Source organism: Elaeis guineensis, chromosome 12, assembly GCF_000442705.2.
Source record: "Elaeis guineensis isolate ETL-2024a chromosome 12, EG11, whole genome shotgun sequence".
Classification (NCBI taxonomy): Eukaryota; Viridiplantae; Streptophyta; class Magnoliopsida; order Arecales; family Arecaceae; genus Elaeis; species Elaeis guineensis.
In genome coordinates this window covers 29,171,478-29,243,566 of record NC_026004.2, presented here as the reverse complement: position 1 = coordinate 29,243,566, position 72,089 = coordinate 29,171,478, and the positions used below count along the sequence as shown (strand labels likewise).

General features: G+C 37.3%; 1 protein-coding gene, 1 long non-coding RNA gene and 1 other non-coding gene across 4 annotated transcripts; 1 reads left to right on the top strand and 2 right to left on the bottom strand.

Annotated features, from left to right (window-relative positions):
* Window positions 1-42,348: 42,348 nt before the first annotated feature.
* LOC105034270 (uncharacterized) lies at window positions 42,349-56,001 on the top strand. Of its 2 annotated transcripts, none has more exons than XR_012136040.1 (3): window positions 42,349-42,482; window positions 52,084-52,204; window positions 55,352-56,001. It is a non-coding gene; the product is annotated as an uncharacterized lncRNA (long non-coding RNA). The 2 variants fall into 2 exon arrangements; XR_012136039.1 differs by having other exon boundaries at window positions 52,071-52,204.
* Window positions 56,002-58,023: 2,022 nt separating this feature from the next.
* On the bottom strand, window positions 58,024-58,129 carry LOC140853048 (small nucleolar RNA R71). The gene has a single exon (XR_012136126.1). It is a non-coding gene; the product is annotated as a small nucleolar RNA R71 (small nucleolar RNA).
* Window positions 58,130-67,205: 9,076 nt separating this feature from the next.
* Window positions 67,206-69,807, bottom strand: LOC105034272 (uncharacterized). Its single transcript, XM_010909351.4, has one exon. The coding sequence runs from the start codon at window positions 69,484-69,486 to the stop codon at window positions 67,381-67,383; it is 2,106 nt and encodes a 701-aa protein (XP_010907653.1). The 5' UTR covers window positions 69,487-69,807; the 3' UTR covers window positions 67,206-67,380.
* Window positions 69,808-72,089: the final 2,282 nt, after the last annotated feature.

Here is a 72,089-nt window from a genome sequence, read left to right as displayed (position 1 = left end):
GGTTCCTTCACCAAGAAACTCTTTTTCTAAAAAGATTGCCTTAAGGCTGACGAACACCTTTTGTTCATCAGCATGGTAGAAAAAATATCCTTTTGTCTCTTTGGGATACCCTATGAATGAGCATTTGTCAGATCTTGGTCCAAGTTTGTCTGTGACTAATCATTTGACATAGACCGGGCACCCCCAGACCCTAAGGTGTGAAAGTGCTGGCTTACGTTCCGTCCATATCTCATATAGAGTCTTAATTACAGACTTACTTGGAATCCTATTTAACAGATAATAGGTCGATTCGAGTGCATATCCCCAGAAGGATATCGACAAGCTAGCAAAACCCATCATGGATCGGACCATGTCTAATAGAGTCTGATTCCTCCTTTCAGACACACCATTATGCTGTGGTGTTCCTGGAGGAGTCCATTGGGAGAGAATCCCATTCTCTCCTAGATATGTGAGAAATTCACTAGAAAGGTATTCTCCTCCTCGATCAGATCGAAGAGTTTTAATACTCTTCCCAGTTTGTTTTTCTACTTCACTTCGAAATTGTTTGAACATTTCAAATGAATCTGACTTATGTTTCATTAGATAGACATATCCATATCTGGATAGGTCATCCATGAAAGTTATAAAGTAAAAATATCCACCTCTAGCACTTGTGCTCATGGGCCCACATACATCAGTATGTATTAGGCCCAAGAGCTCAGTAGCTCTCTCACCTTTTTCAGTAAAAGGTGACTTGGTCATTTTACCAAGAAGACAGAACTCACAGGTTGGAAGTGATTCACAATCACTGACTTCGAAGATTTCCTCTTGAGTCAACCTATTTATTCTGTTCTTATTTATATGACCTAGCCTACAGTGCCATAAGTAGATATCTGACACACTATCTAATCTAGGGTGCTTGCCAGTAGAATAGACTCTTATCAGGCTTGATCTTTTTGGTCTGGCTCTGCACAGATGTCCCAGCCTGAACTTGCACCTTTTTGACTTTCTTCTTCTTGTTCTTCTTCCTTTCTCAAAGGGTCGAGAATCAGAAGACGAACCTCCCACTGAGTTCACCGACTCCTTGTGAAGTTAGTGATCCTTCTCAAAGTTCTGAAGCAACCCCAGTAACCCATGGTAGTTTACTTCAGGCTTCGTTATTCTATAATGAGTGAGGAATGGGAGATAAGACTTGGGCAGCGAGTTTAGTATTGCATCTTTCCCAAGCTGCTCATGCAAGGGAAAGCCTAGTTTGCTCAATCATTTCATCAGCTCGATCATGTACAATACATGATCAATGACAGAGGCACCATCCCGCATTTTGGTGTTGAAGATGGCACAACTAGTCTTGTGCCTCTCTACGTCATCGGGTGTGCCAAAGGCATCCTCCAACACTTGAAGCATGTCCTTTGGCTGAGCTGTCTCGAATCTACGACTGAACTCGTCGCTCATAGCAGCCAGCATGATACAGCGCACCGTGGTCCGATCACTGAGCCACTTTGGTAAGTGTCTCTGACTGTTCCACATGCATTGATAGCTGGCTCCTCAGGTGCAGGATCCATTATCACATATAGGATCCGTTCATGCTCCAGGACTATCTTCAACTTTCGGTACCAGCTATCGAAGTTGGGTCCCACCAACTTATCATTGTCCAACAATGATCGGAGCGATAGGAAAGTGGCCATATTTGCACAAAGGAGAACCATAACCTAATTAGTAATTGATTCATTAAACCTAAAGATTTAGACTTTAATTAAAAGGTTTCTCCCACTATTTTATTCGAATTGGTAGCCTCTACCTCCAATTCGAGGAATTACCCTAATTCCTTAGTGGGTACTAGAATCCACTTAGACTGCACACAAGCCCAACTTTGGTTGGTCAACCCATGTACATCTAAGGGTAGGTTCATAACCAATTGTTTCTCTAAATAATTTTTAGTAATTTTAATTTTGTCCCAGAAACCTAATCAGTAGGCTTTGGCCTCCACTGTAAGGATCCGGTTAGGTCCAACCATTAACATGATCATACTTGGTGTATCTAACCAACGAATGATTAAGCCCAACTTTGGTTGGCTCACCTAACCACCATTAGAGAGACACTTCCAAGTCGTCATATGATGAATGATAATTTCATTAGTCAATAAGCACCAAGCCTTTGGGTCTGCAATGATTATTGAGTTAATGGACTCATTATCAAACACCTTAATGGGAGGCTATGACTCAGTTATCTCCATAACTTTATCATTTTAAGGACTTAATAATTTTAAAAGATTTAAATAATATAGAGGATGAGGTCAGATGAACCAGCTTATCATGATCCTCCCAGTGGCTTCACCAAGTCAGCTTAAGGGAGACCATTAAAAGGGCTGGTCTAGGAGCACCTAAATCAGTCACATTGATTTACCTAGCTGACATGGGTCAGCTCGAATAGTCAAGTGATCCAATCAAAATATAATTTCACCAAGAGGCCAGGTAAGTTCGATCAGTGGGAGGGTCTGCCAAAGCTTGCCTTAGACACCATCAGAAATGGCCAGGTAAGCGGGCTCCCAATTAAAAACCACCGGTCTGGTTTACCTTAGATACCAACTGGTTTAATTAGTTTCGATTAGATCAACCTAACAGTTCGTGCTAGACCGCTTAGCCAAGAATCAAGTCCATTTGGTTTTCGTTAAAGACATGGACTTGACCAACTACAACTATTGTAATTGATCTAGAGAATCCTTGACCTAATCTAAGACAACAATTGATTAGATTTAGTCAATTCTCTAATTAAGTCCATCTTTAATCTAACCATAGGTCTAACCCAATTAATGGACCTAATTTTCACTAACCCATTAACCCAATGTGTTATGATTTGTGTCTTAGGTTCTTCAATTCACAATCCTAGAACCTAATCAAACAACTTCTTAATTCTTAATTAAGTTTTGGGCTGAGGGTTGGGTTCGACTTTTCAAAAAATAATTTTTATATTTGTAAAATAATTTTACAATATGATTCTACCAACCATATTGCATGTTTGATTCATAATCAAGATACAAGTGAAATAAACATGAAACTATTTTAGATCTAATCTAAACAGGTTCATGTAATTGAAATAATTTCAACTTTAAACAATTTCTTTGCACAAAAATTATTAACAAAGAGATTTTATTTCAGATTTAAACATCTTTTAAATCTAATAAATTATAAATTTAATCTAGATCATATCTAACAAATTTATGATTAAAGATAGATCTACACAAACTAGGACAACCTTTGCACTGTAAGGGGTAAACCTTACAGCAGGACAACCTTGCAGTTTGTGATTGATCTAAAATTTTAATTTTAGATTTAATAATCAGATTATAAATTAGATCTAATCTAAAAAATAATCTAAGCATGTATAAATAATCATGTAATAAAGAACCTAGGCTCTGATACCAATTGTAGGAACCAGATCTAGGGTTTCAGGGTTAGATCTTGAAACTTTTTCAAGATCATACAACGAAAGACTAAAATAAATCAAAATTATTTTCTAAAATTAGAGAATTCCTAGATCTAAGATCCTATTACATGATTATTACATAGCATTAAATCAAAAATTAAAATATATAAATATAGCATGAACTACATGTTGATCATATCAACATGTTTCTATACTACATCTAATGTATGTATTAAACAATAGATCAGATCTATTACCTTGCAAGTTAGACGTTCTAACCTCGCTGATCTGGGCTTGAGAATGATGTTGCAAGCCACACATGCATCCGGCCTCTAGGAGTCATCCACACGAGCTCACGAATCTCGATCAGAAGTCCTGCTTCAGGAAATTAGCACAGTATGCTAGTACTGTGCTGATCCTTCTTTGATGGTTGATCAGGTGCCTCCTTCTTCTTGATTTGGACTCTTTCAAAGATAGAAAGTAGAAGGAGGAGTTTCAGATCTAAGATGCTCTCAGAAAACTCAAGATGGAGGGAGGAAAGATATGAAAACAAATAATCCTAGAAGAAGACCCTCTTCTTCTTCTCGTTTCTCTCTCTAGACATCCTAACTTGTGTCTATTATATCTCCACGACCCAAAGGTTTTTCTCTCTAATTTTTGGATGGCTCAAAGGTCTCTTAAATCTCTATCTTATACAAAACTTTCATGAAGAAACTCACTTTATACAGAGAGATATGATAGAGTCCTTGTCTAGGTCAAATACCTAGTCAAGGCTTATCCAAACATGGCAAGTTAAGGGGTGCCCAACTCTTGAGTACCTCCTCCATATTTTCATATATGAATCACCAGAAAAGGGTGCAAAATATATACCCTAAAAGTCATGAAAATTTCAAAAAAAATTTAGATAAATTTGGTGCAAAATTAAAAGAGTTTTGGATTTCTAAAACTCTATCTCATAGAATTCGAAATCCAAACTTATTCCTTTTTGATTTGATCCAAACCACCTTCCATGTAAGAAAGAAGAGAGGAAACCTTTTGTGAACGTGGGAGAGACCTGGGAGAGGGCTTTTGTCACACAAAATAAGTGGAGATTGGCATTGAATAAGAGAGAGGGCGTGGGGAAGGCTTATGTGGCGCAAGGTGGAATCCTAGTCTTACTAGGATTCTATCTCATGACTTGTTTTAATTTGGTTTCTCAAACCAAATCAAACCAAAATTAGATCAACCTAATTAAAATAGGTCTTAACTCAATTAAAAACCTAATTTAATCAGATTAAATTAAATTTAAATCTGATTAAATTTTTTAATCAAATTAGAAATTAGATTGACCCAAGTCCTAGTTGAACTAGGACTAGTTTTTCCTTGCACTTGGCTTATCCAATAAACCAATTGGACTTGATCCAATCAAGCCCAAACTAAATCTAATTAAATTATATTTAATTAGACTTAATCTTAGCTCATTGGCTTAATCAAATTAAGCCAATTAGCAATCGAATTGCTATTCGATCCTCCTGCAATACTTGCACTGGGTTAAATGTCAATCATATTGATCATTTAACCCTAGAACGATTCTTAATCGTTGATCAACCATCCGATCGGATCATGAACTCTAATGTGTGTGACCTCATAGGTTCGAACCTAAATCAGTAGCATAGGAATAAATTTCTGTACCAATCGAAGTGACCATCTAGCAATGGTACCCGACGACCGGATAGGTCGAATGTGTAGAACAACATCCTTAGAACCCATGCGGATATAGTTTTCATATAATTCATCCCCTTGACCAAAATGATCATAGGACACCCCAGAGTTCAACTATCAACTCTGATCAGGTTGTCCACATTGTATTTCAAAATATCAAATCCATCTAATGGATTATCCTGGCCAAGATTTTGCTAAATTAAAATACAGCGACTCATTCTTCTCCAACTCTTGGAGTGGTCAATCCCATCTCGATCACACTCTGACTTCGTAAGTACTTGACTATGCCCAGAAGCCTTCCGTCTCTGAATTAGAAATTCAGTTAGTCCAGTACCAAAGTACAGTGAGTTGCTTGCAAGTCACTGAGGCGATCTCAAGTCTAAGGGACACTTATACCTATATCCCATCAGAGACATTCTCGACAGCAGAATGCTCTAGAGTTGGTCACGTTCAATAATGATGTACCCTTACATCTCACCTGTATGCCATACCCGTGTCTCCACACTCTTTGGTTAAGAGGACAACCAACCCATATGGCCTACAGCGACCTATGCTCGATAGAAACTGTCATCCTTATTAACAGCCTATCATTTGATCATGAACAGTTTTAAGGACTAATCGATAAATCCTCTCTTTATCAAACTTAAATAGTCCTAAGGACTTCATCATAACAACGAAGTTCATTAGAAGATGAAAGCTTATGATGAAGATGCCAAATATATTTTATTTATTAACAAATCAATTACAATACTTGATTGCTCAACCGTCAACAGCTTGACGATTGGCTTTTGGGACATATTTTCCAACATTAGTTTCTTGGGATGATTGTGATCATACCTCCATTCTTTGGGTGGATGGTTTGTACCTTGAGGTTGTTCTTGTCGTTCTTCACCTTCCTCATCTTGTTTGTCTTCATGTTCTTCATCATCTTGAATTGTTGAATTTTTTAGAGTGATCTCCTTCATCCCTTCTATAAGAGGATCTGCATCATCAAAACCTTCATTCTTTCTTGAAGAAAGATCGTTAGTTTCATCAAAGACAACATGTATTGACTCCTCTACTACTAAGGTTCTTTTGTTAAATACTCTAAAAGCTTTACTAGAAGAGGAGTAACCAAAAAAAATTGCTTCATCGGATTTTGCATCAAACTTTCCTAGTCTTTTTTTACCATTATTTAATACAAAACATCGACAACCAAAAATATAAAAATATGCAATATTTGGTTTTCTTCCTTTCCAAAGCTCATAGGGAGTTTTCTTTAAAATTCATCTAATTAAAGCATGATTTAATATGTAATATGCTGTGTTAATAGCTTCCGTCCAAAAGTATCTTGGAAGGTTGCTTTCACATAGCATGGTACGGGCTATTTCTTCAAGAGTTCTATTTTTCTTTTCTACTACCCTATTTTGTTGAGGTGTCCTAGGTGCTGAAAAATTATGGCCTATTCCTTTTTCATCACAAAACTTTTCAAAATTTTGATTTTCAAATTCGGTTTCATGATCACTTCGAATATTTTGAATTGAAAAACCTTTCTCATTTGTGACTTTTCGATAAAATTTAAAGAAAACTTGAAAAGTTTCATCCTTGTGTGCCAAAAAGAAAACCTATGTAAAACGAGAGAAATCATCAATAATTACAAAATCATATCATTTTCCTCCTAGACTAGTAGTTCTAGTAGGTCCAAATAAATCCATATGCAATAGTTCTAATGGCCTAAAAGTTGAAACAATATTTTTAGATTTGAATGAAACTCTTGTTTGTTTACCTAGTTGGCATGAATTACAAATTCTATCCTTTTCAAAATTTAATTTGGGTAAACCAATAACTAATTTCTTCTTAATGAGTTTTGAAAGTGAGTGCATGCTAATATGTGCAAGCCTACGATGCCAAAGCCAACTAGTTTCATTAATCTTGGCATTCAAGGATACTAGGCATTGCATGTTTATTTTGGATAGATCATTTAAATCTACCATATAAACATTACCATATCTATACCCAATAAATTTAATACCTTCATTAATAGGACTAGTTACAATGCAAACAGAAGATTCAAAAATAACTTTATATTTTTTATCACAAAATTGACTGATGCTTAATAAATTATGTTTTAAATCATCTACTAACAAAATACTTTCAATAATCTTGGAGGGAGTGATACCAATGTTATCTATACCGATGATCTTTCCTTTACCATTGTCTCCAAAGGTAACCATCCCTCCATTCTTAGTATCAAGTGTGATGAATTGAGATTCATCACTAGTCACGTGTCTCGAGCATCCGCTATCAAGATACCATTTTCGGTTTGCTCCTTGGGATGCTAGACACACCTGCAAGTAAAAGTCAAGTTTTTACTTTAGGTACCCAAGCTTTCTTGGGTCCTTTTTGGTTAGTCACAATGGTTCCTTTTGGAACCCATATTTTCTTTGCATTAGAATTTAAGAGATTGTTAGAGAAACAAGTGTATGACTTGTAACCTACTTTACCACATTTGAAGCAAGTAATGTTTGAAAACTTATTGTTTGAAGAGTTTACATAGATATTTTTTAGAAACTTTTATTTCTTTAAGGGTTGTAACCAAGACCAGTCTTATCATAAACAGCTTTTTGATTTTCAAGAATCATATTAAGTTTATTAGAACTTAAAGTGAATTTTTCAACTATTGATTTTAGCTTGGCAATTTCATTCTTTAAGTTCAGATTTTCTTGAAGCAAGGTAGATTTTTCATTTGAAATGCTCTCATTTTGTTTTAGTAGAGATTGATTCTTTGATTTTAACTCTTTATTCTTTACCCCTAGCTTTTTTAGTTCATCAATTAAATCATAAAAAACTTCATGAAGTTCTTCAAAGGTAAAGTCAACAGGAGTTGAAGAGTTTACCTCATTTTCATGTGCCATAAGACACAAGTTGGCTTATTCAGTTGAGTCTTCTACTTCGGAGCTTGACTCATCACTTCTACTCCAAGTAGCTATCATGGCATTCTTCTTTTACTTCTTGGGATCTTTCTTTAGTTGTGGGCATTCAGACTTAAAATGTCTCAGTTTCTTGCATTCATAGCAGATAAGGGGTTGATCTTTATCCTTTTCTTTGCTATATTCCTCTTTTGTGGGTAGCCTCTTTCTCATTCCTTGTTTTCTTTTCTTCAAAAATTTCTTAAACCTTCTAGTAATGAGAGCCATTTCTTCATCTTGCTCTTCATTTTTTGTATCATCAGTTTCTTCATCAAGTTGAACCGTGGATTTGAGGGCGATTGTCTCTTCTTTTTGACTTCTTCTTCTTGGTGTTGTTTCATGCTCAACTCATGTGTCATCAGTGATCCTAGAAGCTCTTCCAAGGGTAGAATATTCAGATCTTTGACTTCTTGGATGGCGGTCACTTTGGCTTCTCAAGTTCTTGGTAATGACCTAAGAATCTTTCTCACGAGGTCACTGTTAGAATAAGACTTACCAAGACTTTTCAGAATATTTATAATATCAGTAAAATGGGTAAACATTTTAGTTATAGATTTATCATGCTCCATTTTAAAAAGTTCATATTTATGCACGAGCATGTTAATTTTGGATTCTTTCACTTGATTAGTTCCTTCATGAGTTACTTCTAATCTATCTCATATTTTCTTAGCAGACATGCATGTTGAAATACGATTGAATTCATTAGCATCTAGTGAACAATACAAAACATTCATGGCTTTAGCATTTAGTTGGGCCATTTTCTTATCAACCACATCCCATTCTTTTTCAGATTTGATTGATTCCACACCATCAATAATTTTAGTGGGTGTATGAGGGTCGTTTACTATGATACTCCATATATCATAGTCAAGTGCTTGAATAAAGATTTTTATCTGAGCTTTCCAATAGGTATAGTTGGATCCATTGAAAAGTAGAGGTCGGTTAGTGGACTGTCCCTCAGCTAGAGAAGTGCCAACTTGAGTTGCCATAGATCTTTAACTCTTTGATTGATTAAATCAAAGTAGGACTAGAGCACCAGGCTCTGATACCACTTGTTGCCCAGCTATGCAACCCAAGAAGGGGGATGAATTGGGTTTCTAAAAATTTTAAACTAAACTTACACCTTATGAAGATTATTTAACAATAGCAAGACAAGTAAGGAGAGTATAATTGATTCAAGGCTAATGGTTGAATGCAAGAATGCAAGAGAATAAGGAAGTTCTAAAAGGAGAGCAATTAAGCACAACACAAATAAGAGGATTTATAGTGGTTCGGTGCCAACCTTGCACCTACATTCACTCTCCAAGCTCCTACTTAGGAATTCCAATCCACTAAACTATATTCAACTTGAATACACTTGTCGAAAACTCCGACTCTAGCTATCCTAAGCTAGTCCACTTATTTTTCAGGTACAAGCCAACCCAATATAATTCGATTCAAGGTTCGGATCAACCTTCCCATATTTTGAAACCCTTTCAAAATAAAAATAATAACTCAAAAGAAGTATTACAATTAATTGCACAAAAATACAGATGAAGCTCCTTCAATGAGAGAATGAAGCTTTAAATACACTTTACTCAAGTAGAAGAAAGCTCTTTCTGATTTTCTCAAGGTGATTGGAGACTTGAATGAGCACTTGAGGAGTTGGTGAACTTGAATTAAAAGCTTCTTGAATGCTTTAAGTGGGATCTTGCTTAGGGTTGAAAACAATGCTTGAAGAATCTTTCTCAAAAATATCTCTCTCTTCTCTATATATGATTCCCTCCTTTAAGTCCCTTTTTATAACTTCAAATAATGATGGAGAGTAATCTGGACTGAAATAGAGCCGTTAGAGCACATTAAATGAGCATTAAATGCAATTGAAATGGGTTAAAAACTAGCCATTGCAAAATTTTTCTGTCACAGGGGTCGACTCATGCTCATGGGTCGACTCATAGGGTCGACCTCTGTGGAACAGAACAGAAAATGACTGTTCTGTAATTTTGGCCTGCAAAGCAGCAGAGGTCGACTCATAAGGTCGACTCATACCAATGGGTCGACTCATAGGGTTGACTCATAGAGAGTGCCAGCCAAAATTTCAGCATGCCGTTCAGCTCTTTAAATCATGAGTCGACTCATGGAGTCGACTCAAAAAAAAAATCTGATTTTCTTATAAAATATACTTCCAAAAATATTAAAATTTTTTTTAGTAGACTGCACGTCTTTTGTTCTTGCTCTTGAGGCTTCTGAAACAGGTATTGATATAATTATGATTTTGCCCTTGAAAAGCAATAAGTCTTTTTCCAATCCAAGATCATTAGTAATCTCCTCAAATGCTTTGTAATCATCAAAATCAATTCAAGGAGCAACAGTCACAATTAGATATCAGTTGTATCCAAGCTAAGAGCACTGGATTGCTGTGAAAATATCTTTAAGTTCTTGAGAAGAACTAAGAATTTATTCTTAATTTTGAAGAAGGATCAAAGCTAGGAGTGGGAGGATACATCAATTCAGATTTTATGTCTAATATTGATGGTAGAATATCTACATCGTAGGTGTAATTATGTTGATTTCTTGAAAAGTTTTAAATAATCGATTAATGAAAGCTGAGTACATTGTAAATGTAAAGGATATATTTTGGTTCTAATATTAGTTGCAGAACTGATTGTTATGCCATCAAATATCATGACACTATACTATAAAGATAATGACACCATAGCCCTTGTTAAGGAGCCTAAATCTCACCAGATATCCAAACACATAGGGTAACTGAATATACGACTACCTCAAGTAGAAATACATAAAGGTACAGAGAGCAAACTCTATATGAGATATGGATAACCCACTGGTAAGTCACTTAGCTAACCGAAGACTAAAGCTTGTTTTGAGAAGATAGGGCTAGGTATATGGTAGATTGACTTTAGTGCAAGTGGGAGATTGTTGAAAGAATATCTTAGAAGCCAATCTTGGCTGACACATATCATATTACTAGGACATGATTTTGTACTTTATGGGTATTTATAATGCCATTCATATTTTATGTGTCCATGAATTATCCAAGGGATTAATAAGATGATAACACATATTCTTAAAGAATTAAGAATTTGAGACATGTGTCATTGATGATTAATTCTTAAATTACTCCTGATCATAGGATTATCATGGGGATGGTGATTGATCCAGATAGATCAGTATACGAATCACTTCTTTTGGATAGATGAGTCTCGAATCTGCAGTGTAGTGACACTGGAGCGAGAGTATAGATGGTTGTTAGAGAACAACTAGCACTGAGCATGACCAACATGAGAAGTCACATGGATGTCTACTCACTCATTAATGACTTTCTCGATGCTGCAGTTGTATGACTAGTCTTTTGACCTGTGGTGCTACAGTCGCAGTGTGGCTGCTGGAGTTTGACTGCATATAAACATTGACTCAATGAGTCCTTGTAGTAGATGTTGGTGTCAGTTGATCCACTGTAGGAGTAAGATGTACACTTAGATAAAATCTATCGATCCTAGAAGAAAGGAGTAGTCCTATGAGATTTAAGAAGTTGAGTTCTTAAGTTTATAGCCATAGCAATGTGATTGATGGAAAAGAGTTTTTATAAGAATCACACAATGGACTCGAGCTGATTGAATATATCATATGATCAATGATGAGGTCTGATGATTCATCCATGATCTATCATCTGGTCGGAACTCAGATGGAGAGACTGTATCATACCTTAACTGCACCTAAAGATTCATCACCTTTTATTCTACTGAGTTACCACTACATATTGCTAGATATCACTGGTGGATTGTAAGACCCATGAGCATCATCTCGATGATCGATGATTCTTGATGGGCAGAGTTAGAACGGTTCTGACCTATTGAAAGGAGTTTTGATGATATTGTGATAGGAATCACAATATATCTCACTATCAAACAGAATAAAATCTATGATGTCACACACAAAGAGATTTTTGACTGATCAGATGGTTGAATTATGATTATGAATTGTAATAAGATTTGATTATCAATTTGATTGATGATTAATCCAATGCAAAAGTTGTAATAAAGTAACTCGCTAAAGAGTTAGGAAGTTATAGGAGAACTAATTAGCAATTGAATTGCTAATTGACTCAATTTGATTGAGCAATAGGGTTTGCATTAAGTCTAATTAAATTAGATTAAGTTTGACTTGACATGGGATTGATTTGATCAAGCCTAATTGGGTTATGAGATAATCAAATTGTATGAAAAAATAATTTTTTATTGAATTAAAATTTGGGTTTGAATTAATTCTTAATTAGACTAGGATCTAAACAAGAGTATTTGAGTTCCTATTTAGATTAAAAAATTTTATCTTCATGGATGCACTAAATCTTAATTGGATTAGGATTAAAAATTGAGTTTGACTCAAACACCAAAAGAGAGTTCAAAAGGACTAGGACTCTTTCTCTAATTAGGTGACATCTAATCTAAATAGTTTGAGCTCCTAATCAGATTTAGATTTTCATCTATTTGAGTCTAATCAATTTCTAATATGATTAGAATTGGTTAAAATTTTATTGAGTTTAAATCAGCCACCTAAAGAGGAGTCCCATGTGAATTGAACTCCACTTTTTCCATGCACCATAACAAGCCCACGCCCACTTGATTTTGGATGCCACAAACCCAACGCCTCTCCCTCTTTTGCGTGAGGATTTTAAGCGTGAAAGGAGTTCATGCTATTTCTAATTCTTCATGAGTTTTGTGGGCATATAAATAAAGGAAGGTGGGCGGCATCAAAAAATTAGAGTCCTAGGTGAATTGGATTCTTATCTTCCTATCTAAACTCTATCTCCCCTTTGCCTATTTAAACATGGGTCTTAAGGGATGGTACTAGGGGCTGATATGGATTAGATTTTGATGCCCAAAAGAGGGGAGACATTCATGAAAATTCAAAGGAGAGAGAGGGATGGTGTGATGCTTCTTGGTGTGAGGTCAGTTGGTGTATATCCTTTCTTTCTTACCAACAACCAAAAGTTGGTTGTTACGACAATTTTTCTCCTATATTTTGTCTTAGTTTGGACATGATTTTTTCTCTTCTCTTGTTCAAGAGTTGGACAAAAATTCATACATCTCTAGTGTAGAGATTTGATGCATGGGTTTTAGGAAGAAAAGAGAAGAAACTGTTCTTCTTATGATCTTTAGCGCAGAGATCATCATCCTCCTATTTTCTTCTTTTTTTCTAAGAGTGTCTTGAGAGAAAAGAAGATTTTTCAACCATCAAGATGTAATTTCTGCATGGGAGCTAGCACCTCAGTGAGATCAATAAATTTTTTATTAGGTCAAAGTCTCATGTGGATACTCGTAGAGATCGGATACTTGTGCGGCTTCAAGGGACCTTCGAAAGACATCCATGATTATCAGTTCATGGTGTAGATCGATCCATGCCAAGGTATAAAGATTGAATCTTCTCTATTTATTTTTTCTATTTGATTTCTGTATCTGAATCCTATCTTACATATGTAGATCCTGTTTATGGTTTAAGATTTGATCTTAAGCATGCTTAGATTAAATTAGATTTAATCTGAAATTTTTAAATTTTGCTGCATACTCATTTTGAAAAATTTTTGCATGCATGAAACTATGAAATCCCAATAGACTCATCTTCTCAAGGTGAACTTCGATCTTCTAATGGCTGAGAGGCTTAGTCAGTAGGTCTGCCATATTCAGTGCGAAGTCGACTCTCTGCATCTCGACGAACTTCTTCTCGAGGTATTCACGTATGATGTGAAACCGCAGCTCTATATGCTTGGACTTCTGGTGAGACCTAGGCTCCTTAGCAAGGGTCATGGCACCGTTGTTATCATAGTGCAGTGCAACGGCATCTGATGGCATCACACCCAGCTCCGCAATGAACTTTTTGAACCAAAAGACTTTCTTAGCAGCTTCAGAGGTAGCGATGTACTCGGCTTTCATATTTGAATCTACAATGATCGACTATTTTAAACTCTTCCAGCTAACCACACCACCATTACATAAGAAGATACACCCCGATGTAGACTTTCTATCATCAACATCAGCCATAAAGTCTGAATCAGTGTATCCCTTAACTTTCAGCTCCGATCCTCTATCAAAGACCAACATCAAATCTTTAGTCCTTCTTAAGTACTTAAAGATTTTTTAACAGCAATCCAGTGTTCTTCACCTAGATTTGCCTGATATCTACTCGTGATACTCACGGTAAGTGCTATATTAAGGCGTGTACATAACATGGTATATATGAGGCTTCCTATTACCGAAGCATAAGGGATCTTGCTCATGCACTGGATCTCCTCAGATGTATCAGGGCACATCTTTTTGAAGAGATGAATGCCATGTCTAAGGGGCAAAAGATCCCTCTTGGAATTTTTCATACTAAACCTCTTCAGCACCTCCTCTATGTATATTTACTATGAGAGTCCTATCATTCTCTTGGATCTATCTCTATAGACCTTTGTACCAAGAATGTAGGAAGCTTCTCCTAGATCTTTCATAATGAACTCTTTCGACAACCATACTTTGACCGACGTCAGCATGAGAAATCATTTCCAATTAGGAGGATGTTATCCATGTATAATACGAGGAATGTGACAGCGCTCCCACTGACATTTTTGTACACATATAGCTTCTCCTCATTTTTGATGAAATCAAATATTTTGATCACATCATTGAAGTGAGTGTTCCAACTCGGAGATGTTTACTTGAGTCCATATATAGACCTTTGTAGCTTGCAGACCTTATGATCACTATCACTGGACGTGAAATCCAGAAGCTGCTCTATATAGATCTTTTCATCAAGATATCCATTGAGGAAGATAATTTTTACATCCATCTGTCAGATTTCATAATTATAAAATGCTGCTATCGCAAGTAAAGTATGGATAGATTTCAGCATGGCTACGGACGAAAAGATTTTATGATATTCAATACCTTCGCATTGACTATAACCTTTCGCAACTAGCCTTGCCTTATAGATCTCTATCTTACCATCTGACCTAATTTTTTTTTTTATAAATTTATTTACACCCAACAGATACAATACCTTCAGATGGATCTACTAAGGACCAAACCTGATTGGAATGCATGAAGTCAATTTCTAACTTCATCGCTTCCATTCATTTTTTGGAGTCTATATCTAACATTGCCTCATCATAGGTTTTGAAATATTCCTAATGTCTCTATCTCCCATAAGGAATGCTTCCTCTAAATTCTCTGTAAGAATACCCAAGTACCTTTCAAGAGGATGGGAGATCCTACTTGATCTACGAGGTGGAGGAGATATCACATCTACTAGCTCATTATTGGGTTCAAATTCTTGGACTCGATGCTCTTCAGAAACTTTCTCTTCGAGCTCAATCTTCCTTCCACTATCTTCATCTTAGATAAACTCTTTTTTCAAGAATACAGTATGATGGCTCACAATCATATAGTGATTGTCAAGAAGGTAGAAGTAATATCCCATGATTTTCTTAGGATATCCTATAAAGCAAGCTCTAAAAGACCTAGCCTCTAACTTGTCTGCCTGCTATCGCTTGACATGGACTGAACATCTCCAAATCTTGAGATACCCAAGAGTTGGCTTCTTACCATGCTATAACTTATATGGTGTGGTAGGAATAGATTTAGAGGGAATCCGATTCAAAAGATGAATCACAGAAAGTAAAGCATGCCCCTAGAGAAAGACAACAAGGTCTGTGAAGCTCATCATGGATTGGACCATATCTAATAGGCTTCGATTTCTCTTTTCAGATATCTTATTGAGCTGAGATATCCCTAGAGGTGTCCACTGTGAGACTATGTTATTATCTTTGAGATAGATCCAAAATTTTTCACTGATATATTCCCCTCCTCGATATGATCAAAGAATCTTTACGGGTTTTTTGATATGTTTTTCTACTTCATGTCTGAACTCAGTAGCCCTTACACATCAGTGTGTACTAGAGCTAATATCTCAGTGGTCCTTTCTCCTTATCCCACAAAGGTAGCTCGGCCATTTTTTTTTGAAGACACGATTCACAAATCGAATAAGACTCAGAAGTCAATAGTCCGAGAAGACCATCTTTCTCTAATTTATTTAGTCTGTCCTCTCCAACATGGTCTAGTCTAAGATACCACAGATACTTTTGGCTAATCCTATCTCTAAGTCTTTTAGATTCTATGACATTCACTATTTTCTCATTAATATTTACACTTACATTCGTATACAAATGATAAAGATCGTTAATCAAGAAAGCATGTCCAATAATTTTATTTTTGAAATAAATTGAACACATGTCTTTATTGAAATGAAAATTATAGTTATCCTATGCCAACACAAAGATAAAAATCAAATTTTTACTGGCTATAGGTATATAATAATAGTCTTGCAAAAGCAAACTAAGTCCTAGTGGTAGTCGCAGAAGGTAGGTTCTGACGGCCACAACAGCAACCCTTGCTCCATTACCGACCCGGAGAGTGATCTCATCTTTTCTCAACCTCCTAACTTCTTCAAGATCCTGCATAGAAGTGCACAAATGAGTACTTGAACCAGAATCTAGAATCCAACTAGAAGAAGAAAAAATTGTTAGATTAGTTTCAATAACGAGCAATTCAAATGTACCTTCAGAAGGCCCATCCTTCTTTCTACTCTTGATAGTTGTCAGGTAGGCCGAATAATTTCTCCTCTAGTGACCTTCAATGTTGTAATGAAAATATTTTTCTTTATCATCGACCTTCTTCGAAACCTATTTCTTGGGTTTGGCCTTAGTCTTCTGCTTCTTCGTGGGCTTTTTCTTCTTCTTAAAAGAAGACTTCCTTTTAGAGGAAGTTCGCTCCACAGCTAGAACTGTTCTCCTTGAACTTCTTAAGATGCCCTCTATAGTTATCAACATATTCAATAACTCAGGTAAAATAACATCAATTTTATTTATATGGTAGTTCATAATGAACTATCCATATGAATCAGGAAGAGACTGGATGATTAGATCCACCTACAATTTTTTGTCCATATTCATACTGAGCTTCTGAAGCTCCTCTATGTCCTTGATCATTATTAGACAATAATCATTGACAGACTATCCATCATGCATCTTCACTCTGAAAAGTCTCTGAGAGATCTCAAAGGAAGCTATGCGACTTTGCTCACCATCTAACTCTTGCAGGTGAGTCATCATCTCTCTGGCAGTCCTCATGTCTTCATGCTGTTGCTGAAGATCATTGGATATGGATGCTAATATATAGCACTTTGTCTTGTTATCTTCATCCATCCACTTCTCAAGTATGGCTCGTTAATCAAGGGATGGATGAGTAGGTAACATAGGTGCTTCCTGATTTAGGATATGGGTGAGCTTTTCAGAGCTGAGAATAATTCTCAGATTTTGGAGCTAGTCTTTGTAATTGGTGCCAGTCAACCTATTGGTATCGAAGATTTGGGCTAAGGAGTTGGTACTCGACATGGTTATCTGCAGAGAGAATAGTTTTTAGTTTGATATTTGTACTTATAAGATTATTTATTTTAGAGACTTTAAAACAAACAAAGGCTCCAACTATTTTCTTGAATCTCCCACACTCTTTGGATGGAAAAATAAAAATCTATATGCATTAATTTCAAGTGGGTACTGTGGTCCCATTAATCTATACACACCTCACCTAACAGTTATTGGTGAGTACAAACCAATGAGTGGACAACACTTTATCCATTGCTTCACTAAGTAAGATGTAGTGGGCTTGGTCTCTAAGTCTTTGACCTCACCTAATAGTTATTGGCATATTTTTTAGTTAAGTCAGACCTATCGTTCACCAGCGGGCATAAAGCCATCATTGGGATCCTCATTTAATAGTTATTGGGCCTAACCCTATCTCTATCCTGGGATATCAAATGTCAATAGAGTGATTATACCTTTTCGATGCAACTGAACTACTATAACCAGTCAAGAATAATCAATACCAGGAAGGCACCTGCATCTCTACAATGATAGAAGACCTCTAGACTTAATATTTAATAAAGAGATTTAGGTTTAGGTCTCTTCTAAATCAGCAGATCTGATATCTGACTGATTAAATTTAGGTTAGCACAACAACGTGTCTAACCAGCCTAGTCGGCTTGGGTGACTCGAGTCAATAAATAACCTAACACGAAACTGAATCTCCCAAGATGGCCAAGTAAATTAAGATGCATGGGGGTCCCTTCATTGCTTTCCTTAAATACTAATCAAAATTGATCAAGTCAGATAATAGAACCAATTAAATAATCACCATCTAAATACTTATCTTAGACACCAAAATGATCTATTAGAATCGATTAGATTAATCTATTGAAATGGGTCCGAAACACTGAGTCAAATTTAATTTTGAGTCAATCAACTTACATTAAAATGTGAATCGATATGACCAAGTATAACTAAACTCAATTTTGAGCCTCTTTGATTTAATCCTAATCATTCATCGATTAGGTTCAATTAACTGCTCAAAATCGATAATGGGTTCTAGCCTGATCTAATCAATTAGATCCTAATTGTAGGTTGATCACTTAGACCTAATTTATTCAACCCATACCCATATACAATAACATAATTTTAAATCTAAAAATAATTTTTAGATGATGTTTCATTGTATGCAATTAGTGGCTTATGATCTTGAAACTGTTTCAGATCTAAACCTAATTTTATATATCAAATATATATAGTTTTAAATCTAAATTAAATATACATCACATATATATTAAATTTTAGATCTAAAACTAAATTTATACATACCAAATATATGTAAAATTAGATCTAAAATAATGATTAAAATATTTTAAAAATATTTTTTTAAAAAATTGATTTACATCAAATTAGGATAACCTTTATAATATAGGAGGTAAATCCTATATCAGAACAACTTTATATCAGTTTGATGTAAATTTTTAATTATTCTAATTTCAGATCTAAACTTAAAATTAAATATATCACATATGCTAACTTTTTAAATTTAAAAGATTGATTTATTTACTTTAAAAATAATTTTCAAAATTGATCAATCTTGTGCTAAGACAACCTTTGCAATATAAGAGATAAATCCTATACCAGGATAATCTTATATCAGCATAAGATTAACTTTAAATTATTAAAACTTTCAGATCTAATAGAAAAAATCAGATCATATATGTTTTCAAAAAATTAGTGGCTCTGAGACCACTATTAGAAAATTGGAAAGGCAGCATCTGTATATTTCAAAACTCTTTTAAATGCAGTGAAAAAATAAATGGCTTAAACCCTTTAATCCCACATGCATAAGATCAAATCTAATCCTATCCAAGCCCAAGAGAAAAGTAAATATATAATCTAAAATTTAAAAGATAAGTATGAGATCAGATCTCAATATCTCGGTGCGGGTAGATACTCACTGCTATCGATGAACACGGATTCATAGATGCTCGAGCCAGACACGTGTCCGATCTTTATAGATATCTATTGGGATCAATCTCGAACTAATTTTTTCATTATAGATTCTTCTTCTCCAAGTAGAATCTTAGCCTTCGAACTTAGATCAACACCTTAATGTAGACTGCAGGATCAAACTCCCTGATTTGCAGCCTTCTTCTTCTTCTCCTTGTTCTTCGCTCTTGAAGAAAAATCTTCTCAAACTTTTGGTATGTGGAAGTGGGATGCCCAACCCTTAGGCGTGGAAGACAAGAGAGGGAGGAGGGAAAGCATGGAGAAGGGAGAGAGAGAGGTTTTTTGCTCACAAAATTCTATCATCTAGAAACCCTAGAGATATTCTCCTTATATAGGCATCACCGTAACTCATAATAGAAATTCAATTATCTTAAAAAAGTAGATCTTTATCTCATAAAAATCTTCTATTTTTTTAATCTGATTTATTTTCTATAAAATTAGATATAATTGATAAATAATCAATCCCTTTAGGTAGGTACAAAAGGTGCCCCATGGAATATAAGTCAGGTAGTTGGCACCCCACATAAGGGTTTGGTGCCCCACATAAGGGTTTGGCACCATATGAGAGGGGGCATGGTCTCTCTCTCTCTCTCCTCCACACCATGCCACATAAGAGGGCGCAGGGCCCCCTTGTAATATCCTAAGATTTGGTGCCTAGTTCCTATCAAAAATAAAAATAGGCGCCACCCATTCTTCTATTTATTCCACATGCATATTTAGAGATAATTAGAAGATAAAGAAGAGATAATGTTAGAATAATTATACCAACTAATTGACTTAATCAAATCCTCTTGGGCTTATAATTAAGAATCTAATTAAATCTAAATAGATTTAGATTAGGTTCAAGACTATAGACTTAATCAAATTGAAGTCCCGAGAAGAATTAGGTTTAACCATGTGCTAGCATGGTTCTCATAAACCTAATAAGGTTTTTATAAACCCTAACTCAATTAGAACTTCATAAGTCTAATTGATAAATTCGAAATTAAATCTCTTATTGTGTGACCCCATAAGTTTCATTATATCTAGTAGTGAGATATATTGTGATCTCCATCATAATATCATCGAAACTCTTTTCGATAAATTGAAATATTTTTAGTTCTACCTTTTGAGGATCATCGATCATCAAGATGATGCTTGATGAGTCTCACAATCCACCAGTGACACCTAGCAGTATATAATGGCAACTCAGTAGAATAAAAGTACAAACTTTTAGATATAATTATCATATGATTCAATCCTTCTATCGTGAGTCCTGACTTGATGGAGGTCATGGAGAACTCATCAGACTCCACATCAATCATATATTAAATTGGCTCGATTCGAGTTTATTTATGAATCTCATAAAAATTTTTTTCAGTATTCATACTTACTTTAGCTAAAGACTTTCTGAACTCAATCTCGTAAATCATATAGGACTTTTTTTTTCTACCAAGATCGATAGATCCCATCTAGGTGCATCCTACTCCAAATAGTGAATCTGAATCTACTAAAGCTAACATACACAACAAGAATCTGAATGGCTAGGAACCAAAAAAATGTGTGGTCAAATCCAGTAGCCTCACTGTGAATAGCCAATAGCACCACAAGTCAAAGGACCACTCACACCACTGTAGCATCGAGAAGATCATTGATGAGTGAATAGACATCTATGTGGTTCTCATGTTGGTCATGCTCAGTATAAGTTGTTCTCTAACAACCACTTGCACCTTCATCCCAGTGTCTCTATACCGTAGACTCGAGATTTGTCTATCCACAAGAGAGGTGAACCATGCACTGATCTCAAATGGATTGATCACTGTCCTCTGTGATAATTCTTTGATCGGGAGTATTTTAGAAATTAACTACTAATTAATATATATCTCAAACTCTGAGCACTTTAAGAATATATAAAAATCATCTTTATTAATTTTTAGGATAAATCATGGACACATAAATATGATTGAAATGAAAAAATTCTTTATTGATAATAAAAAGATTATAAGTGCAAGTTCAAGTTCTAAAATTATATAATATGTCAGTCAATAATTGACTTCTAGGGAATAAATCCAATAGAGGTATGGAGGTCTTTTTATAGATGTTAGGAGATGTTAAATTTATTTGGCTAGGCAATGGGGGAATAATGGAATCGAGGATGGGTGAGGTCTCTTAATCCTTCATGAATCCTCATGCCTCCCTCTTTCCTTTTTAGATTTTAGTGCCCAAAACCTTAGCTGCACAAAGTTCTCCGTATCCCTCTATCTATGTTTTCTTTTAAAACTCTCAAATCCGTGTCTTATCATATCCCAGGCACTCATCCCAGACCCGCACCTTCTTCTGCACCATTACCTTTGCAAAGGGCTTGCATGATCGAACCCAAAGACCAAGTTGTTTAAACCATGTCTTAGGCCTGCCTCGTGTGTATGCACCCGCTTGGACGCATTTGGACCCATGCCATGCTCGCACCCATGTGAAGCCACCACCCCCTAAACCCGAATGCCTATGAACTCGTGAGCACCACAACCGAATGCCCCCTGTGTGCTGATCACTATCGTATGTGGTTAAAAATAAATCTAATTCACTACTATGTAGATAGTGTGAGTCAGGATCATATCAACAGGGATCGTATTAGTTACGATTGAGTCATTTGGATTTAAGTTAAAAGCAAGATAAAGATTAATTAAAGACTAGTAATTAAATGAATGAGCAAATAAATAAAAACTAATTAAGATGGGTATTAAGTATGAGGATAGATTCTCAAGATCTCAACTATTTTCTTGTTCGACAGTTAGTATCTTTCTTAACATGCCTTTACTTAATATCTAAACAATAAAGATATAGCCTATCTTAGAGAGCACAGCCCATATCCATAGATCATGATCCATCTCTTAAAGATATAGGTTAGTCAAAATTACCTAGATGCAAAATAAAAAAAATCTTATCTAAAGATAATCTATCCCAAGAGTATGAATCATACCCATAGATCATGGCTCATCCCAAGAGTCATCAACTATTCTAGATTAAGATCTTATGCAAAGAAAAATAAAGATATAAAGATATGAAGCATGAAAAGTAAATTTTTATTGCATATCAAGAAAAAAATATAAAAGATTGAAAATAAAAAAAATACCATCTGAACAAATTACAGAGATATTCTGAGAGTTGACGACTAGCCAGCCATAAGGATGCTCTTCACCACAATCTGCATCCTAGACTCTAAAGATTTCTTTTCTCAAACTTGGAGAAGACCTTCAATAGCAAGAGAAGGAGATTTAGTGGGGAATAGGTTGAGAAAAGTGGGTTTGAAAGAGATTGGAAGGTAGAAGAGGATTGCTAGAATTTTTAGGCTGTAGTCTGTAGGGCTGAAAAAAGAGAAAGATTTGGAGGATCTTTTGGAGGCTTTTAAATATGAGATTTTTTATGATTTGTAGGAGATTGATGGAGAATTGAGATGGCAGAGTTTGAGAGAAAAAGGTTGGATCTATGGCCAACTAAAAATCTAAAAAGAAAAGGTTAGTGTGAAGAAGGACTGTGGCATGGAACCTAAGGTTAGGGGAAGGAGAGGGAGATGATCCCCATAAGGGAGCTGATGTTATGAGGCATTGGAATTTGTGGTGTTTAAATAGAGGAGGAAGGCCTAGGGTTTTGTGGTGTTGCATGTAAGAAAGGAAAGAAAAGGGGCCGGTTGATTTTATGATGGCATGTGAGGGCTTTTGTTGCGTGTAATAATTAAGAGAGGGGGCACAGGTTTGTGTAAGAAAGAAGAGAAAGGGAGCATGGGTTTTATTAGCGTGAAGAAGTGGCCCATGGGGAGTTTGCCGTGGTGAATTTTAGTGTTTCATAAAAAGAGAGGTGGGAGCATGAATAAGGATCCTTAGATCTTCATATTGCTTCTCCTCCATTGATCAATAAGTCTCGTTCACACTGGATCTTCATGAAGAGTAATCTTTTAATCTGAGCTCTTGAGATTTAAGTCATGTTCATACTTGGTTTCATGTATCTTTTAATCTGGATCCTTGATTGGAGAGGTTGCTTTTTTATTAGAGAGGTTGCTTTTTAACCCTTAATCTTTAAGTCACGTTCAGACTCGAATGGGAGTGGTTGCCTAATTCACTCAAATCAAAATTAAATTGAGTCTAATTTAAATTGTATGAATCCAAACTCTCAATCACTTACAAAATAGACTAGAGAGTATTAAATTTTAATAAAATAATATCAATTATTATAATATTTAGTATCTTTAATGACTTAATTTAAGTGTTCATCATACCTCCCAACTTGAACTTTATTTATCCTCGAGTAAAGAAAGAATTTAATGCTAGATACCTTTTTAGCTTAGAGTTTCAAATTTTATCGAGTGATTTTTTTTTTTCAAAGGGTCATTGATGTTCAGTAGAGTGAGAGTGAGGTATGTCATTGGGTTATTAGTACTTAACCAATATAAGTATTAAGTGAAGAACATTAACTCTTTTCTGAACTTTTTTTAAATTGCTCCTACCTGTATGTCTAAATCATTTGTCTTTATATGGATGAGTGTATTGTTACTTTCATCCATCATTTATTATAAAAATATCTTCATATTGTTCATTTTTTGATGCAAACCACAATACTTACTTAGGTAAAGAGGTTCAGTTACTCAGTGGGAGATGAATGTTTAGACTTTGCTCTTCTTTTTTTTTTTTAATATTGTACTACTTGTTGGAGCACAATCCCGGCTCCTCCCACGGACTTTGGGTGTAGTGGAACCAGCAACGAATAGATCTGGAGTCGTCTGGACACGATCCAAGGCCCTTGACGAAATCAGCCTGGTTACTATCTTCTTCGTCAGCCTTTCGTTCCAGATGAAGAACGCCTCTGAAACTACCACTAAAAAATCCAAGATCTGGTACCCAACTAGATCAGACCTGGACCGAGGTCTTTCAATTTATAGATCTCAAATCAGAGTATTCTAGATAGGGAAAAAGATAGATGGAGACAGACCTCACAGATCTGTCCTGCTGCAGCCTTTCTTGTAGATCTGTTGATGGAGATCTCACCCACACCTCAAACGACCTCAGATCAACTCCAGATCTTAGAGGAACTTGTACCAACCTCTTCTCAAGAGATTTCAGGTCTTGGACCTGATGTTTGGGTGCCTGTAAGAGGGGGAGAGCAGATCTGGTAGGCAGCTGCAAGGGGGAAGGGGCTTGCGCCTCCCCTTCTTCTCTTTCCTTTTATGGACTGGCGGCAAGAAACCCTAGGGTTTCTTGCTCCTGGGGCATGGAGAATTGCTGGAGAGAGAGGGAGAAGAGAGAGAGAGACTTGGGAGAAAGAGTATTGTATTTTTTTGGCTTTTTCGGCTTCATCCAACCTATACACAGTACATGTATATATAAACACCGGGTCAAGTGACCCAAACCCAAAACTTCCTTGACCAACTCTATGGGAGATTAGGTTAACCCAAGCCCATGTACACCCATGACTCGACCTAATCTTACCTATCCTGGGTCCAGACCTGGCCCATAAAGAGTTGGTCCCTTGAGGCCCACATAACCTAGACCTTAAGAACCTGAAAGGCCCATAACCTTTCAACCTAGGGCCCAACTATCCCTAGAGCCTCCATGAAGCCCTCATGAATGATAGACCTTGGCCTTAGCCTTGGTCCCCTGGGCCTTGGACACCACCTGGATCATAACAATCTCCACCTTGGTGTCTCAAGGCCTCAACCAGCTCCACTCTGTCCTTGCGACTGTAGACCCATTTGCAGCCAATGGGCCTCTTCCCCTGTGGCAACTGCACCAATCGCCATGTCTGGTTCTGGTGGAGAGACTGCATCTCCTCCGACATCGTCTGGATCCATCGCTCTCTGTCCTGGCTCTCAATAGCCTCCTGATACATATATGGGTCTCCATTCACTGTCACCAGGGCATATGACAGCATCTCCTCGAAGCCATATCGGTCTAGTTGCCTGATGGTCCTCTTGGGCTTGGTAGGGCAACACCAATATCAGTCCTCGATCCAGCTCACTCCTGCTGGACCTCTCCACCTCGATCATCTGTCTAAGTCCTCTCCACCTATGGAGACACCTTAGGTAGGTGCTCCACCTGAATGTCATGTCCTCCAGTAGTACCTGCAATAGGCAAAATCAAAGAGGTAAGCTGTCCAACAACGCCCTGCTGAACCTCCTCCTGCTGCTCCTCCATGCCTGCTCGCCTCCGTAGGACTGACTCATCATCAAAAATCACATCCCGACTAATGATGACCTTCTTTTCCAAGGGATCTCACAGCCTGTATCCCTTGACTCCTCGCAGATAGCCTAGAAACACCGTCTTGTGCGATCTGGCATCTAGCTTGCTCCGCTCACCAGCTCCAATGTGCACATAGGCCGTGCACCCAAATATCCGTAGATGGCCCAGCCCAACTATCCTCCCAGACCACACCTCCTCTGGAAGCCTGCCATCCAACCTGGTGTGAGGTGACCGATTGACCAAGTAACCCGCTGCGTCAACTGTGTCAATCCAGAACTCCTTTGGAAGCCCTGTCTGCAGCCTCATGCATCGTGCCTTTTTCAAAAGTGTTCTGTTCATCCTCTCGGCCACCCCATTCTGCTGTGGAGTCCCCCTAACTGAGAAGTGTCTCCTGATCCCACAATCCTCACAGTAGTCTTGAAACTCTCTGCTGGTGTACTCCCCATCATTGTCTGACCTCAGACACTTCACGCTCCTCCCCTGCTCCTTCTCCATCTCAGCTCTCCAGATCTTGAACTTGGTGAAGACCTCTGACTTCTCTCTCATGAAGTAAATCCAGAGCTTCCTTGAGAAATCATCAATCAGGGTCATGAAGTATCTGGCCCCATTCCTAGCTAAAACTGGGGCTGGTCCCCACACATCTGTGTGTACTAACTCCAGAGGGGCCGCACTCCGGGCTGTACTGATATTGAACTGAACTCTCCTCTGCTTTTCCATCTGGCAAGGCTCACAGATCTCCCCTGTAGCACCATCCTCCAGATCAAAGATGAGTCCTCTCCTGCTCAACTCCCTCAGCCCTCTGTCACCCATGTGGCCTAGGCGATAGTGCCACATCCTGTAAGTCTCCTCCTGGTCCTGTGTTGCAGCTGCTGCATTAGACTCTCTAGTCACCACAGATCCCTCCATGCGATAGAGGTTATTGTCTAACCTCCTGCCTCTCATCACCACCATAGCTCCATTGGAGATATTCAGTACTCCGCTTCTAGCCCTACTGTTGAAGCTGTATCCACTGCGCTCCAAGTAGCCTAGTGACATTAGATTCTTTTCCAGTTCCGGGATGTGCTTTACATTTGTCAATGTCCTCACAATCCCATCAAACATCCTCACCCTGACTGTCCCTATCCCAGCCACCTCGCAAGGATGATTGTCGCCTAGAGTCACTGATCCCTCATCTGTTTTGGTGTATGTCGCAAACCAAGACCTGTGTGGTGTGTAGTGATGTGAGCACGCAGAGTCTAGTGTCCACTCCTCTGTGTAATGCCTGTGACCATCTGATACCACAAGTAGATCATCCTCCACCTGCTACCCAGCAACTGCACTCACTGATTCTGAGCCACTTCTTTCTCCCTTCTTGCTCTTCCATAGTGGACATTCTCACTTGAAGTGCCCGAACTCGTTGCACTTGAAGCATTTCACCTCTTTCTTTCCCTTCTTGGACTTGGACCGCCCCCTGGACTTGCTTCTGCCTCTGCCTCTGCCTGTCCTCTCCCCTACTGCCAAACCCTCCTAGGGAGCCCGATCTCTGGTCAACTTTTTCTTCTGCTCATTCGACCTCAGCACCGAGACCATGTCCTCATACTCCAGAGTCTCCTTGCCGTAGAGCAGTGTAGTCACCAAAGAATCATATGATCCGGGCAGCGAACATAGAAGCAATAGAGACTTGTCCTCCTCATCCAGCTTCACCTCGATATTCACCAACTCTGTGCACAACTAGTCGAACCTCTAAATGTGGCCAATCACATCAGATCCCTCCTGCATCCGAAGACTGTACAACCTCTTCTTCAGCATCAGCTTGTTGCACATATTCTTCCACATGTACATAGTGTGCAACTTCGACCAAAGGCCCTTCGGGGTCTTTTCTTCCAGCACCGAATACAACGCCGCATCCGCCAAACATTCTCTGATCACCGAGCATGCTTTCTTCTCCAACGATGCCCACTGTCTATCTGTCATTCCCTCAGACTTCTCATCCAAAGCCTGATCCAGTTCTGCTTGCACCAGAAGATCCTCTACCCGGATTTTTCACATGAAAAAATTCTTCTTGCCATCAAACTTCTCGAACTCGACCTTCATATTGCTGCCCATGACTGGATCCAATCCAAACAAGCAATATAAAATCAAGAAGTGTAGAACATACCTTGATGGTACCTTGCTGAAAATTTTCAACACTTGGGATCTTCAACTTCTCATGCTTGGAACTGCTTCCTCACCACCGTGGCTCTGATACCAACTATTGGAGCATGATCTCGGCTCCTTCCACAGACCTTGGGTGCAGCAGAACCAGCAACGAATTGATCTGGAGTCGTCTGGACACGATCCAAGGCCCTTGACGAAATCAGCCTAGTTGCTGTCTTCTTCGTCAGCCTTTCGTTCCAGATGAAGAACGCCTCTGAAACTACCTCTAAAAAATCCAAGATCTGGTACCCAACCAGATCAGACCTGGACTGAGGTCCTTCAATTTGTAGATCTTGAATCAGGATATTTTAGATAGAAAAGAAGATAGATGGAGACAGATCTCGTAGATCTGTCCTGCTGCAGCCTTTCTTGTAGATCTGTTGATGGAGATCTCACCCATGCCTCAAACGACCTCAGATCAACTCTAGATCTGAGAGGGACTTATACCAACCTCTTCTCAAGAGATTTCAAGTCCTAGACCTGGTGTTTGAATGCCTGCAAGAGGGAGAGAGCAGATCTGGTAGGCGGCTGCAAGGGGGAAGGGGCTTGCGCCTCCCCTTCTTCTCTTTCCTTTTATGGACTGGCGGCAAGAAACCCTAGGGTTTCTTGCTCCTGGGGCATGGAGAATTGCTGGAGAGAGAGGGAGAAGAGATAGAGAGACTTGAGAGAAAGAGTCTTGTATTTTTTTGGCTTTTTCGGCTTCATCCAACCTATACACAGTACATGTATATATAAACACCGGGTCAAGTGACCCAAACCCAAAACTCCCTTGACCAACTCTATAGGAGATTAGGTTAATCCAAGCCCATGTACACCTATGACTCGACCTAATCTCACATATCCTGGGCCCAGACCTGGCCCATAAAGAGTTGGTCCCTTGAGGCCCACATAACCTAGACCTCAAGAACCCGAAAGGCCCACAGCCTTTCAACCTAGGGCCCAACTAGCCCTAGAGCCCCTATGAAGCCCTCATGAATGATGGACCTTGGCCTTAGCCTTGGTCCCCTGGGCCTTGGGCACACCACCTGGATCATAACACTGCTATTGGGTGTCTTAACCTTTTAAGCTTTCTATCTGATTCATGTACTGAGTTTTTAGCCAATGACTCCCAAATCAGATGATCTTAGGGCACTAGGTATAAAATATTCTTTAGGCTTACTTACTCGAATCAAATAGGGTACAAGTTAAAACTAATCTTACAATGAGCTTCTTTGCCCTTCTCATATTTTGACACAAACTATAATGCTTGCTTAGGCAAAAGACTGGTTACTAGATAAGAAGTACTTAAAAATTATTTTATTTTATTTTTTTATGAAGAATCAGATAGTTACTCTATGCTAGCTCATAAGAGGTAAATTCTTCTTTGATGAGGGTAGAAAGAATTAGAAGTGCTCATAGAAAAAAATATTTATATTCTAGACTAACTCTTTATTAGATTTTCTTGATACTTGATCCCTCAGTATTTCATAAACTCTCTAATTTGTGCATCAATTTAAAACAACTTGCTTAGTTCAGTTTGATTCTTAAGCATAATCAAATGCCTATATACTAAATGCTAACTTACTTAAGAACTTTAATTTTTTTTTATTTATTCTTCTCCCCCAACTTAATTTTGTTATCCCTAATGTAAGAAGAGAATCATGATAAAGTCAAAATAAATGTAACATGAAAAGATACCACTTGAGTTTGATGTGTGCATTCATTATTGGGTGAGAGGTCCTTCATTATTATGCATGGTGTGTGCTTGACTCCAGTTGGCGTGAACATGGTGCTCCTCCCAACTTGCCTAATTATCTTTTTCAGAGATTCCTATGAGATGAAAAGAAACTAAAAAAATTACATAAGCTGGGTTGCCTCCCAATAAGCATTAAGTTTAATATCTTCAATCAGAATTTTAATAAGACTACTCCTAAGAAATTAGATTGCCTCCCAACAAGTGTCAAGTTTAAAGTCTTCAACCAGACTTCATGATTCTGTCTATCCCATATCAAATATTGGATTGACAAATTCTAATAGTTTTGGATTGTCAATCTCAAAAAAATAGCTTGCCACCCGATTATTGATAAAGTCCATTATTTCTTCATCGCCAATTTTCAAAAAATAGTTCACAACCCTATTATTATCAATTTTTGAAAGATAGTTTGCAACCTCATTTTCTGTCTCTTATTTATTGAGAATTATTTCTATATATTCTTCTAAAATGTTTCTAAATTAGATTTCTGGATTAGGATTGGATCCGACGCATTGATTATTGAGAGCATGTCATATGGTCCTATACATACATATTCAGGTATGATCGAGGGTGGCTTCAATTCTAGGACCGTTGTCGATTCAAAAGAGGAAGCTATTGGAGCAGATATTACAGACAAAAGCTCATATTTCTCAGCCTATGGGGGAGTGATGCTAAAATTAGATGGTTCTAGTAATGTGTGCATATTTTCAACGTATCCATCTAGGTCAAAATCTCCACTCCAAAAGGATTCCAACGTGAATGCACTAGATCCTTAGAAATTCTTCTAGGGGTAGCTTCCTCTATTGTATCTTTTAGTGGTGAAGCCATATGGTAGAATTGGATTGCTCTGATTTTTTTTTAGTTTATTTAAAGGAAGAGAGAGAGAAGAAGAAGAGAAGAAAAGAAAAAGAAAGAGAGAAGTTCTAAAGATGAGAATCCTAAGAGAGTTCTAGATCTAGAGACGATAGATGCAAAGAATTTAATTTAGATTAGATGTTTTCAATAGCAATCAAGTAGGTCAATCAATCTTAGCTAAGGATTGTCCTAAATCTAAACAGCTCCTAACTGTCAAAGTCACCTTCAAGCATTCCAAATAAAAGACTAGCTACTCAACTGATTAGATAAGTGTAAGGTTGGTGGGAGTCCTCCCATTATTTTTTTAGACACCAATAAAATTGATCAAATAAACGAATAGAACCAATTAATAAACCACCTTCTTTTGAAATATAATTTCTCAATCACTTTTCTAGACATCAGTTAAACTGACCAACCTTAATCTAATCCAACTCCTAGGATTTCTTGTCCTATTGAGCTTGAGAGTCTTTAGGGGCCAACATCTAATTGATTTTAAATTAAAGACTTAGGTCAATACAATATAAAGGATGGTGGTTTGTAGACTAAGAAAGGATGATCAAATCTTTATTTTATTTTATTTAATTAGGTTAAGTACCCTTAAATCAATTATATAAAGATGTAATGCAAATACACTAGATATCCAATACAAGTAAGAAGCTTTTAAGGTTTAATTAGTTTCTATATATTAATTAAGTATTATGAGGTGTAGGATTTGTTTCTTTTTATGTTATGTTATTTAAAGTAAGAAGAAATAAGATGTAAGTTTTAAATTAAGTTAATTAGGTGTGAAAAGATCTAAAGAGTCTAATAAAAAAAACTAAATTAAATTAAGAATATAAGGCAACTATATATCCTACAATTAAAACAAGAAATTAAATCTACTTTGTAGAGAGTAAATTATTCTAAGTTATAAAAAGTAGTAAATCATTAGGCTATAGAAAGTAAAAAAAAAATTTATATATACAAATAAAATAATCTAACTAGAAAATAATAAATCTATTATATATGAAAAGCAATATAAGGTAGAAATTTAAAAAGAGTAAATAGAAGTAAATTTGCAACAAAAATAAAGTAGTAAATAATTTTTTTATTTTTTTATTTTTTAGACTCAAAGCAACTATGCTATGATTTCTGATAATGGTACCAAAATTTGATCTCTATCATAGATGATCAAAAATAAATCTAATTCACTACTATATAGATAGTATGAGTCGGGATCGTATCCATAGGGATCATGTTAGTTATAATTGAGTTATTTAGATTTAAGTTAAAAATAGGATAAAAATTAATTAAAGATTAGTAATTAAATAAAAAAAATAAATAAATAAATATTAATTAAGATTGGTATCAAGTATGAGGATGGATTCTCAGGATCTCAACTATTTTCTTGTAAATAGTTGATACCCTTTTTAACATGTCTTTGCTTGATATCACAATAAAGATATAGCCTATCTTAGAGAACACGATCCATACCCATAGATCACGGTCTGTCTCTTAAAGATATAAGCTAGTCAAAATTGCTTAGATGTAAAATAAAAAAAAAATCTTATCTAAAGATAATCTATCTGAAGAATACGAACTGTACCCATAGATCATGGTTCATCCCAAGGATCATAAACTATTCTAGATTAAGATCTTATGCAAAGTAAAATAAAGATATAAAGATATGAAGCATGAAAAGTAAATCTTTATTACATATTAAGAAGGAAATACAAAAGATTGAAAGTAAAAAAAAAACACTGTCTGAATAGATTATGAAGATTTTCTAAGAGTTGACGACTAGTCAGCCATGGGGATGCTCTCACCATGGTCTGCATCCTGGACTCTGAAGATTTCTTTTCTCAAACTTGGAGAAGACCTTCAGCAGCAAGAGAAAGAGATTTGGTGGAGAATAAATTAAGGAAAGTGTGTTTGGAAGAGGTTGGAAGGTGGAAGAGGGTTGCTAGAATTTTTAGGTTGTAGTTTACAGGGTTGGAAAGAGAGAAAGGTTTGGAGGACTTTTTGGAGGCTTTTAGATATGAAATTTTTATGGTTTATAGGAGACTGATGGAGGTTTGGGATGGCAAAGTTTGAGAGAAAAAGGTTGGAACTATGATCAGCTAAAAATCTAGAAAAATAGAGTTGGTGTGAAGAAGGGCTATGGCGTGGAACCTAAGGCTATGGGAAGGAGAGAGAGATGATCCCCACAAGGGGGTTGATGTTATGAGGCATTGGGATTTGTGGTGTTTAAATAGAAGAGGAAGGCCTAGGATTTTGTGGTGTAGCATGTAAGAAAGGAAAGAAAAGGGGCCAGCTAATTTTATGATGGCATGTGAGGGCTTTTATTGCATGCAATAATTAAGATAGGGGGCACGGGTTTGTGTAAAAAAGAAAGGGGAAGGGAGCATGGATTTTATTAGCATGAAGAAGTGGCACGTGGGGAGTTTGGCATGGAGGATTTTAGGGTTTTGTGAAAAAAGAGGTGGGAGCATGAATAAGGACCTTTAAATCTTCATATTGCTTATCCTCCATTGATCAATAAGTCGCATTCACACTGGATCTTCATGAAGAGTGATTTTTTAATCTGAACCCTTGAGATTTGAGTGGTGTTTACATCTGGTTCCATGTATCTTCTAATCTAGACCCTTAATTGGAGAGATGGTTTTTTAACTCTTAATCTTTAAATCGTGTTCATACTGGACTGGGAGCTGGTTGCCTAATTCACTCAAATCAAAGTCAAATTGAGTCCAATTTGAATTGTATGAATCCAAACTCTCAATCACTTATAAAATAGACTAGAAAGTATCAAATTTTGATAAAATAATATCAATTATTATAATATTTAGTGCCTCTAGTAACTTAATTCAAGTGTTCATCATGCACTGTGACAAACATTGTGCGGTCTTGTTACCATGCACCATGCATGGACCATGCGGTATCCTCCTTGGTGAGCCATGCGTGGACCACGCAGTCTTGTTTGGGCAGTGTCTTTGTGGGCCGGCAATTTTGTGTTGGGCTGTGGCTTGCTTTAGACTGGATTAGGGATAGATTTAGAGCCCTTTGAGTCTCCTTTTGGTCTCCAATTGGAGTCCAATTTAAGTCCTTTAAACCTGTGAATTGGGCTCTTTACATTGATTGGCATATTTCCTACAAAAGATAAAAAGAAGCATCAATTCTAAAAAATTAGATGAATTAATCTATAAATTGATGCTTCTATTGATATGTTTATTATACTTATCAGTCCCATTGATTCAATTATTGCCCTAATGAGAACTCGTATCTTTTAAAAAAATTGAAGTTAATTTTTCTTCCCATAGCTATTGCCTTAGTGGCCATTCTCTCCGATGGTGGGGATTGAGGAGGAGGTGGATTGGCTATATCTTGATTCTTAGAAATTTGTTCATGTTCTCCCTCTGTTTGATCTATAGGATGGCTTGGTTCGATCAAACATGAGGAGGCACCTTTAGTCCGTGCCTTGGAATGTCTCACTTCTTCGACATCAAATAGGCTTCTTTTTAATTTCTGCACGGCTTGTCACTTCTACCCCATCCCGCTCAAACTAGTGATAAATCAAGGAGAGAGGGATAGATGGAGGGTGTAGATAGTAGGAGGTACAATTTCTAGGTTTTGGGAGAGGAAAATGACACCCATAAACTATTTTGAGCTGAGTTAGGGCATAGGGAGGAGCCACAGGTCGGGTTATAAAACCTGTGATCCTGAACATAATATCTAATCTTCTTGCAATAGGATAAAGTAAAGATCATATCATACCTTCATACAATTTTATATCTATATTTTTGTCTTTTTCATTTTTGTCAAGCTTGCAAGAGGAGCTTATAGGTGTGCCAATAGATTTTGACATCTCAATCCCAAACTTTTTGAGTACTTTCTTGTGTACTTGGTTTGGTTGATGAAGATTCTCTTTTTTATTTGTTAGATTTGAAGTTCAAGAAAAAAATTTAGCTCTCTCATCATACTCATTTTGAACTCATCCTGCATAAGCTTAGTAAATTTTTGACAAAGATATTCATTAGTAGCACTAAATATAATATCATCTACATAAATTTCTACTACTAATAAATCATCATTTCTTTTCTTCAAAAATAAGGTTTTATCAATATTTCCTCCAGTGAACTCATTATTTAGCAGAAATTTGCTTAATCTTTTATACCATACCCAAAGGACTTATTTTAAGCCATATAGTGCCTTATGCAATTTGTAAACATGATCAAAAAATCTACGATCTTTAAATCTAGATGGCTATTCTATATAAACTTTCTCTGCTATATAACTATTTAAAAATATATTTTTAATATCTATTTAAAAAAAATTAAATTTCATAAAACACGCAAATGCAAGTAATAATCTAATTACTTTTAATCTAGCTATTGAGACAAAAGTTTCATCAAAATTAATATCTTTTCTTGATTATATCTTTGAATTACTAATCTAGCTTTATTTCTAACAATAATTTTATTTTCATCTAGTTTGTTTCTAAATACCTATTTAATTTCAATTATTGGATGGTCATTAAGTCTATCAATTAAAGTCCATTAATGTTTCTTTCAAATCGGTTTAATTCCTCTTGCATGGTGTTTACCCAATTTGGGTTGTTTTTAGCTTCTTCAATAGTCTTAGGTCTAATTTGAGATACAAAAGCTAGATAATTATTTATATTTCTAAGAAAAGAATGAGTTCTTCTCTCCTGAGATAGATCATTAATAATTAAATCTTTTAAGTGTCTATGTGCATACCTCCACTCTTTAGGCAGTTCATCTTTTTGGCTTGGAGTAGATTCTTCATTCTTCTCTTCTTCATCCTCTTTTCAATCTTCTTCATTATTTTGAAGAGGATCATTCTTTAATATGAGATTATCCATTTTATTGTTTAGAATTCCAATATCCTCATCTAGAGCATCTTTCTTTCTAGAAGATTTATTATTAGATTCATCAAAAACTATATGAATAGATTCTTCAATAACAAGAATTTTTTTATTGAAAACTCTATATGCTTTGCTAGATATGGAGTATCTCAAAAAGATATCCTTACCTGACTTGGCATCAAAATTTTTTAAATTATTCTTTCCATTATTTAATATGAAGTATTTACAACCAAAAATATGAAAGTGGTTAATGCATGGTTTTCTACCTTTTCCAAGCTCATATGATATTTTTTAAGATAAATCAAATTAAAATATGATTTAAAATATAGCATGTTGTGTTGATAGCTACCATCCAAAAATATGTTGATAGATCACTTTCACACAACATGGTGCGTGCCTTTTCTTTCAAAGTTTGATTTTTTCTTTCTACTATCCCATTTTGTTGAGATATCTTAGGTGCAGAAAAATTATATTCTATTTCTTTTTCATTACAAAAACTTTCAAAATGATAATTTTCAAACTCGATTCCGTGATCACTATGAATACATACAATTGATAAGTTCTTCTCATTTGAAGCTTTATGATAAAACTTAGTAAAAGTAGAAAATACTTCATTCTTTTGGGCTAAAAATATAATCCATATAAAATATGAGAAATCATCTATAATTACAAGACTATGTCTTTGTATTTTAGGCTTGTAATCCTAGTGGGTCCAAATAAATCTATGTGAAGTAATTCTAAAAGTCTAGAAGTTGAAACGATGCCTTTTAGTTTGAAAGAGTTTTTTACTTGTTTTCTAAATTGACAAGCATTACAAATTCAATTTTTTTCAAAATTTAACTTTGGTAGCCTGTAACAGGATCTCTTTTAATAAATTATGAAAGTAAATCCATACTTGCATGACTTAATTTATGATGTCATAATCAACTAGTCTCATTAACTTTAGTATCTATTACAACGAGATGTTGACATTCTTCAAATGAAGATCATCTAGATCGATCATATAGATATTATCATGTCTATGCCCAATGAACATATATAATGTTATTATCATAGAAACTAGATACAATACATAATAATGATTCAAAACTTACTTTATATTTTTTATCACAAAATTGATTAATACTAAGTAAGTTATGTTTTAATCCATCAACTAATAAAATATTTTGAATAGAGATAGAAGGTGAGATATGAATGTTACCAATGCCAATGATACGTCCTTTTTTATTATGTTCGAAGGTGACAATTCCTTCATCCTTAGGTTCAAAGGTGATAAATTATGATTTGTCATCCATCATATATTTTAAGCAGCCACTATTAAGATATCAAAGTCTTTTTTTTCTTTGATTGCAAGACACACCTACAAAAGAAAATCAAGTAGAGATTTTAGATATTCAAGTCATCTTGAATCTTTTAGGGTTAGTTCTTATGGTTCCTTTTGGAACCCATTTCTTTTTAATCATGTTCCCATTTAATTTTTTGAAATTACATGAATAAGATTTATGTCATACTTTTCACAATAAAAGCACATAATATTTGAAGAAGTATTTGAAGAAGCTTTTATAAAAAAAAAAATTAAATAGTTTTTACTCATTTTGAGGTTTGAATCTCAAATTGATTATATTAAAAACAGCTTTTTGTTCATTTAAAATTATTTGCAACTTTTCAAAACTAGATGTGAAATTTTCAATAAAGGATTTAAGCTTTTTCAATTTATCTTTCAAATTTTGATTTTCACAGGCCAGAGACTCCACCTCTTTTGAAATTTTTTCTTCTTTATGAGTCAAATCAAGATTTTATTTCTTCAATTTCTTTTTTTTTTAACTTATTTTTCTAAATTCAATCATAAGTTCTGAAAATACCTATTGTAATTCATCAAATATGAAATCTAGGGGTTTTCAGTACTTACCTCCTCTTAATGAGCTATTAAGCAAAGGTTAGCAACTTCAAGTATCTCTTCATTGGAGCTTGAGTGTTCATTATCACTTCATGTGGCCAACATCACCTTCTTCTTAATCTTCTTGCCCGATTTCTTGAGGAGAGGGTAGTCCATCTTGAAGTGACCGAATTTCTTGCATTCAAAATATAAAGAGAGTTTCTTATCTTTTTTCTTCTCTCTATCTTTGCTCAATTCTCCTTTAAATGATCTTTTCTTAAAGTTTTGCTTCTTTTTCTTCATGAACTTCTTGAACTTCCTAACAATCAAAGCCAAATCATCCTCTTCACTTTTTTCATCCGACTCATTGCTTTCATCATCTTCAATTACGGTTAGTTTGACTGTAATGATCTTTTTCTTTTTACTTTCTTCCTTAATATTTTGCTTCATGGTTAACTCATGAGTCATAAGAGAATCTAAAAGTTCTTTTAATAAAAATTTTTTGAGGTCCTTGGCTTCTTGGATTGTGGTGACTTTTGCTTTCTACACCTTTAGAAGAGATTTAAAAATTTTACGAACAAGTTCACTATTTGTACAAGATTTTTCTAAGCTTTTCAAGTCATTTATAATATTAATAAATCTAGTAAATATATCAATAATAGACTCATTTGTCTCTATTTTAAATAATTCATATCTATGAACAAGCATATTAATTTTAGATTTCTTGACTTGGTTGGTATCCTCATGAGTAATCTCTAATCTATCCTAAATCTCCTTAGCTGAAACATAAATAGAGATTCTATTAAATTTATTAGCATTTAGTGTATAATATAAAATATTTATAGCTTTAGTATTTAATTCAATTATTTTCATATCATGCTCATTCCAATTCTCTTCAGATTTAGGAACATCATTACCATCTACTCTAATTATGGGAGCAAGTGGACCTTTGATTATTATTCTTCAAAATTGATAATCTAGTGTTTGAATATAAATATACATACATACTTTTTAATAAGTATAGTTGTTCTATTAAACAAGGGTGGTCGGTTGGTCGATTGTCCTTCGGCAAGAGAAGCACTCGTTTGGATTGCCATTTGATCTTAACTCTTGAATGTTGGATCAAATGTTGTGAAGTATCAAGCTCTGATACTACTTGTTGTTTAGCAAGATAACCCAAGAAGGAGAGGTGAATTGGGTTTTCAAAAATTTAAAATAGTTATGTGCAGTTTTTATAAAATAGTGAATTGAGTGTGAGCAAAAAATAATGTATTGAATTATGCTAGAATATGATAGAAAAAAAAAATAGTAGAAGAGGCAAGCAACATATAAATACCATAACTTTTGTAGTGGTTCAGTGCAACCCAAAATCTACGTCCACTTCTCAAGAATCCATTAAGAATTACCACTATAATATGTCTAAGATTATAATTGGATAGATTTTCAAGGCTCACTATCCAAAATATAGTTGATTTTGTATAGGATCACCAATCAAAATCTAACACAAGCCAATCTTTCGCTTACAATCCAATTATAAGTCTTAGATGAGCCTATCTCCAAACTTCAATCCCTAATTGAAGCTAGTTATAATAAAAGATAAAAGAAAATATCAATAGAACAACTAAAGCTCCTTTAATGAGTAAGAATAAATCGATGAGGCTCGTGGAATCTCTTTTTAATGAAGCTTTTCAGAGTTGGAGCTTGTCTTCTTGCCAAAAAGACTCTTTTGATTTGATGTTTCAGATGATTGAAGAATGAATGCACCATATTCAACATTCTTATCTTGTTTTTATTGTTTCTTTCTTTTTCTTTTTGATTCTCTCTTTCTTATCTCTTCAATCAATTCTTGAAAGTGTTAAATCACTGTTTGGAAGATCAAAAAATCAATTTTGATCATTGAAATTTGAAATAGAGCTATTGGAATCTATTCTGTATAGTTTTGAAAAAATTTACAGAACTACCCATTGGAAGTTGACTCAGATTAGATTCAAGTTGACTCGAATAACCTTCAAGTCTGCTTCCCCGAAAACACACCTCTCTATCTTTTTCTGCAAGTTCGACTTAAGTAACTTGAGTTGACTCGAGGTGCCGCTTGAAACCTTGAATTTTTTATTCTAAAAAAATATTTTTTTTATTATTCTTTATTTAAGTCATCTCGGGTGACACTTGAGTCGACTCGAGTATATACCGATTAAAATTTTGGCCTGTCAGATTCTTCTTTTCTTCTATTTTTTAGCTTGAGTCGACTCGAATCCAACTTGAGTCGACTCGAAATACCTTCAACTGAAATTTTGAACTTTTTCAATTTGGAAGATATTTTGATTCCAACTCTTTTGATGATCTTTTTCACTTTAAGGTAAAAGATCTTTCATTCTATAGAGGTTTCTAAAATCTTTTCATTCGAATTTGTTTGAGCAATAAAGATCATTCTTTTTGATATCCAATATTTTTTCTGAAGCATCATTTTAATAAAACTATTAGTTCAATCATATACTCAAATATTTTGCTACTCATCAAAATCAATTATTGGGGTCAACATCTGTTAGTATTCTCCACTATACAATACTATGCAATACTTTTTTTGTCATTTTATCATATCCAAAGTATTTTCTATTTTAGTTACTAAATATATGTTAAAGTTTCAAAGCATTTAATAAATGTGGTTGCCAAATAGTAAGCAGCTTTTTATAAAAACTCATTTCTAAAAAAATCCTACTTTTCACGGGCTCTATTTTCAAATACTCTAAAAGCTCTACTACCAACAATAATCACAAATAGGACCTTAATTTGTTTGAAAAACAAAAAAGTTGTAGTAACCTGCAAACATAATGCAACTTGGCTAGGCCAACCTAGTTAAATTGCATAAATGATCAAAAATTACATAAAGGATTCACAAGTATCCTATTGTTTATGACTCTGGTACAAGTCACAAATTGGTCTTGCCATGAAATGAGTATACCCTGGAAGACAAACTCAAGTTCACCTAACCTATATATTAAATAGATTAGTGTACCAAGGTTCTCTTCATGACTTATACCAACCTCCTCTTCATATTGGGTTGGTGGGTTGGTCAATATTTAGCTCAACAGACTGGTTGCCTTACCAGAATGTAGTTGAGTTTGCATGTTCATGCATATCTTATAATCAGAGCTAATCATTAATCAAGCTTGGGTATAAAAAGTGACAAATTTTAAATAGGTTTGGCCGTTATTCATAGAGTCGCTGGATTTAGAGCATGTTGAATCGTACTGGTGGCTGTTCCAACGTTTAAAATGAGATATGAATGAGAAGGAGAGGGAGAAGAAAAGATAAAAAAAGAGGAGAGAGAAGGAGAGGGAGGGCCTTCAGTGGTCGTTGGAGAGTAGCCAAGCTCATTGCGCTACCACCAAGCTTGATGGAAGTTGAAGGAGGGTCGAGGGAGAGAAGGAGAGGGAATGGGAGAGGAGGTTGTTGGAGGGCCAAAAAGGCTGCGACACCATTGTCAAGGCTAGAGAAGGGGCTTCACCTTCCTCTCAATCGAAATAGAGTTTTCGATCTATATTATATATATATATATATATATATATATATTTTTTTTTTTTTTTTTTTTTTTTTTTTTTTCTGTAGGGGGGTGGTGGGATTGTTTGAAGTCAGTAATTAGATTGCCAACTTCAACCAAAAGTCTCAAAAACAAAAAAAAAAATAATGATCTGGATAAATCTAAAAGAAATATGATACATAGGTCAAAGATTCTATTTTGATCAGGAGAAGGGCTGAGCCCCTCCTTTAGCCATCACTAGCTTCGGTAGTAGTGTGATGGACTCACCAGTCCTTCAAAGGCCTCTGGTAATTTTTTCTTTTTTTTCCTCTCCTTCCCTCCCTCCATCCTCCTCCAGCTTTCACTAAGCTCAATAGTGGTATAATGAGCTCAGTTGCCCTCTTGTGATCCTCTTTCTCTTTTTCTCTCTCATTCTCCATCTGCCTCTCTCTTTCTCTCTCATTCTCTATCCTTCTTCTCTTTGTATTGATTCAAATCTTATATGAAATGGTACAAGGGTATACTGAACTATATCGTTGGTGGACTGATTCAAGCTCTAATAGTGTTATAGCGAACTTTGGGTCCATCTTCAAGTCCAGCTAAAAATGAGTATAGATTTGAGATTCAATCCATGATCAACTCTATTGAAGTACTTGTAAAGTACTGGTAGAATATTAACCAATCTTGCACGAATGACAACTGCTTTGACTCCCCATGCCCATCATGGCATCGCAAGCTTCCTCCAACTTTTTAACATATGACCCCATTATAATGGACCCTCGTGAAAACCTTTAGGGACCATTATAACGATTGTTGTTAGTCTCAAAAAGCAATTTTTAAAAATATTTAATAATAAATAATTACTAAAATAATGACTTTTATAATAGTGTTATAATAAAAAATAAGATGAAACAAAGCAAAAAGAGTATCATATTTATATTTATTTTTATTGGATAAAATAATAATATATATTTTTTCAAATGAATTACCAATTTCGGTGAGAATTTTGAGGTAAAAATTTGAATGTTGAAAATATTATTTTATTTGAAAGAAGATATAAGAGGGCAGTTATTTATATTATAAAAATCTATGATGATGGAACAAATTGAAAAGTTATTTATCCAAATAATATAATGCAAGTGGTGGAAATCATGGCTATTGTAATATTTGTAACGTCATTATTTTTTGGTTGGTACCCTTGAGATGGTATAATACCATTATTTAGAATCATGGTTTGTAGCTAAACAAGTTTTAAGAACCGGCAAAACTAACGTTAAGTCTGATATACGGTGTTAACTCTCTCTCCCTATTTTTTTGATAAAATAAATTATTTATATATATCTAGCGTGAATATATTCAATAAAATTAGAAAATAAAATGCCAGCCGCTTTCGTTGGTTTAGAGATGGGATGGTTGCTCAACGTGGGACCTACCTGCTGCTTTCTAATTATCACTTAGATCAGGTCCAGTGGACCACAGCAAATCCCACGGTGCATAACACGCCACACCAACTCTTGTGTTTCAACAATTTCCGATTGCACGTTATCCACCGTGCATATGCTCCAACATTTGCCCCGGTCAACTTGGACCTGGTCCATGCAATAATTTCTCCCTTGGGCGCTACAAATGCATGCTGGATCCCATAATTAACTCGAGCCCAAAGGCGAAACCTGCATGAAAGAAGAGGGCTTCAAGAATGCTAGGCTTCCAGGATTTCAAATTCAAAGAGAGGAAGAGCGAAGCCCGGAGATACCCCAAATCGGTTGGGGTCCTTGTGTTTTCAGGGTTTGCGTCTTCAGGTAGTTGTTGGAAGTGGAGATGCGTTTGACTCTTTGAACTCGGGTTCCCTCTGTCTTCCTGCTTATTTAGATCTCTTTTCTGTTTATTGTCTTGTGTTGCATTATTGGGTAGTTCTTATGGAGAAAGCTACAAGAATTGGATGGTCTAATAGTCTGTTATATAATCTACTGATGTTATTGTAGAAACAATTTTGTATCTGTTTATTAAAAAATTGATATTGTTGCGGAAGAATGATTAATTTTGTGCTCTTACTGTCTAATTTCTACCGTATCAAATGAAGCCAAGGCGAAATTATTTGCTCACTTTTAAATGAATGAAATATTAAATTGATGATTTAAGGGGTTCTCCTTCTTCCCATATACCTTGGCAGAGAGCATTGGTGGAACTTATTTTAAATTGAAGGAATGTTCAGAATTCCATGAAACAATAGATGTAGTCTGGATTTTCTTGGCTACTGCGGATAAAATTGAATGAGATTCTCTTGATATACAGGCAAAAGGGTTGCGTAAGTGACAGAAAAATGGATTTGTTTTTGTTTTGTTAGATGGGGGGCACAAGAAGAAGAATGGAGGGTTAGAAGAAGAGCTAAGGAAATGATATGTGGGACCAAAAGAGGATAAAAACAAGTCAACATGAGAGATTAGATGGAAAGCAAAAATTAAATGAGTTTCATCACCAGAGGTTTGAAAAATTTTAATTTGAATTTTGTATGCCTCTTTGAAATGCTGAATTCCCTTTTTATGATTATGAGCTTTGTTGCCGCTGAAATCCGGATCTCGATCGAAGTTGCTGGAGCGGTGGCGCATCTTTCCTAAGAAGTGACCGACAAAGTATGTCCTAGTCGGAGTTAGCTTCGGCGGGATCCTCGGACGCTCAAGTCAGATTTCAGAAAAATAAAAGAGGAGCGTTTATAAAGCTTGCCTTCATAAAAAAACATAGTGGAAAGCTTGATGCTTGATCTTTCGAGCCTTTTTAGAATTTGTGGGCGCACTCCATCTTGTATAAAGCGGATGAAGGGGTCCATTTAACAAGGTTCGTTGTCAATCTATAGAACTGGAACCGGCTTTTTAGTGCTGGGCTTCTTTAGAACCTTAAAGAATGATTTCTTAGGTAGATCTCTTAAAGCCGAAGTTCCCAATTTGAATAGTAGATCGGCTCTCAAATTTTCGGACCGAGGTACCTGCTGAATGTCGAGATCAGCAAACGTCGAGATTAGATCCTTAATTTTTTGGAGGTATTTCTTCATATTTTTCTCGTGAGCTTTGAAGTCTCCTTTCACTTATCCCACCATCAGCTGTGAATCGATGCAGATCCTCAGCTTTTGCACTCTAATCTCCTTTGCAAATTTTAGTTCGACAATAAAAGCTTCATACTTTGTCTCGTTGTTGGTGGCTGAAAAGTCAAACCTCAAGACGTCTTCTGCAACAAATCCTTCGAGTCTAAGAAGTAACAAGTCTGCTCCCAATCCTGTAGAGTTTGATGATCCATCCACATGCACTACCCAAAAATCATCTGGTTCCCTTGATGGACCTTGTTCCACTGGTGCGTCTTCTTTTTGAGTTGGCTCTGGCATTTTTTGATTCTCTGAGATGGTGCATTCCATAATGAAGTCTGTCAAAATCTGAGCTTTGATAGAGGCCCGAAGTTAAAACTTTACTTCAAACTCTGTAAGTTCAATTGCCCACTTCACCAATTGCCTAGAAGTATCTGTCCGATGCAAAACTATCTTGAGTGGTTGATCAATTAGCAGTGTAATGGGATATGCTTGGAAGTAGGACCAAAGCCTTCGGACTGTAATGATAAGGGCGAAGATCAACTTTTTCAATCTAGTGTACTTGATCTCCGCATCGTGCAACACTCGACTGATGTAGTAGGTCGGTCTTTGGACTTTATCCTGCTCAGGGACCAATACCGCACTTATGGTAGCTGGTGAGACCACCAGATATAAATTCTTCATCAATCCGTGACTTGTTAAGGAGCGGTGCAGAACTAAGATATTTTTTCAACTCTTTGAAGGCTTGTTGGCACTTTTCGGTCTATTGAAAGTTCTTTGGTTATCTCAGGGTTTGAAAGAATGGGAGACAGCATTCGATCGATCTAGAGACAAATCGGTTTAATGCCGCCACCTTGTCTGTGAGACGTTGAATTTCCTTGATGTTCTTAGGTGGGCACATCTCTTGTATGGCTCGAATCTTCTCAGGATTGACTTTTATCCCGTAGCTGGATACCATGAAGCCTAGAAATTTGTCCAAAAAAACTTCAAAGGCGCACTTAGCTGGATTCAGCTTTATCTGATACTTCTTCAGAGTGGCGAAGGTTTCTTTGCGGTCCTCAATGTCAGTTTGTAAGGCTCTGCTTTTGACAAGCATATTGTTTATGTAGACCTCTATATTTCGATCGATTTGATCCTTAAGGATCTTGTTCATAAGGCGTTGATAAGTTGCACCTATATTCGTTAGGCTGAAGGGCATAATCATGTAATAGAACAGACCTCAGTCGGTGATAAAAGCTGTTTTCTTCTCATCTTTGGATGCCATTTGAATTTGATTGTATCTCAAAAGGGCATCCATGAAGGTGAGAAGTTCATATCCTAAAGTGGCATCCACCAACTGATCGATGGAAGGTAGGGGATAGCTGTTCTTCGGACATGTCTTATTGAGATCGGTGAAGTCGATGCATATCCGTCACTTGCCATTCACCTTCTTCATCAAAACCACGTTCGTGATCCAACTTGAGTAGGTTACCTCCTGGACGAAGCCAGCATCGAGTAACTTATCCATCTCTTCAGCTATTGGCTTAATCATTCAGGCACGAAGCTTTTTTTCTTCTGTTTGATGGGCCGATAGTTCGGGTTGATGCTTAGCCGATGTGTCATCACCTCTGGATCGATACCTGGCATATCAACTGGGGTCCAGATGAATACATCCGTATTTTTCTGTAAAAAAGAGATGAGATATTTTTTGGTTCCCTGATTGAGTTTTGATCCAATCTGGACAGTGTGCTCCTTGTTGCCATCATTTAGTGGGATCGTCTCCAGGTCCTCCACTGGCCTTTCACGTTCTTTAGATAGCTCGTCTCAGATGTCTAGTCCATCCACTAGGTAAGCTTCAGAAGGTCTTGTGCCACGAAGTGTGATGGTGTAGTACTGTTGTGCCAGGACTTGATCTCCACGAACTTCGTCAACTCCGAACTTAGTTGAAAACTTCATCTTCAGATGATAGGTGGACACTACCGCTTGGAGAGTGTTGAGTCCTGGACGTCCGAGATTGGCGTTGTAGGCCGATCATGTTCGAACCACTAAGAAATTAACTTGAGACTCGGATCATCGGGGAGATCGTCCGGCTACTATAGGAAGAGTTATGACTCTTTCAACAGGCACCTCATCTCCAGTAAATCCCATAAGAGGTGAGTCCAGTCATCCTAGGCATGTAGGGAGTATATCCATTTGGGATAAAATATTATAAAATAATATGTTTGTCGAATTTTTATTATCAATCAGAATATGACGTACATCATAATTTATGATATTTAAAGATATAAACACCGCATCATTGTGTGGAAATTGAACTCCTTGAGCATCTTTTTCAAAAAATTTAATGGACTATTCAGTTCTCCTTTTCTTGGTAGTTCGGCCGACTTTTTCGTTCTGCTTTGGTGCCCTCTAGTTATTATGTTTATTACTCCGATGGGAGGTCGATCTCCAGAAGGCTCCCTTTGTTGCTGTTCGGGTGGGCAAGGTGATGTCCACCATTCTTCCGACTGCTCCTGCTGACGTCTGATGAACCGATCCAAGCACCCACATCGAATAAGCTCCTCGATTTCATCTCAAAGTTGAATACAATCTTCGATGTTATGACCATGATCGTGGTGGTACAGACAATACTTGTTAGGAGTCGATCTGTATGGGACCGTAATTTCTCTGCTCGAGGGATCCGATCTCCATCAATACTTGGGCTCGAGCAGCGTTCAGCGGCGTGTAGTTTGTGAATCTCTTAGGTGGGGTCACACATCGCTCACCTCTGAAGGAATTCTTTTATTGGCAGTTCTGTAGGAGAGTTTGGGACCTCCGATGTCTAGGTGGAGAGTGAGAATGTTGCTCCATCTTTAGTGGAGACTTCTCCTCTTCTTCCTTCTTCTCTCCGATAGGCACATTTGCTGGGGGCTCATCTTCAAATGCTTCATCGGCCCACGCGTACTTCTCTGTCTGAGCCAATATATCGGCGAAGTTGCGAGGATAGATTTTCTCTAGAGAGTATCGAAGACCGTTCTTTAGAAGTCCGTCCTTCAGAGCTGTCATGGAGATCGATTGATCTAGATTGTGAACCTTTAGTACACCCGCATTGAAGCGACTGAAATAGGATCGGATTGACTCTCCTATTTGATGTTAACCAGAGAGTCCGATCCTTTCCATTGTCTCTTGCTACTAACAAAGTGACCCACGAACAGATGACTCATTTGGTCAAATGAGTGGATTGTCCATAGCTTCAGGCTTATATATCAGTATCGAGCTATGCTCTTTAAGGTAGATGGAGAAGCTCGATAGAGGGCAGCATCGGTAGCCTTATGAAAAAGCATTAGGGCTTTAAAGCTTTCCAGATGGTCTACAAGATCGGTAGTCCCATGGTAGCTCTCCAGTTATGGCATCTTGAAGTTGCAGGAGAGCGGTTCTTGCATAATTTGGATGCTGAATGGTGGGTCCATGTAGTATCCATCATCCCGTATTGGAGTCTGATTGCAGAGTGCTTCAATCCACTCGTTCATCTTCTGGAGCTTGCGGTTGATGTCCGTATCTCGGACAGTGCAATCCTTCGAATACTGTAGAGAAGATTGCCAGCTAGGGCTCAAGTCCTATCTGGAACAGAGACTCAGAGATCGCCGCCTTATCTGCTCCGAGCTTTGGGGTCGGCTATGGTGAGTCTGTCCCCCCCGCTCAGGGCTCTATGGGGAGATATGCGGTCACTCCTGTGGTGGCGGCGGGGATTGCTGTATAGAGTTGACTGGTTGTGGCTCCGCCATCAGTGCATCATTGGTCGGCTGTGCTGCTGCTGTCGTTGGTGCAGCATACATTTGCTGCATCGTCTGAACGGCAGTGGTCAGGGTCTACACTTGCTGAAATAGCAGGTTGAATTGTTCTGTGTTGATGGCCACCATCGGTGGCGGAGGTGGAGGAGCCTTCTGAGGTTGCATCTAGGACTGGAGATTGGCCGTGTTCTCTGTTTGTGAGGAAGTAGTGGCATTAGATTGCTGGGAAGATATTCTACGTGGGGCCATGGTCTCGATCTCCTATTCTTCAAAATCAGGTTAGTGACCTCCTAGCACCAATCTATTGTCGCTGAAATTCGGATCTCAGTTGGAGTTGCTGGAGTGATGGTGCGTCCTTTCTAGGAAGTGACCTGCAAAGTAAGTTCTGGTCGGAGTTGGCTTCGATGCAGACCCTCTAATGCTCGAGTCAGATTTCAGAAAAATAAAAAAGGGATGTTTGAGAGAGATTGTGCGCACGTACTTTTGGGCTCCTCTGGAGGTCATTTTGTAGGTGAGGACTGAAAGGCCATTTTGGGTAGGTTGTCTGGTCGATTTGGATGCGATATGGCAAAATTTTCGATCGGAATCTTTGAGATTGGGCAGTTACACCTGCGTTATTTTGGTTGAGGAGGCTTCGGAGTGGTTCGATGCATATAGGCACCGAATGAAGGTAGCCAGGATCAGTTGTATTCACTAGGATAAGAATCGGTGGAGTTTGAAAGTATATCTACCATCGAAGTCTGAGATCGACCTATTCAAATGTTAGCCTGCAAGTCTTGATTACAAGCCGAAGTCAGGATCAATCGGAGTTTGATGTTCTGCTTAGGAAGATCACTAGGAATCAAGGATCGTCAGGGTCTAAAGTTAGGATCAGGGGGCCCAGAGTTATATATTGAATGATCTCCTTTGGACAACCCTCTCATGATTTGAGAGAGACATATCTACCTTTGGGATCGGATACCTTCATCTCCAACAGTGCTGTGGTGTTGATCCTATACACTTCATCATATGCCTTCCCACTGGTTCATGTCTTCGGCTTGGGTGACAAATTACCCACCAACAAGTTTATTATCGGACACAATTGAGGATGAATTGTTGATGGAATTTTGGACTTCTTGGAAGTTAGTAAACTGTATTTGCATTAGAGTAAGAAAATAAATTGATCATTTTGTGATCTTTCCTTTGTTTTTTAATATTTTCATTCTATTTTGGGTCAAAATTCCAAAAGGAGAGCTTAAACCTTGAGACAATAAACAAACTTAATCCAAACCTCAATGTCAAGATATTGTGGATGTCGAGGCACAATAAATTTACAAAGCTTTGATAAGTAATAATTCTTGGTATTTTTGCTTTTGATAATTATGATCATGATGGGTGTTCTGCAAAAGTTATTACTGAACCAAATATAGAAGATGCTGATACCAACACAGAATGGGACTTTCAAGTTAAACAAGGCACTTCAAAAGGAAGAAAGAGTAAGATTTGAGGGACAGAAGAAAAAATGTAGACAATTTGCTTGTAAAAGAGGAAATTAACAAGGCAAGAAAGATGTGTTGATAAAGATGCAGATTTTGCAAAAAGAGATCAGTCCATTTTACTTTCTGTTCAAAATTACCTATGAAAGATAATATTGGTCTATCAAAATCTCTCTTTTTGATGAGATTTAAGGAGGCATTGAAGGGATGATTGCATGATTTTGGATTCGTATAGGGAACCAAGCAAAGTTTTAAATCCCATGGGATGGGATTGTCCTGGTTTTCCTATTGAACGGGACATGCCATGGTTCGATCCCATCCCAATACTTGGGATGGGGGATATCCCAAGATGTCCTGATCAGGATGTTCAGATGCTGGCAGGACAGTCCTATCCCGACACATGGGATGGTACCCTATCCCAGTGTCCCATTGGATATCTATCCTAAGATGTTCTGATTGGAACGTTGTGACGCTAACGAGACAGCCCTGTCTTGGTATATGGGATTGTAACCCATCCAGGTGTCCCATAGGATGTTCTGCCGAACCTGAATCAATCATGTTCTTCAAGATGTCTTTGGAATTGTTAAAGGTGAAGTTTATTATAACTGTTATTATTTTGCCGCATATACTTGATGTATTTTATGCATTCGGTTACGCATTCCGAGTTCTCAGCCCAGATAGAAAGGACAAAAGCTGTAAGGAGTTCATGCCTATCAACCATCTTGGTGGCTACAAATTTTAACATTAGTTGCTTCTAATTGAAGCAAGCCTGTCCAAGGTTCAAAGTGGCATGCCAATAGTGTGCCTGTTTAGCACTGGCATGGTGCATACACTTTTACTTTTTGTCAGATTCAACATGGCTAGATTTTCACTACAGTCCGTGGCGAACCATGTGGATATGTTGGCTAGTCAATGATTGGTGCAACTCTCACCCACCTCCCCCTCTCTCTCCTGCCCCATGCTTTATTCTGCAGACTGTTTTCAATTCATTTCTGACAAGTTCTGAAAGCATAATATTTGTCAGAATTTAAGGCACTCAAATTGATCTCACTGTTCCCAAACGATAAAATTTTATGTGGCTCCATAGATCATTTCACATATTCTCATGCCAAGTTTGGATCATTTTAAATTGCTATCCACCTTTGTAATCAAGCAACTAATTATTAGATATCTCTTTCTTAGGTATTAATGCTTTTTGAGAAGAATTGACAAACATAGAAATAGGGAGTGAATTAAGTTTATAGAGAAAAAAAATTCTGTATTTTGTCTAATATTCCTGTAATTGAGATTTTAAAATGCAAGAGATGAAATTTTGGAGCTATGGTGGCTCAAGTTGGAGACATTTTGAATGATTTCTATTTTGGTTGCAAACCAATCTGCTTCTGTCTCTAGCAGTTCTTTAACTTGTTGCCTTCATGGACCTCGAGCCTTTATGAAAATCTGCTGTGATCATGACATGCTGAATCCTACTGAGTAATATTGGTTTGGCTTGCACCTTTGGGCACTTACAGTGAGATCAAAGTTTCCAGAACTTGGAGATAGTGTGGAAAATAGATGACATAGTCTGATTCTTACATTTGTCTCTATGTGATCAAGAGGAATCCAGCCTTCTTGCTGTTTGCATTTGGAAGAAAGGTTTCCTCAAAGGCCCTCAAAAGATTCAATAGTTCTTTTAATCAGTTAGAAGCAGATAACTAAACTTTTAGTTGATTCTAAATTAGGGTAACTTTGAAGTCTTTATAACTGTTGCTGGTTCAATTTGTGGTATTGTTGAGCAAGGATCATTTATCCTATGTCCAGTGAGAAACCATGGTCCATGGCTGGCAAGGCTTTTTAGTGGGGGCTTGTGTTATATAGACCTTTCTTCCTCTTTTGATATTGTGATGTCATGGCATCCTATTCCTCCTTTCTTGAGGAAGAAACTGGCATTATAATTTTTTTAAATAAGAGTGGTTTTGGTTGTCATGGATGGAAAGAATGTTGGTTTCTTTATTCAGTCATTTCTTATCTTGGATTCTTTATAGTAGCTCAGAACTTGCTGCATGTCTGCAATACTTTCTATGACCTGAATATCTAGCCACCAGATTGCTGTACATTGAAGTAAATGTCTTTTGGTTAGCTATTTTGCAGCTTTTCTTCATTACATTTTCCTTTCTGCAGTTCCTGGTGCAGAGTACCATAATCTTCAATTAAAGCTAGTTGAAATTCTTGCACAGAAAAAATTCTACCTCTCTGTCTATCTATAATTTGTCTCAATAAATGCTTAATGTCTTTCACTTTTGCTCAGAAAGAGAAGATATCATTGAGATGCTGATCGTTTTTATTCATACTTGTAACAGGATCCTGAAAAAGGTTCATTTATGAAACTTCTAATACTTCATTGTAACTTTGACATTGACAAAGACTTCTATGCATTTCTAATAGACCTAGACTAACAAGGATTTGTGAAAAATATAAAAAAGAAAAACTATCCTAGTGAACTCTGGGGACTTCAAAGTTTACACATAGCTTAAAATACATTGTAACTAAGGTTGGTGGGCCACTTTCTTCAACTTCTTTCTTCTTAAAGGATTATGAGGTTACATCCATTATATCTAGTAGAAAATCCAATTAATGTGGTTGATAATACCAAATGCTTCTTTGAGCCACATGATCCATGTCAAGTGCTTGACACATGTATCTAGACACTGCACACTGCATCTCAAGGTAGGCATGTCTCAGCCATATGTTGCTTATCACATTTACCTCTTGGTCCTCTTCAAAGCAATATGATGATTTTGAATCAACATGCAAATGCAGTTTTTCATGGTGGCATCTTTGACATTGTTCATTCAATTGTTTTGTTTCCATAATTCAACTTGGATTGGTATTATTCTGGATACCGCAAAGTCATTCTATTTGATCTAATGCCAAAGAAACAATCCCTAGGTTCAGTCACGCGTAATCCCTTTTCATCCTGTTGTTCCTCTTAAATTAGCTGCCTATTGTGGTTCTGTAATTTTGTAACAGTTTATTTGCATAATTAGTCTCATTTAAAATTCCGCTTATTGTTATTATGATGCCATTATTCTTTTCTTTTGATTTTTGTAGTATTTTAATGTAGTGGTGAGCTTCTTTGACTGCCCATTGAGATGCCGATGTTTATTTGAAAGGTGGAGAACAGAAGGTCAATTTTGCTTGGCATCTAACAGAAAGACACTTATTTCTTCAAGAATTTGATTATGGTATGTCCTCCTACATATTTTAGCACCTAACGTTGAGACTCGCTGTCTTGGGTCTGGACCGATATATTGAAGATTCAAGAGATAGACCTGAAATGTTCATGAAAGAAGATACAAAATGTAAAAATGCATAGTAACCTTGTATCCAAATTTTCATACAACATATAATACATTGTTATTCTGGTCCTGAGATCCTTGATGTGATGAAGATTCTGTCTGATTGATGACCTGGTGTTCTAGTCCTCATCAATCATGGCAACTGGGAGCCATGAGATAATCCTGATATAACACTAGAAGAAAATGCAGTAGTTTTTATTTCTACCTTGCATGGTGGTGGGGTCTAGAAGTAATTTTGTCTGGTTATGCATATATATAGGCATAGGTACAAGGAGCTGTACTTAGCATGATTGTGCTTATCATGATTGCGAGCTTCTCTTAAATTGGCCATTTTCTGAATATCAATCCATGATGGCACTCAGTTTCAATTTCTATCCAAGGCGCATCTTGTTTCATCTTTGACTACAGAAATACTAACCTGTAGTTGTTTACTTTGAACATGTGATAATCTTGAGCATGTCCATAGTGTTCATAATTAATCATGGTCTTACTATTATGTAGATAAAGACCTCAACTTCATATTGCATCTAAGGTGGAATTATTTAGTAGAATGTGTAGTTCACCTTTATCTGATGGCTAAATTGGAGAGGTGGTATGCTTGTCCTTGCAGAAACATTGTTAGTGAACTGAACTATGAGCTCCATTAGTGAATAATGTTAAAAAGTACATTCACCTTTGACCTTTCTATAATTGCTTTTAAGTGTTCCTTTCGGTGTATTGTTAAAATTTCTTGCATCATGTTATATTATGTATTCACAAGCAGGGGTTCTACATAGTATGGTGGCTATGTGTTATGAAGCATATTTTATCCCCCCGTGTCATGCTTGGTTACGTTTTGGACTGTGAGTAGCATAAAAGTTATCCTGCACCAAGTCCTGTTTTCTCTTTGTTCCTAGCTCCTGCATTCTTTACATGCCTATACATTATATGCATGGTACTGGCATAGTAACACACTAACACATGAAAGGCCTATAGACCATCATAATTTGATAGGAATATTTTCCCTGTTTAGCGGTCATTGCTATCTAATCTATCCATCCAACGTTTCTTCCACGTTTCATGGTATTAGAGCTCCAAGGTGCTCCAAGGTTTGCTGCGAGGCTACATAATTATATTGTGTTCAGCTGGCTTGCCAGACCATGACCCTTAATGTTTGGATATGATTTTGTTAGTCTTAGTTATGCTTTTCTGGCCCCGCATAGGAATGTTGCTTAAATTTGGCAGGACTTACCATTGGTGGGCATCCATGCTTGAAAGCTTTTTTGAGGTTTTTGAGGAATTTGATTGAGTTCCTTATGAGGATCTTGGATGAATATCTTCTGTTCTTAAACCTCGCTGAAATTAGGTAACTAGACAATTGAATCTTACTGACCGGAAACAGTTCTGCCTGCAAGATTTTTGTTTGCTTTTCTATTCTTCTTCTCTTCTTTCTTTCTTCTTTCCTTTCCTCTTTTTTTTTTTTTTGGTGTTTCTTATGCATGCATGTGGATGACTAATTTTGTATTCTGGCAACCTTGGTGGTTGGTTCTTTTATTAGAAAGCATCTTATTTTCAATTTTTGGTTTCATCAGGTGACTTTCACTTCCTGTTTCCTTTGACTGTTAGTCAACCTTGTTGATTTATCTGGCTGACCTGCTTTTGCTAGTTGGGTTGTATGGAAAATTCTTGAAATAAATTAGCCTTTTCTAATTAGCTCTGATTCTTTTCCCAGTCCCAGTCAGGAATCATCTAAGGCCTTCAATATCCTAAGTAAACTCTCATTCCTCTTTTCCTACCATTGCTTGTACATGGCCATCACCTCTACATCACAAGCCAGCACCCACAAGCAATGCACCTTGACCTGTGACATTATTGGGCTGCAATAATGGTTCCGCAAAAAAATTCTATATGGAGTTTTAAGTCAAGACTGAGTACTTGATAGCCTCCTGAATAATCTTTCAGAAGCATGTAGAATCATGCAAACTAAAGTCTTGACAAAGATGTTATGGCCAACCTGTTACCACCAATGCTGTTTCCTTGAAGTAACATAGTGCATCATTCAGAGCAAAATTCAGCTCCAACGTTGGTATTTAAGTTTGTGTTTGGTTGATTTTAAGTGAGTACCTATTCTCTCGGCCTACAAATGAAGTGTATGGCTAATGCTTGGGATTTATAACATTATGAAGGCCAAAAATCAGTGATTAAAACTACTTCCAAGATTCAGTTAAGGTTTTCTGTTTTTCTTTCCTTTTAAAGATGTCAAGCGACTGAGTTTTAAAGGTATACTTTTGTTACAACTATTTGAGATAATAAAGCTTTGAACATTGAAATGGTGTTCTAAAACTTCCTCCTCTTTCCTCTTCAAATTCATTCTCAATTTCTAGTTCACCTTCACTTAATTTCAGCAGCCTTAAGTTATTGTTTAGAATAAATATAGGGTCTAAAATTTCAAAAATCTCAAATTTTATATCAGATGCGATTGCTTAAAAATGTATTAGCCTTTTGACTTAGGTTTGATCTGCAAATTTGTGGTCTGTCTAGGGACCTATATTAGGTTGTGGATGTGATCCTTAGCTTAGATCAATCATGATGCTTTTGCTTCCCCTGGAAATTTTGAGGCATAAAGGGTTACCCTCACAAGGCTAGTTCCAACACACTTCAACATTTTAGACTCTTTCCCTGTATGACGTGAACTAAGTTCATGAATAGACCATTTTGTGGGTTGGACTTGCTGAATGGGGCTTGGCTTAACTATGTTGACATGGAACATGCTATTCTTGAAGTCTTAGTTCTTTGAATTAGGCCTTATTCTTGCTAGATTTAATCATAAACAGATTCTCAGGATTAACTTATTGAATGAGAGCATATTGGGTAGGCAACTCAGAATTGTAATAAGACTTGACTTTTCTTTCTCTCTTTTACGGTTTGACTTAATTTTGATATAATTAAGGATAGATAACTAATAAACACTTAATTTAAGTGTTTTAAAGCAGAAAATTATATTTAATTTATTTTATTTATTAAGAATTTGATGTTTCTTTTTATGTTTTACAGGAAAGGTGATCGCCGATACAAAGAGTCCGATTCGCAGATCAAAAAGACTCAAGTTTGAAGAAAATTAGACTTAAAACGAAATTAAAATAAAAGAAGGATGCATACGGTATTATAGAAAATGAAGATACTATGCAAGGAATCCAAAAGGATATAGGCATCACTTTAAAGAAACAAAAGTTTCTTTTTGTAATTGGGAAACTTTTGTAATTTGTTTCACGGGTGCTTTCCTCGTGAACGCGGCATTGTGGGCGTGGGCGCGAGCGGCACAGCGGCGCACGGATCGCGGCAGCAGACGCGCAGGTGACGCGTAGGCGACGCGCAGCACGAGCGGAATGCGGACGACGTGCAGGCGGGCGCGGACACGGGTGCGGCATTCGGACGCGCGGTCTTTAGTATTTTTTTCTTTAGTCCCATATCGGAAAATCATGTAAAACTCCTCCCTCCTAACACCTATAAAAAGGCTCTTGTACTTCTATTTGAGGATCATCCCAGAAATTCTTCTAGAGCCTTGCATAGAGGAAAAGAAAGGGACTACTTCATGAGCAGCTAGGCTAGCAGTCTCGAGAGTGGAGAAGAAACTTTGTAACGACACAGAGTGGGTTTATTGTTCTAAACTTTCTTGTATTTCTTTATATGCAATAAAGATTATGCTTTTTATTTAAATTGTCATGAGTTCTTATTTGCTCTATTTCATATGCTTTTATTTATGCTTTCCTATTAAGATTAATATTAGGAATAATTTTTACTTTCCGGAGACGCGTCGTGATCTACGGATACGGGGCGTGCCGAGGAAAGAAGAGTTGTTTACCTAGTACTTTTCGGAGACGCACCGTGATCTACGGGTACGGGACGTGCCGAGGAAAGATAGGTATTTTTCTTAAGATTAATCGCATCAATTTAATTAAAAAAAAAGAGATACAACTCTGCTAGTACAAAATTAATTCAAAACTTCCGAGCTCTTTATTTTCTTATTACATCAATTTTAAGATAATTTATTTTCTAAATCAAAACAACGCTTCTTTCTTTTATTTTGCAATCTCAATTTAGCCCAAGGTCCCTGAGGAACGATCTCGACTCATCCTACCTACGTAGTGAGTAGAGTTATTTTTGGTGCTATCAACGACTACGCATCAAATTTTGGCGCCATTGCCAGGGATCTTGGCACGGTTGAATTAAAAAAATTGAAAAAAAAATGCTTTTCAGTTTTTATTTCTCGCTTTAAATTTTTTTTCAGTGCTTTCTAGCTAGATAATCTTATTTGCATAATTACATAATTACCTTGCATAACTAATTTACTACTTTTTTAATCTTAGAAATTTTTCTGCTTAGAATAATTTGCTACTTTTTATAGCCTAGTGATTTATTGCTTTTTAGACTTAATCACTTAAACTTATTTTCTTGCAAAACTAAAAAAAAAAAACTAAAAAAAATATATAAAAGATAAAACTATAAATCTTTTTTTTTTAAAAAAAAGAGAAGCCACTGACATTTCATAACACTTAACTAAAATAGCATAACCTCAAATATAAAAATTTCTAACTTGATTGGACACCTTGTTTCTTTACATTGCATCTCCATAATTAATCTTAAGGGCAATAACCCATTAACCAGATAAGGTGGGGATTTGATCACCCTTCCTTGGTCCAAAAATTATAACCTTCATTCTGTATTAAACCAAGCCTTAATTTTAAAATCAACTAGACGTCAGTCCTAGGAATTTCGAGCTCAATAGGACAAGAAAGCTCTAGAGTTGAATCGAGTGCGGATTGGTTAATTGCTCGGTGTCTAAGGCAAGTGGTTAAAGAAAGTGGTTTTCAATTGGTTCCGTTGACTGACCTGGCCAACTCAGTTAGTGTCTAAGGAAAGCAACGAGCAGGGAACCTCCCACATCTTACGCTTACCTGGCTGAGTCAGTTAGTCAGTCTTGAGCTTGGAGTGCTCAAAGGCGGTCTTGGAAGTTAGGAGCTGTCTAGATCTAGGTTAACCCTAGGATAGAGAGTCTATGCTTGTTTAAGTTGATTGCAATTAATATCTAAACATTAACTAATTTCTCTCTTTTCATAGATTTAAGATTCTTAGGTTCTTCTCTTTAGATTTTCTTCACTCTTTTTTCACTTTATTATAAATATATATATATATATATATATTATAAAAACTAAAATTTTCTGTGTTTGCTCTAAAGTATAATTGTAGGGTGTATGCTTGGCCGTAGATCGTTACGACCAGAAATCCAACCTTTTGATCCAGAAATAGAAAGAACCTTTAGAGCCAACAGACGTAAAAATATGGACCAAAATCAAGAGAATGATCCACCTAGGCAATTGAAGGAGTACTTTACTCCTTCCACATAAACCAACTCTCCTTGTATTCAAGTGCCCCCTGTGGAGGCCATCCAATATGAAATTAAGTCTAGTGTAATCCAAATGTTACCTTCATTTTATGGACTTAGTAATGAGGACCCTTATAAACATCTTGAAGAATTTCTTGAGATATGCTCAACTGTCAAAATTCATAACTTCTCCGATGATGCTCTTAGGTTAAAATTATTCCCTTTCTCACTTAAGGACAAAGCCAAATACTGGCTACATACTTTGGATTCCATGACTATATCAACCTGGGACCAGCTGCAAGGAGAGTTTCTCAAGAAATATTTTTCCATAGGAAAAACTAATCAAATAAGGAAAGCCATAACTAGTTTTTCCCAATTAGATGGAGAAATGTTTCATGAAACATGGGAGAGATTAAAGGACCTTATTAGAAAATATCCCCACCATGCTGTACCCAAGTGGCAGTTAATCCAATATTTTTATGATGGGTTATCTGAAAGATATCGACAAATGATCGATGCATCATGCGGTGGGACATTCATGCTGAAAAGTGAGAATGAAGCATGGCAACTGTTTGAAATTTTAAGTGAAAATTCATTACATCATATGTCTGCCTCTATTAGAGATAAACCCATGTTAAACCCAAAGAGAGGTGGAATATATGAAGTAGGAAATGCCATAGATATCCATCATAAGGTAGATGAATTGTCTCAAAAGTTAGATCGATTATTAAGTATAGGACAGTCACCTTCTCCATCCCGTCAGATACAAGATATATGTGCATTGTGTTCGAGCCCCACTCATTGTGTGAATGATTGTCCGGTTGCACCACAGTTTCCTGAATATGTACAAGAACAAGTCCATCAAGCCCAAACTACTCATAGATCAGTGAACAACCCCTATTCTAGTACGTACAATCCGGGATGGAGAAACCATCCGAATTTCTCATGGAAATCACAACCAGTGGTTCCTCCAGTGCAACAAAGATCAGGTTATTCGAATGCGACTTATAGGCATCCATCCCAGCCACAATACCAGAACCCTCCTCAACCCACTCCGAGTACTCATAGCTCGGCTTTCAAAGAAAAGGTATTGCAAGCACTTAAAGGACTAGAAATGAATACCCAACTCCTTCACTCCTATACGCAATCAATAGCAAAGCTAGAGACCCAGATAGGTCAGCTAGCAACAGCTTTCAGTAGGAGGGAAGAAGGCAAATTACCCAGTCAGCTTATTAATAACTCAAAAGGACAGTACATGGTTGAAAGCTCCATTGGTCCTGAAACTTTTTCCGAACATGCCAAATCGATTATGACCCTTAGAAGCGGAAAAATCTTAAATCAACCTGAAGTAATCCAACAACAAGAGTAACCAATTTCAGCTACAACAGAAAAGAAGAAACTTGAAGAGAAGAAAGAACTTATTAACCCGGCACTTGCACCTAAAGCTCCATTTCCCAGTACTTTAGAATCCTCTCTGCCTCTTGATAAGAAGGGTATAAAAATGAATGAAATGTTGGAACTGTTTAAACAGGTTCAGATAAACTTACCTCTTCTCGATGCCATTAAGCAAGTTCCAACCTATGCTAAATTTTTAAAGGACCTGTGTACACAGAAACAAAAATCAAAGGCACAAATACCTAGAAAAGTCCACCTAATTGAGCAGGCTAGCTCAGTTTTCCAGCAAATTGCCCCACCTAAACTGAAAGATCCAGGTACCCCAATTATTTTTTGTGTCATAGGGGACCTCACGATTAAGAAGGCATTATTAGACTTGGGTGCAAGTGTCAACCTTCTCCCGAGCTCTGTATATGACCTATTTGGATTTGGAGAGTTAAAACTCACGACAGTGACCTTACAACTAGCAGACCGATCCATTAAGGTACCCCGTGGAATGCTGGAAGACGTATTGGTGAAAATAGATGAATTTTACTTTCCTGTTGACTTTCTTGTGCTGGATATGGAATCTGGCAGCAACCCCAACCAAATACCAATCATCCTAGGTAGACCCTTCTTAGCAACCGCTAATGCTTGTATAAATTGTAGGACCGGAGTTATGGATGTATCTTTCGGAAATAAGAAGCTAAGGTTGAATATTTTCAATGCATCTTTGGGACCACCTGTGTACGACCATAATGAGATCAACTTGTTAGAGGAAGTTATAGAAGATAAAGCTCCTGCCTTGCTCAACTCAGATCCTTTACAGGCATGTCTAACACATTTTGGAATGGATAATTTTGATATTGATGGATACACCGAAGAAATACATGCTTTACTAGAACCCCCCAATTTTAGCACCAATCCCCCTTGGACTATAAAGTACGAGCAATTACCAATTCAATCAAGCCCTGGTACCATCCTTAGAAGCACCACCTACTCTAGAGCTAAAGCCTCTTCCTGCCATGCTGAAATATTCATTTCTTGGATCCAATGACATCCTTCCAGTGATCATTGCATCTGACCTAACCAACGACCAGGAAGACAAACTTGTCGGGGTACTCAAAAAGCATAAAGAGGCTATAGGGTGGTCAATTGCCGATTTAAAGGATATAGATCCTTCTGTTTGCATGCATCATATTCACTGTGAGGTTGAGGCAAAATCACATAGGGACATGCAACGAAGATTGAATCCGAATATGCGAGAAGTCATGAAAAAAGAAGTAGTGAAATGGCTAGATGCTGGAATTATCTACCCAATTTCGGATAGCCAATGGGTTAGTCCAACCCAAGTAGTACCTAAGAAGTCAGGTATTACCGTAGTAAAGAATGATGAGGGTGAGTTAATTCCTACTCGTGCAACAACTGGTTGGCGAGTATGTGTGGACTACCGAAAGCTGAATGCCGTTACTAGGAAAGATCATTTTCCTTTGCTTTTTATTGACCAAATTTTGGAACGGCTAGCAGGACAAAGTTTCTTCTGTTTTCTAGATGGATATTCGGGATATAATCAGATCCCGATATTTCCTGCTGATCAAGAAAAGACTACCTTCACATGTCCTTATGGAACATTTGCATTTAGACGTATGCCATTCGGTCTCTGCAATGCACCAGCCACTTTTCAACGGTGCATTTTGGCCATCTTTTCTGATATGGCCGATAAATTTTTAGAAGTCTTCATGGATGATTTTTCAGTATTTGGCTCTACCTTTGATGATTGTCTTCAGAACCTAGCCAAGGTTCTTCAACAATGTATAGAGACAAATTTGGTTTTAAGTTGGGAGAAGAGCCATTTTATGGTTCGTGAAGGAATCGTGCTTGGACATATTGTATCCAAGCGGGGGATTGAAGTAGATAAAGCAAAGGTTGAAGTAATCTTGAAATTGCCTCCCCCAACCTCGGTTAAACAGGTGCGATCCTTTCTAGGCCATGCAGGTTTCTATAGGCACTTCATTAAGGATTTCAGCAAGATATCACGACCCTAGTGCAACTTGCTTGCCAAGGAAAATTCTTTTGATTTTAATGAAGATTGCCTAACTGCTTATAATAAACTCAAAACTGCCTTAACCACTGCACCAATCACAAAATCTCCAGATTGGACCCTACCATTTGAAATCATGTGTGATGCTTCTGATTATGCTATAGGGGCAGTCCTTGGGCAAAGATTTAATCGAGAACCGCATGTAATTTATTATGCAAGTAAAACTCTTTCAGATGCTCAATTGAATTACACCACGACTGAAAAGGAGTTACTCGCTGTTGTGTTTGCCCTAGATAAATTTAGATCATACCTTTTGGGCTCCAAGGTCCTAGTATACTCCGATCATGCAGCACTGAAACATCTGCTATCCAAAAAAGATACAAAACCTAGGCTGATTAGATGGATCCTTCTATTACAAGAATTTGATTTAGAAATTTTAGACAAAAAGGGCTCCGAAAACTTGGTAGCAAATCATATTTCTAGGATCCTGATAGAACACAATAAAGAAAGGATTAAAGATAGGTTTCCGGATGAACAACTCTTTTCAATCTCTTCCACTGATCTTCCCTGGTTCGCTCATATAGTCAATTACTTGGCAGTGGGACAAATCCCATCTCACTGGACCCAACAAGAGAAAAATAGATTTTTCTCCCAAGTAAAGTACTATTTCTGGGAAGAACCAGAATTGTTCAAATATTGCCCAGATCAAGTAATCCTACGTTGTGTCCCCGAGTGTGAAGTCCAAGGTATTCTTACTTTCTGCCACTCGTTAGCATGTGGGGGACATTTTAATGGAAGAAAAACTGCAGCAAAGGTGTTGCAGAGTGGATTTTATTAGCCGACACTATTCAAAGATGCACATGAATTTGGCCGTAATTGCTTGCGATGCCAGCAAACAGGAAATATTTCGAAAAAAGATATGATGCCCCTGTCCCCTATTCTTGTTGTAGAAATTTTTGATGTTTGGGGAATTGATTTTATGGGACCCTTTCTCTCCTCATTTGGATTCGAGTATATTTTGGTAGCAGTGGACTACGTATCAAAATGGGTAGAGGCTATGGCAACCTGAACCAATGATCACAAAGTCGTGATCAAGTTCATTCAGCATAATATCTTTAGTCGATTTGGATACCTAAGAGCCATAATTAGCAATGGGGGTACACACTTCACGAATAAGCACTTCGACATGCTAATGAAAAAATACGGAATAACTCATAAACTTGCCACACCTTATCACCCCCAGATAAGTGGTCAAGTTGAGGTCTCCAATAGAGAGATCAAGCATATTCTTGAAAAAACGGTAAGATCCAATAGAAAAGACTGGTCAGCACGCTTGGATGATGCATTATGGGCTTTCCGTACTGCTTTTAAAACACCCATAGGAATGTCTCCTTATCGACTTGTATTCGGAAAAGCTTGTCATCTGCCGGTGGAATTGGAACATCGTGCATTTTGGGCCATACGGCAATTTAACTTTGATATGAAAAATGCAGGTTCCAATAGGAGACTTCAACTAAATGAACTTGAAGAGCTACGCAATGAAGCGTATGAGAGTGCCAGAATTTATAAGGCTCGAACTAAAGCATACTACGATAAATTCATTGCACGAAAAACATTCGAGCCCAATCAAAAAGTTTGGCTCTTCAATTCTAGGTTGCGTCTGTTTCCTGAAAAACTTCGCTCACGTTGGGACGGACCTTTCATTGTAACTCAGGTATTTTCTCATGGAGCTATAGAACTCAAAAATCCTAAACAGGGGAACACCTTTAAAGTGAACGGTCAGCGATTGAAACCTTACATAGATGGAATTGGTGATGGAGAATTAATTGAATCTGTTGATTTAGTGGATCCAATACCGCCATAATACTCAATTCAGTCTGGCTGAAGACGTAAAACTTAGCGCTTGTTGGGAGGCAACCCAACGATTTCATTTTTTTTACTTTTTACTTTACTGCAGCTGCAGAAATTTAGAACAAAAGCCTATTAATTAATGAAACTATCTTCAACTTTCGAAGTAAAATTATCCCAGGTGCACTCTCTCCTTTTATTTTCGTTGCTTTTCTACTCCATTGAGGATAATGTAGATTAAGTTTGGGGGGGAAGAAAATTAATGAAATCTTCGAGTATAGTCAGAAATAATTAGTTTTGTGTATTCGAATTTTATTTTGATTAAGAGTCAATTAGGCATCCTAATCAATGAATGATTAACGGTCAAGATAATTTTAGAGATACTGAGGAATAAATTATTAAAAAAACCCAATGAATGGCAGGGTTTAGACTAAACCAAAATTTAAGGGTGATTCTACAACCCTCTTCTTACTGATCTCAATAAAGAATCTGCTTCATGAGAGATTGGGCGGAAAGATCGAGGTATGCAAAAATTCTTCTTAAAATTTATTTTTTATTAAAAAATAAAAAAAAATATTGGTTTCCTACTGAGTAACTGGGCCCCTTCGCCTAGGTAAGCGTTGTGGTTCGCGTAAAAAGGTGGGCAATGTTAAAAAAAAAAATAGTGGATAATAAAGGGATTAAATTGCAAGAAGATAATAAACTTTTCTCACATTAAGTTAGAGGATTTAAAGAGTAAAGTGGGGAGTTGGTGAAAGAAAAGCTCTTGAAATTTCTTTAGTTAATACTCAGCCACTAATTGGGTCAAATTGATAATCCAATGAAATATTTCTTTAATAGTCTGACCAAGTATCACCTACCTTTTAGGATGCCTAACCTAACTTTTTATTCAAAATCAAGTCGGTACACAATGCTGATATATCTATTTTACTCGAGGACGAGCAAAATTCAAGTTGGGGGTGTGATAAACATTTAATTTAAGTGTTTTAAAGCAGAAAATTATATTTAATTTATTTTATTTATTAAGAATTTGTTGTTTCTTTTTATGTTTTACAGGAAAGGTGATCGCCGATACAAAGAGTCCGATTCGCAGATAAAAAAGACTCAAGTTTGAAGAAAATTGGACTTAAAACGAAATTAAAATAAAAGAAAGATGCATACGGTATTATAGAAAATGAAGATACTATGCAAGGAATGCAAAAGGATATAGGCGTCATTTTAAAGAAACAAAAGTTTCTTTTTGTAATTGGGAAACTTTTGTAATTTGTTTCACGGGTGCTTTCCTTGTGAACGCGGCGTTGCGGGCGTGGGTGCGAGCGGCACAGTGCGGGCGAGCGCGGGCGCGAGCGGCACAGTGGCGCACGGATCGCGGTAGCAGCGCGCAGGCGACGCGTAGCGCGGGCGGAATGCGGACGACGTGCAGGCGGGCGCGGACATGGGTGCGGCATTCGGACGCTATTTTTCTTTAGTCCCATATCGGAAAATCATGTAAAACTCCTCCCTCCTAACACCTATAAAAAGGCTCTTGTACTTCTATTAGATGATCATCTCAGAAATTCTTCTAGAGCCTTGCATAGAGGAAAAGAAAGGGACTACTTCATGAGCAGCTAGGCTAGCAGTCTCGGGAGTGGAGAAGAAACTTTGTAACGACACAGAGCGGGTTTATTGTTCTAAACTTTCTTGTATTTCTTTATATGCAATAAAGATTATGCTTTTTATTTAAATTGTCATGAGTTCTTTATTTACTCTCTTTCATATGCTTTTATTTATGCTTTCCTATTAGATTAATATTAGGAACAATTTTTACTTTCCGGAGACGCACCGTGATCTACGGATACGGAGCGTGTCGAGGAAAGAAGAGTTGTTTACCTAGTACTTTCCGGAGACGCACCGTGATCTATGGGTACGGGGCGTGCCGAGGAAAGATAGGTATTTTTTCTAAGATTAATCGCATCAATTTAATTAAAAAAAAAAGAGATACAACTCTACTAGTACAAAATTAATTCAAAACTCCCGAGCTTTTTATTTTCTTATTACATCAATTTTAAGATAATTTATTTTTTAAATCAAAACAACGCTTCTTTCTTTTATTTTGCAATCTCAACTTAGTCCAAAGTCCCTGAGGATACGATCTCGACTCATCCTACCTACGTAGTGAGTAGAGTTATTTTTGGTGCTATCAACGACTACGCATCAATAACCATTACGATAGATAGCATCAGCATTCCTTTCGGAATTTAATTTCTTGATCTGAGTTAGGTTGGGTACATTTTACTTGTATAGACTCACAAGAGGTTTTTTTTTGAGGTCTTTTGTAGCAGAAAGTGGAGGGCAAGCCTAGGTGCAATGGTTAGGTTGCTCTACTGTAAGCTGGCGTCTCAGGTTTGGAACACAGTAACAGCCTCTCCACACATGGGGGAAAAGCTGCATTCATTTGACCCTCCCAAGACCTAGCAGTGGCAGAAGTCTCATGTAGTGGGATGCCCTTTTTCTTTTAGCAGGAAGTACTTGGGCTCTGAATTATTGAAATGGATTTGTTTGCACCATTGTTGATACAAAGGAACTGTTTGGGGATCTGATTTTGTTATGTTGTCTAGGTTGCTCCCGGATTGTTTTAAGCAAACACTAACAAGTACACTGGATTTTAGGAACTAGGATGGGTGGGCACCATGCTGGTTGAGCATGGCTACCCTTAGGTTGGTCTACAGTAGCAACTGCTAGGTTTTAATTATAGGATCACAGTTGTCCTAAATCTGCTTGAACAAATGAATGCTAGTTTCCCTTTGTCAAGGCCAAGGATGTTACTGATTTGGGTATAAATCATAGTCTGGGGGTGAAAATTCGCTGCAGTGAGGTTAGAGATGGGCCTGCTTCTTTGAATCAAACAATTTCTTTTCGAGTAAATTGAATCAAACATCATAATTGCTGTAGTCTAATTTGCTCCAAGCATAGGCATAAAGAAGGGTAATGTCTGTGAGCACAGGTTGGGGCATTGGTACAGGTGTGGGAGTAGGCTGGCTGCAAGCACAAGCATGGACATGGATGCATGAAGGCATAAGTGGGCATGCGTAGTGTGGGGGCACGAGTGAACAAGGCATAGAAACACACAAGTGAGCTTGACAAACAGGTTCACATGCTCTCACTGTAAAATATGGAGCATACGGTAGGATGTGAGGGGTTTCACTGCTTGTTCTGCTAGACATGCAGGGTGTGGACTGTTGCACATTCTTGTGATCATGCATGGATTATAATTGTGCAAAAAAAAAATATAAGCTTAGCAGCATGATGATGAATTCGCTAGGGAACTTTGCTGAGTGATCAGTGGGCACATGGCCGAGTATATACTGGCCGGCATGCAATTTCAGACTCTGATAAGACTTACACATTGGTGTGCACAGATGTGGGTGTCTGTAGTGCTAGCTTTCTAGCAAGTTAGAGAGGCTGTTGAGGCATTTTGCCAGCTGATACCGGCCATGTGGTTCTGCTCATGCTGACTGGTAAGAGTTAACCAGGCGTTCGTAGAGCTTGTGTGGATGCACTTTGTTGCAGCTGTGGCCTGTGTGACTGAGTTGATCAGGTGTGAAGCATGAACAAATCAGACTTGTGTGCTGTAGGTAGGCAATTGGCCTTTGTTAGTTTGCTTTGGGCCATGCCTGGCATTGGCTTAGAGGACCAAAACATGCTTCAAACTTTCTTGTGATATTAAAATATGAGCATCAAAATGTCATATGATGTTCAAAGAGTTGAACTGTTGGACGACGTAGTTTTGATCCCCTGGTTGCAAATTTCAGGGGAGAATATGCCTTCTTGAACACAAACAGCAAATTTTGTTCATTATTTCTATTGATGAAGTACAGTGGTGGGTGTTTCAATTCCACAAGTATTGTTTGAAAATTAAAATTTTTTTACAAGAACCAAAGGAATTGAAGGCTTCTAGTGCTCACGTGTGATATACCTCATGAAAATCATTGTGAAACTTTAGTGCCCAGAGTAGTTTTCTTTCTGATGCAACCTTTTGTGCTTTTAATTGCACTAATCTGCTTTATCTAAACAGAAATCCATATTTTGAACTTGATATGGGGCTCTTGGTGGGTGCTAGTGCAAGAAAGACAACATCAACAAAATTTTTCTAGGGCACAGAATCTCCTATAACCGACAAAATTTTGTGCGCTTTAACCAGTCCTCTTCCATGTTATATGACTCTGCACAAAATAGAAAATCTTGTGGTGCATGTAATTCAGTTGTAATAATGGCCATTGATATAATAACTGCCCTTCTCGGACAAAGAATAAATGAATAGCTGACATTATGTCGAATAAAACATCAACCCTTACATAGTCTACACATGAATGGTTCAATGCTGAAAGAATTTTGAATGTTCTATTTGAAAATATCCAGCAGAAATCACAGTCAAACATGGATAACTTGAGGTCTCATTTAAACCTCAATCACTTTCTGGTTGAGAGCCATGTATCTCCACCTCTCCTTCTCAACAAAATCTGCATCCAGGAACTTGGCAATAAAAGCCCAAAGTTTGTAAGCATCTTCAAAATTAGTTAGGTAACCAAGTGAAGCATTTACAACATTTATTCCTAGATCAATGCTCTCTTTCCTTTTACTGGCTACTGTTATTTCACTGACCTTTCTTTCCAAGACTGCATCCTTCTCCGCTTCGTATTTATCCGAGAACCAGATGTTGTGTATGAACCCACAACTAAGAGAAATGTTGCTTCTATCAGCTAGCTTCTGGACAAGTGCAGGCTCCACTTTTTCTCCTTTCCAATCAAACACATTGAATGCTATTGCAGGTCCCCTGTCAAATTTTATTCTTGGCCCATAGATCCTAACCAAAGCAGGACCATTCTCCGAGTGAGGATGCCGGAGCTTTATCAGTGCAATAACTAACCAGTTAGTGATGTATCTCAGTCTGCTACTGATGAGTATCAGACCCAAGGAGTCTGCATGGTCTAATCCTCTGCATTCAATCTCCATGCTCTTATCTGCTTCTCTGTTTGTTGTAGTCCTCTCTACTTGAACAGAGTTACCATCTTCTAACTGTACAATCTCTGCCGATTGTTCTGCATTTTCTTCTTCTTCTTTGCTAACCATTTGTCCGCGTATTTGGGAAGTCTCACCCTGCTCAAATCTCTTGATCTGAGTCTGTTTAACACTCGAAGGGTTTTCAGCCAACCCGTTATCTGCATGAGAAGAACCATTGCAGATGCGGGTAGGTATTGGACCAGAGAATGAACTGGTGGTTTCTGCATCATCCTCTTCTAATTGGAACTTAGAAGATTGGGCCTCCAAGTCAGTACCAGAGTAATCATCTGGCAGTTGAGACAGGCCTCTTGCTGGGACAATGCTCACAACCCCAATACTCTTAGCAATCGCCGAGGTCTCCAAGACTGCGCTGCTGGACTTTTTGATGAAAAGGCCAGCAAAACCAGATGGGTTTTCACCAAATACTTTGAAGAAAGAGCAGATGATGAAGTCTGGCTTGATCAAGGAGAGTCCCAGGGTGTCCATGTCCTTGGGCCCTAATGCGCATGCATCAAGCACCACATGCCACCCATTTTCCTGCGCCATGGCCATCCATAGGTAAGGGTATCTGGCCCCGGTCATCCTGGATTGGAGTGGGAACACGAACAGGCCTCGCCTTTTCTTCTTTCTCTTGCTCACCTTCTTTCTCAATCTGGCTGAGTGAATCCTCAGGCTTGGCCAGGTAAAGCTAGCAGATATGAGTTTGGCTCCTTTCTTCTGGGCGCTTTCTGCCATTGCACTGACTGCCTCACTCTCATAGTCATACACAGTGAGCAGCCTCTTGTTGGAGTGAAAGGGGTAAGATTCTGCCAAAAGCCTGAAAGCAGTAGTCCTGTTGGCAGTACAGACCATAGAGTATTCTTCATCCGATACGTTGAGGACATCCATAATCCTTCTTCTGATTGCAGATTCTAGGACCGTCTCTTGGTTCCCATACAGCACATGAGACTTGAGGCTGGCCGACTTGTAAGAGATGTGGAAGAAAGGGGGCTGCAGGAGGGCCGAGGGCGGAGAGCCCGAAGACGAGGATGCCACAGAGGAGCGCATTTGTGCACGGGAGAAGAGGTTGAACCCGGTGTAATCGAGGCAGACATGATTCATGAGGTGATGGTATTCTCTGTCTCTGATGTGGTCTGCTTGTTGGGTCTCGGTGTACTGTGGATATGCTGCGGAGAAGCTGGAGAAGGCATCATGCAGGGAAGGGAGTGACTCATGGTTGGTGAAGTGGGTGTTTGGGAACAGAAATGAAGTGGTGGACTTGGCAAAATTGGATCTGGAGATCCTGGTTGTGGTGGTCGGCCGCTGCTTGGGTTTGCTAGGCTCCATCAGGCTTCGCAAAGGTGCTGCAAGACAGCCATGGGCACAAGGATGGGAGGCCTCCCCGGCACAAAGGGACAGCATCTCCATCTTCTTCTCCCCTTCTTCTTTGAGCTGCCCTTTGTTTCTTCTTCTTCCAGTACCCTCTGATGGCCTCCTGAAATATCTGTTGATGAATAAAAGCATTTTGTTTCATGGGGAGGCAAGAGTGTGGCTGCTTGCAAGGGGCTGTCGCAGAACAGGTCAGATTACTAAACTAGCCACATCTTTCTGAGGTCGGACATCTTCCAAGCAGGCCTCGCATATTCTAAGCAGGCCTTGTATATTCTAAAGGAGGCTGCACAGCTGCTCCAATCTGCTTGCTTGGTCAAAGGTTTCTTGTGAACGCTTTTATTGGCAGGCTTATGATCTTTGAATCGGAGGTTCTTTCTGTTCATCGAAGTTTTTTAACACCACAGGAACCATCTTTGTCTGCGGAGAAATTTGGGGCGTCGACAAAGACTATTGACTGGTTTGTTTGTTATCAAGACCTTCAAGATTATTTCAGATGGGAGGTAACATTATGTTAGGAGACTACAGTTGCTCGATAAAATCTAGCGTGATTGCAAAAATACAACAAGAAGAGGACAGGGGGTCATTATGATGGCCGGCCAATCCAGGCCCACAAGCGGGCGGCTTCGCGCATCCTCAAGCGTTTATTATCCAGCTTGTGATGTTAGACGGATTAAATTCCTTTCCCTTATTTTAATGCTAGTTATATTATTACTATTCCACATCATAGTCTTCACGCATAATTCTTAGACTTGGTTTTTCCGCTAGTCAAGTAGTGCTGCTCATAGACTTGGACCGAGCAGCCTTGCTTGCATAATGGTTTTTAAGATATCTTGAGCTGTTATGATTAAATTGAAGACATGATTAGTTGGAAGGAGTTGAACTTTAAAATAAAAATAGAAATATATCCCATTGCAGTCATTTTGATTGGGGGGAGTTTTATTTTTATTTCAATTTTAGAGTGATGAAAATGCTTGTATCTCATACTCTACTCTTTCAGGTATTTAGATTCCGTTTTGCTTCTGATCATGAACCAAATGCATGGTTATAGAATTGAAATGAAAGGTTTGATTCAATTTATTTTAGTTTTATTGTAAAAGACTTTAAAGGTATTAAGATTGGGGTTAGTCTTGGGGCAGATCGAACTGAGCGACCGTCCCAGATCTTGCAATGATGTTCTAATGGAATGTAAAGATGGCTTTCTACAATATTATAATAAAAAAAATAATTATATAGATTAATGATGAATTTTAACGAACATATTTATAAAAAATTATTGTAGGTAGATTAATTTTTTTAATAATAATTAATATTTAAAATATATTAATTTTTAATAAAAAATTTTTTTTTATTTAATTTTATATTTAAAAAATATCAGGACTGACCCTATCAAGACAAGCTTCCGCTCGGATCGCTTGGGGTACATTTCGTTTCCATTGGCGAGGGTAATATGGGAGATTTTGATTGATATGAACAGGTGAAGCGGCGGTCAAAACTTTTGGATGGTCGATATTGGTGCTAGCATTGATTCTGGTGTTCCAACTGGGACCTCTAATTGTCATGATGTAGTGCTTTCAATTGGTGGGTCCCTTCAAGGAAAGCCGTAAAGGTGGTCCATTCATTTCTCAGCCAGCAACCAGTGATTTGTTCACTGGTGGTTGGGTGACCAAGTGGGTTCTCCTTTGCCATGACCATTGGGTTATTCAGAGAGGAGTCCGACTTGGAGACCAATCAATACCGGACACGTCAAGTATAAGTCTGTTTGCTGTTTGAGAGGAGACAGCTGAGCTGCCTGCGGGTCAATGGTTTGACTGGCGGGAGTGGAGTCCCGGGCCCACTGGATCCGAAGCCAAATGAATGGGCGATAGAGAAGGCCGTCCCCACCATGTGCATGAGAGAGAGACGTGTGGGGGTTTGATCACAAATAGCGTGTCCGACTTGCTTGCGTGCATCTTCTCGGCAGCAGGCATCTCAGCCTTCGGCAAAAATACGAGCAATCCCTGTCCCTACCTTTCTTTGTCGTCTTTTGTTTTCTTGGGTAACGCTTCTAGTGGAAACAAAGACCTTCCACCGCCACCAGCCACGTCCTATCGAGGCACTGGGAGATTATTAAAATTATAATCAATACTTTCACGTGATAACTATTAGTACTTTATTACATGATTTAATTTTCATTATATAATTTAAAATATATAACAAAAATCAAATTTTCCATTTTTTGCAGCTCACCTACTCCAGATTCCATCCCGTGCGGTGTGTTCAGTTGTCACTCTCATCTGATGTCTGTCATGGACAACATGATATCTTCCTTGATATCTAATTCAGTAGACTTTGATATGACAAAAGAAAAGTTGATGAGTCTGGTTGCTAAGTCTTTTAACCTATACCCAACCCAAATCATTGAGCGGAGAGGACCACACGCCCAACCGTAGATAATATTTTCGTTGAAATGAAAATTAGTGACATGAGACTTTGAAGTCGTAATTATCACACTTGGAATCCAAAACATACTTACAGGATAGACTAAACATATAAAACTATTGATTAAATCTTAATAATTTTGGTATAATAATAATAATAAAATTTTTCAATCCTTAAAATTTAGTTTAATAAAGATTCAATCAAATTGTTCATAAATAAATATTCAAGTAAGAATAGTCATATTATTCTAGTCAATTACTATCACTTAAATTAAATAAAAATCTAAAAAAAACTAAAGAAATGAGACTAAACCAAAC

Excerpts from the sequence above, each read along its gene's own strand:
- LOC105034272 (XM_010909351.4), bottom strand. The coding sequence starts at position 69,486 with ATGCTTTTATTCATCAACAGATATTTCAGGAGGCCATCAGAGGGTACT.